This window comes from Neovison vison, chromosome 11 (genome assembly GCF_020171115.1).
Source record: "Neovison vison isolate M4711 chromosome 11, ASM_NN_V1, whole genome shotgun sequence".
Taxonomy (NCBI): Eukaryota; Metazoa; Chordata; class Mammalia; order Carnivora; family Mustelidae; genus Neogale; species Neogale vison.
Window position 1 is genome coordinate 17,595,774 of NC_058101.1, and position 72,089 is coordinate 17,667,862.

At 34.4% G+C, this 72,089-nt stretch overlaps 1 pseudogene; it reads left to right on the forward strand.

The window, feature by feature from the left end:
• The first annotated feature begins 12,233 nt into the window (after positions 1–12,233).
• Positions 12,234–38,464, forward strand: LOC122890183 (annotated as a pseudogene).
• The last annotated feature ends 33,625 nt before the right edge of the window (positions 38,465–72,089 follow it).

The following is a 72,089-nucleotide window of genomic DNA, read 5'->3' on the forward strand; positions in this document are numbered from 1 at the left end:
CCACTGAGCCACCCAGGCACCCCATGATGATAAAATTTAAATGTCTACCTATTACAAAGCTTCTTAAACAAAATTTAAAAACAATATACATTTTTTCCAATAAACATTTATACAAGTATTAATATCTTCAGTATGAACATTTCATTAAAAATCTCTATTAAAGAAGTGGAACAAAATGGTAGCTTGGCTCTTCTGAGCAAAGTATTTGCACACGTGAGCAAAACCAATTTGAAATTATCAATCAAGGACTAGAAAAATGAATCTTAGAGTGCTTGAAAGAGTTCATATCATACAGAAAATTAATAGTGGTAGCCAGATAATAGTCAGAAGACTAGACTAGAGGATCAAACAGCCCAGATCTGAATCCAGATCCAACACATTATGGCCAATAATGTCAATTTTATCTTTTTTTGAAGGGAATTTGGGTGGGTTTTAAACTACCAATTTTTATTTTTGTATATTTTATAAATTTTGCTCACTGACCATATTTATTCAGGAATTTGTTTTTTTAAATGATCCATATTCTATTATTTTTATGTCTTACCTTATGTTATCTTAGCTTTTAGGTAAGTCCATTTAAGAGCTGTACCTTCTTGACAAAATTCACATCAGGATAATGGCAAAAAATGTCGATGGTGGATAAAATAAAAGGAAGACTTATATCCATGGGGTAGAAATAGAGCAGCACTAGGGAGATATAGAACTTCATGAATGATATAAAAATTAAAAATTTGCTCAATATTTTTTTTCTGAAAATAATTTCTTACATGTTAGGGGGAAAGTTTAGGACATCATCTGTGAAGAGTGAAATTCCCTTAACTATTTAGCATAGAAACTACGAATTTTAAGTTATCCATACTTTGCTAGTGAATAATACATTTCAGTAAGATCAGAAGTTGGTCTTCATGTTATTTAGGATATGTGTATGGGATTTTTATGGAAAAGTATTGACAAAAATCTAGGTATGATGCTATGAAATTGATTCTGATGTTCAAAAAATTATAATTATATGCTAAGCTATACACATAATTTTTATTTTTCAAGCTTAATTAAGAACCCATACTAATTTTGTATTATTATTAGAGCAAAACTTTCCTTGCTTAAGGAAAGCTACAATTCTAATAGACTGGAAGTTTTTCCATGTTTTCTCTCAAACTCCTATCTCTACAATCCCAAATCCTCATCAGTTACTTGAAGAATTCGTATTGTCTAGCCAGACATTACTGTTTCTGACAATAAGTTCTCACTGTTGAGTTTAAGAAATGTGTGGACAGAATTTTTTTACTTCCCACATTTCACAGTTGCCTCTAGTCACCCTCAAGCAATAGCCGGCCAGAAAGAATGACATTAGATAATTAGGGCTCTCTAAAACTGCATTTTAAAGCTTAGCTACCAGACATGTGAAACTTTTTTCTGTTCAAACTTTTGCCCCATGTTCAAATACAGGGTAAAATGTAGAGGCTAGGAGAATTAGATTTGGATTTCTACTGACCTGGACTTAAATGCCAGGGCTGTCATTTAATAGATATAATTTGCCAAATTACACAAACATTTAAACCTCTATTTTCTTATCTGTAAAATTAGGACAGAAAATACTACCTCATAAGTAAACAGAAGGATTGCCTTAACTTGAATGATGTATATAAAGCTCAGAGTAAATATTTGACAGATAATAGTGAATACTGTTGTGATAGCAGTGATGATAGAAGTAGTAATTGTAGGATTTTATTGCTTTGATGATTTATTTCTATCATAGCTGAATTATGATCCATTGGACTAACAATAGCTCATTCTAGACTTTGCATTCTCATTCTTATAAGAGTGATGTGCATAAATTTGCTTAGAAGAGGCAGATAGTTATAGAGCTACCAAAGCACTGAAATAAGTTCACAAGAAACCCATTACTTAATAAAAAAAAAAAAAAAAAAAAGTAAAGCTAACCTCAGTGAACACTAATGTACTAAGCCTAACTACTTGAAATGGTGACAATAGACAAAATTCATGCCTAAGCCATTGAATAGAAACTTCTATTTTCATTACCCTATGGTCATGAGTTTCTAATTCAAAACCAGTGAGATTAAAGGAAGAAGGAATTGCTCAGCAAGAAAGAAATTGAGTTCAAAACTGTGTAAACTCATCTAATATAAACTTCAGGTGACATCCAAAACTGGAAAATAGAGCAGTCAAGTCATAAAGGTTAAGATCAAAATAGTTTTTAAAAATTTGCACTTGACTCTGAAATTTGCATACAACCCACAAGGTATGCTGGAGAATTGAAAAGTGATCACTGTTGCTAAATGGCCTGTAAATAGTAACTAGAGAAGTATCATTATCTTAATCAAAAGCAGTCATTAAACCCACATTTAAATTGGCTGGTGGTGCAGTGTTGGGCATTGTGAGCAAGGCAGCTTAAGATGTAGCGATTCTTACCCTGGGGAAGGGAAGAAGACCAAAAAAAAAAAAAAAAAACCCACAACTTTATATCTGGTGTGAAAGACAAACAGAATAGCATTAACAAAATACATTAATAAGAAAAATATATGCATTAAAACAAGAAAAAAGAGGATTCATCATATTTCTAAATGATTTTATATGTAAAATAGCCTTCATTAGTCCTTTAAATATATTCATCAGTGCACCTTCATCACAAGACTGATTTAATCCCAATTTTAAAGGTTTCAGTAATTACATATATTGTGGTACATTTAATGATACCATCTGAGCCCATTTGCAAAAGCCAGAGAAAGTAGCCAACATAGGGTACACTAAGCAACCGACAAATCTCAAAATTGTCACTTTCAGGACTTATCATGATAGTAAGATCATTTTCTCTGCTTTTCCATAATGAGTTCTCATGCCAGTGGTTGCCTATATTATGTCATATTTTAATTAACATGTAACATAATCAGGATACTATATCTTATGTGTGCATGCGTACATCTCCTATATTGCATAGAGAGGGATGATATACATCAATGTACCCAAGAAGCAGGAGGTATTGATTCAGGTAATTATTCAGAGCATTCAAAAGTCTGTGCCCTGATTTAAACATATCTCTAAGTCAAATGCCAAACCCTACATATCATAAAAAGGGCTATGTCTACAAGAATTAATCAAAAATTTTCATGAAGTCATGAATTCTTTGAGACTCTTCTAGTTAGGTTTGGAGAAGACATACCTTACTTCACTTACACATGTCAGTTCTCAGGCTGTGACTTGAAAACCTACAGAAACTGTGCAGATGTTTTATAAATGGACACGCTTTAAAAAAAAAATGTTCCTTTTATCCTCAGGTAAAAGAAAGATAGCATCAGCCAATCAAAAGAAGAAGCAAGAGCAATTCAAGGAGAGACTTTTTTTTATTGCTAATTTCCAGAGGGAATTAACCAATTTTCTGTATTACGATAGAATCAGCATATTGCGGATTGGACCTATAGATAATGTCAAAGCAGAAGAGGTGCTTTCAGCTTTGTGTGCCTGCTGAATCTTAAATATGAACAACTGCTGGGCTTCTGTTTGCTCCACGATTTCCGGTCAGGTTTCATCAGATTGGAGCCTGCTGTTTAAGCTGTATTTAGGACATGACCCTAGCAGCTGGCTCCAGTGAATGAGCCGCTTCAAGGTGGTTATTACTATGCATGTAATAACTAAAGAATTTGGAAGAGCTAAGGAAAACACTGATCCTGTGTATTCTATTGAATATTTTGGTAGAGTTGAAGCCCAACTAAGCAAGGAGCATATGAAAAATAAAAGTATGGTAATTTATACTAAAAATAACTTTAATATTACCATCTGGATGAGAGAAAATGCCATATGACTATGTCAGAATAAGAAGAGTCTGTATTTTTAACTGCCCACAACTTAAAAAGGGCTTGAGAGGTTTTATTAAATTTCACAAATTTACAAAAGCATTATTTTAATACTTGATGTTTGAATAATGTCTTGCAAAATTAAAAAGGTCAAAATAGTTTCACGGGAGTGGCCCAGTCACTTAAGTGTCTATTGTCCACTCAGGTCATGATCCTAAGGTCCTAGCCCCAGGATATCAGGCTCCCAGCTCAGTGGGGAGTCTACTTCTCCCTCTCGCTCTGCCCCTCTCCCAGCTGGTGCACGGGCTCTGTCTCTCTTTCAAATTTATAAATAAAATCTTTTAAAAAATAAAAATTAAAAGTTCAAAGTACATTTATCTTTATATCCAATGTTTATAAGAATGAAGACTATATCTTATTCAACATTTTATTCCCATAAGACACACCATATTGTGCCTACCAATAAATGTTTTTGGAATTAAAAATTGTCTACTAACATTTGAAAACAAAAATGAGAGATTTGGAGAAGGTCTAAAGAAATTTAAAAACCACCCAAAAGTATACGTTGTAACATGAAATAACCCTAAATGTCTGGACATATTCAATCTTGTATTTTCTGTGCAAAAGACTAAAAATGAAAATATAGACTAGTGACAAATTTCATACTTCTAATGTGAGAGATCAAAAAAGAAAAGTTATGAGTATATCCTTGCTAGGTTTTATAATATCTATCTTATTCCAGAAAATATAAGATGTAAGAAGTTCTATATCACTTTTTCACAATGTAAACAACTTGGATGTGGTCAGTATATTCATTTACTCAAATATATCATTCACTAAATACTTAAGTATTCACTAATACTTACCATTACCAAGGTTACCAAGCCATTTGGAAATGGGAAATGACATATATTTAAAGTGGTTGCTTAGTATTTGCATGTGGAGTGGTAAACACATTTGTTGTAGGTCAACAATCTAGGGTTGTGTAAATACTAAAATATAGACAACTCCAGGAGAAATTGTGGTACTAGAATCCAATGAAGCCCAGAATCTAACCAAAATGTTTAATGAAAAATTAAAATGTTGTGATTCAGGGGATAAAGGATTAAATGAAGACACTTCATCTATGCTGAAATGGAGATAAAGTATTTAATATATTTTAAACATTACAAAGTAGTATTGTTTTTACCATTTTAATTTTTTAAAAAACATATAGAATTCAAAAATATTTCTTTCTTATTTTTCCCCTAAGACATAAGTAAAATTTCCCCTAGTCACTTTCATTCCCTCTCTCCTAGGTGAATGACATACTCTAACTAGATCATATCTGATCAAGGGTTATACGGACTGATCTCCAATGACAAAGTCGATCTCTGGGTTCACAAGTATCTCCACGACTTTTTTCTCCTCTCCTTCCAGACTATTATACCAGCAGAGTCACACCGGACTGTAACCTGCCTCTAGGGGACTACTGTGACACAAACATTTATCTCCCAATGAAATCTGGAGATAATCTTTTAGGTTGTATAAAGTTTTGACCTTACCTAAAAAGTTTAGGAATAAACATGTTGTATAGTTACATAAATACATGTTTTCAGTTAGGGCTTCTCTCCATTGAACTGTCTCTATTCCGCAGAGACTTAATGGATTCATTTTGCTTTCACTCAGCTCTTTCCTATTCATTCCAAATGCTTAATGCAATTGCAGGCCATTATTTTGCAATTACTCAATAAGAAAATACTTTTAAATGGGAGCTTATGAAAACATTTCATAGTTTTTCAATTGAAGCAAAAAAAAAAAATCAGGTACAATTCTTATTTTAAAAAACAGCAACCAAATACACAGTAAATAGAAAAGCTAATATTAGATATTTCTTTCCCCATATTTAAGCAGAGTTAAAGAATATTACATTTTGTGCTCTCTTTATATTAGGTTAGGTGTGAATAATTTGGTTGGCAGATGACAATGAATTCAAACTCATTTATTCCACTGCAATTTTCAGCACGTCTGTATTAACATGTCCACATATATTAAACTATTTTGATTTCACTAGAAAAGCATTATAATGACTTTTAAAGTCACATTTTAAACAGATAAAATCATTCTAGAATGTAAATATACCATTCAGATTTTATAAGTTAGTATGTTTAAATATTCTATACTTAGAATCCTAAAAATATGTAATGGCTTTCTATTTTTACATTACATATCAGAATTACTATAACGTATACTTATGAATAACTTCATATGCAACTGCATAGCATTTCCAAACTCTTGCTAATAAATTAAAAATAATAATATTATAAATAAGAACAAAAGGCATTATAGACAAAGTACTTAGTATTAGAAAGAACCCAAAGTAATCAAATCCAATTTTTTAATTTTACATAGAAATTTTCTGTACTATCCCTGACTTCTCATATCTAAATAGAAGTTATTTCAAATTATTGCTGCTATTGAATATTTAATTTTCACATGATTTCCGTATTTGTAAAGAAAATTTTTGGGGGCACCTGGGTGTCTCAGTTGTTTGAGCATCTGCCTCAGCTCAGGTCATGATCCCAGAGTCCTGGGATCAGCCCCATATCAGGATCTCTGCTCAGCAGGGAATTTGCTTCTCCCTTTCCTGCTGCCTCTCTCCCTGGCTTGTGTACTCTCTCTCTCTCAATAAATAAATAAAATCTTAAAAAAAATTGTTCACCTATGACAGAGTCAATCCTGATACTGTCCACTTTGGACTCATTGTGCATCATTCTCCTTCCCTCATCCCGAAAGTTTTTAGAATGGTCCAATTTGTTCCTTTGGTTCCTTTTCTAACTAAAGAAAACTTCTACTAGGTTTTACTCCTCCTCCATTTATCATACCAGAACAAAAAGAAACACTTAAAATAAAACAAAACAGTAAATGAAAAAAAGTGCTATGACTGTGTAAAAATAATCAGACCTGCAAGAGACCAAGTGACACTCAGAAAAGTGGGAGAACTCAGATTTATTTTACTCCGATGGACCCAGATGAGCTCATGCTCCAGGTTCTGGGCCCCAGAACGTGGAGTTATAGGTTTTTTATGGGGGGTGCTGCGGGTCAGGTTCTAAGGGCTACTGGTTGCTGGTAGGTGGTTTTAAATTGGGGGACCTGGTGGGTATTGCTTTAGGCTGTTAGGGCAGTGCACTGGGCTTATAGAAGGAACCTGTTTACAAAAGCAGAAGCAGCTGGTTATCTTTTGCTCACTTGTGGGGCTTCTGGTTATCTCTTGCTCTTTCTATCTAGTGGGGTCTGCTGGCCCAGGCGTGCTCTGGGTAATTTTCCTCTTCATTATGGTATAAAAAAAGGGTAATGAGAAATCCAACCAGTCACTTTTTGAATGGAATATATGGAGCTCTATTCAGATAACTTGAATTAGTACTGAGTGTACTCTGAAACCACAGTAGAGTAACTTATCTTTAACAATTCGTTTTAAATTCCATCAGAAACATTTGGGGCAGTGCTAGTTGCTTCCTTAATAAGATCAACTCTGTAAGGCTTGGGTACGATTGCTTAGTTCTTACTTTTTTTATTCCATGTAATTTAGTTATATCAGTTTGCTAGTTACTCTATAATATAGATTTAAAATCTGCAATACAAATTAAAATAAGTTGAACAAAGTGAAAAATAACATATTTTAAATCTCAGCTTTATCTTTTAAAAAAATCAGGAAAAATAAAACAGAAACTGTAAAGAGCTCTATGCTAGTTATCTCTTTAAATCAAACAAATGTCTTCTTCCACTTATTTACTTTATTAGAGTTCAGTAAGGAAATAAAAATAAAATAATTTGAACAGAAAAACTTAACATAAAGCATTCTTTTTTTTTTTAAAGATTTTATTTATTTATTTGACAAAAATCACAAGTAGGCAAAGAGGCAGGCAGAGAGAGAGGAGAGAGCAGGCTCCCTGCTGAGCAGAGAGCCCGATGTGGGGCTTGATCCCAGGACCCTGGGATCATGACCTGAGCAGAAGGCAGAGGCTTTAACCCACTGAGCCACCCAGGCGCCCCAACATAAAGCGTTCTTAATTATAGCAAGAGATTGGAGTAACAAGGGATTGGCTAGTAGGCCCTAAAGAGAATTCTTTTTTTTTTTTTTCAATTTTTTAAAATTTCATTTACTTATTTTACAGAGAGAGAGAGAACAGCAGGATTAGCATCAGAGGGAGAGGGAGAAGCAGACTCCCTACTTCGCAGGGAGACCAATGTGGGCCTCAATCCCAGAAACCTGAAGGCAGAGACACGTTATTAACCCACTAAACCAACCAGGCATCCCAGGACCTAAAGAGAATTCTGAGTAACACAGGACTCACAAATATAATGAATAACATAATTGCAAAGATAATATATAATAACTACTGTAATGGACTAAATGTTTCCCCTCCCTCCAAAATTCCTATGTTGAAAACCCCACACACAATGTGATGGTATTAGGAGGTGGAGAGTTTGGGAGGAAGCTAACATTAGATGAGGTCATGAGGGTCAAACTTTATGAGTGGAATTTGTGCCCTACAAGAATCATGAAAAAGCTTGCTTTTCCTCTCTCCTCTCTGCCATGTGAGGGTAAAAGAAGTCATCAATTGGCCAAGAAGGCCCTTGCCATAACTTGGCCATGCTGGCTCTGATTTTAAACTTCCAGCTTCCAGCATTGTGAGAAACAAAGTTTCTCTTGACTAAGCCACCCAGTCTATGATAGTCCATCAAAGCAGCCTGGACTGATTAAGACAGTCACTACTTGAATGGTTTAGACAAAGCACCTGGGCTAATGTTCCCTCCTTACTTGCCCTCACCCAGAGTCCTGGGCCAGGATCCTGACCTTCTTGGAGAAGGCATGGCCATGACTCGGGAAATGACAGAGACATTCTGCTGGTGCTGGGTACTATTGATGAGGGAGCACGAGGCTGGCTGAGGACAAAGCAAAGGCTGGCACCTTGCACCCCCTCTCCACCCACTCCCCTCCCCCTTGGTAATGTGTGTGGCATTCCTCAGGCACCCCTGACCACCATAAGAAACAAATAGTTAACTTGCAGAGATCACATCCTGCCAGACAGGAGTCTCCCTTGCTTTACAATAACAAAGTTAATAAATAAAGAATAAACAAAGAAGTTACCTTATCAATAGCACAATTTCCAGAGGCAAATAACTCAGTTCCTCAGCCCTAAATAAAAGTTAAATTTCTTCTAAACCCAAATCTCACTAACAAAGACACTTGATAGCAAAAATGTGAATGGCTTGCTAAAAGACAATTTTGGTCTTCGGCACCATCTAGGCCTTCTTTAGCATATGAAAACTCTGTTGAAACCTCCCTTCCCTCCACCTTCCCCCAACCGCAGGGTACATAAACTGACATCCCTCACAACCCGGGGCAGCTGCTCTTCCTGTCCACGGGTCCTGTCCCTGTGCTTTAATAAACCACCATTTTGCACCAAAGATGTCTCAAGAATTCTTTCTTGGTCATCGGCTCTGGACCTCAGCCCACTGAACCTCACCTAGGTTCTAGACTTCATCACTATGAACTTGAAAATCCTCCCTCTGGAACTTGCTAGTCCTCTGGGTGCCTGACAAAGCGACTCACAGGGAGGTGCTACTCCTCAGAATCTGCTGTGAACCAAACCAAAAGGATGGCAGAGAAAACTCTTGCTGTTGAGTGCTGGGGGCTGCCTTGAACTGCAGAGCCAGGAACTACAAGCTGAGGAACACGTCAGAACCAGGAAGAAAAAGCCCCTACCTCCTCCAACATCTCTTCTGGCAAAGTGCTCTATGGCTAAAGCTTAACATTAGTTCAGCTGCCAAAGGAGAAATAGCACAGCTGAGAGGCAATAAATTGATCCCTGTCATAGTTATTTATCTTACCAATGAGTATGTCTCTTTTAGCTCTTCTCCTAACTAGATTGTTAACACCAATTCTATTGCTTTGTTTTCCTTTATTAACAGAATATAAAAACTATCAACTATAAACTCTTGCATCTTTTTAAAAAGATTTTATTATTTTATTTGAGAGAAGGTGAGAGCCAGAGAAAGAGCCTGAGTGGGGAGGGGAGGCACAGGCAGAAGGAGAGGGAGAAGCAGGTGCCCAGCTGAGCAGGGAGCCTGACAAGGGCTTGATCCTGGGGTCCTGGAATCACAACCTGAGCTAAAGGCAGGCACTTAAACCACCGAGTCATTCAGGCACTCTTTGCATCTTTTTTTTTTTTTTTTTATCTTGAGCGAAGTTTATTTTATTACTACTGACCACCACAAGACTGATGGAAGTGTCAAGACTTTCTAAATCCTTCATTTAAATACTAATAATGCATACTTTATAGTACTACTGTAAGGGCCTATTTAGCCAGAGTGGCCCGGGTTGAACTGCCATTTTGTTGTAAAAGTTAAAATGATTCTGCTCCTCCCTACCTTCCCGCCCTCCGCCAGGGGAACTTACTTAAAAACTAGTCCTGGAATCCAGTCCCAGGTCTTACAAAGTCCCAGTACAAGGGTGGGTCAGGCCAGGTGGAGGTATTCAATCAGTGAGGGCGCATACTGTCTCCTAGACACCAAGGTGATGGGCTAGTTTCCATGGCTACTGTGGGGTGAATTGTAAGTCAGTTAGCCCCCTGTGTGTGGCCAGGCCCAAGCACATGGCCTTTGCTCTATAAAAGTTAGTCTGGAAAGCAGGGAGGGGTCGTCCTCTCTGTAAGGGGCGGACCTGGCCAGTAGGTTTGATTCTTGAGGCTTGGTGTGAAATAAAGCTTTGCTTGAGTATCAGTCTTGCTCCTTTAATCACGGACCCATTATTGGGGTACCCAACACTATACGAATTTATTTTTTTCTTTTACCTAACTTATAAAGCAAACAGTAAGATAGAACAAGCTACAAACTCCATTATTCCGAAGACACATGGGACGCAGCCCATCCAGTCCATTTCTGCACACTTCTTAACATGAGTTCACTCCCTCCCCAAACCCTGTAATGTTAGGATACTGCTTAAAAAGTTATGTTGGTTTCTTTCTTCTTACAAAATGAAATCTAAGCTCCTTAATTTAGACTTTCACATACTGAATGCAACCTACTTTTTCAATCTTTATTTCTTTTTCATGTATCATATTTAATATTCCTTTTTAAGACACAATATGACTCTCCGTTTCCTCATTAAATCATGTGCCTTTATGGCAAATCCATTACTCAGTATAGTCTATTTCTTCTTCTGGCCCAAAAAAGCCAAGGTTAATAAGCAGGGTAATTATGTCCACTTGGTGGAACTAGGAGAGCCTTCTTACTTTATTACTTTTAAATAGAGTAAGATGATACATGAAATGTGTTGAGAACATGGACTACCACATGTAAATGCTCAATAAATAATACCTCTTTTTTGTATTATTATTAGTTTAACTTCAGTTTTCTCACCTCCAGCATTGATGAAGTGGCTCTATTAGAAACACAGCACATCCAAATTTTCCTACTTCTGGAATGAACAGAAAAATACTGGGCTTTATAATGACTAAATTGCAAGAAAATACCAAGTCAATTACATGATGAGTCCCAAGTCCAATTCCCCATGGCCAGAAGTGTTTGCTCCTCTGGCCATTGCTATAGCCTTTCCATTACCAAAATTATCACATACAAAAGTAAAAACAATGAGTCATTGTGGTTCAAGTAACATAATGTTAAAAGGGCCCAGTTTGAGCTATGGCAATATCCTAGTTCTATTGAAAGTAAATGAGGTTACTGTAGGGTAGAGGCAGAGGGGGCCCATCAGGGAGAAATCAACATATTATGAGGAGTACTGAAGAAAAAAAAAAAAGATGCCTTCTACACATACCATTAGCAAAAGGTCTCTCTTAAAGAATTCTAAAGTAACCAGATATAGATTAAAAAATCCAGGTGCCTTGATAATTACTTACAATTCCATTATTTTAGGAGCGAATATACTAATGGTCCAAAGAATGTGTATTTGGTTCAAGGTCAAACCCTGGAACATATCAAAGCCAGGAGTAGAACCCAGTTATTTTAATTAAGTTAGTGCTTTCACAAAGAGTTATTCTCTAGAAAGGTGCTTTAACATAACAAGCTAAGAAATGCAGCTAAATTAGAAGCATCAGCAAAGAAAACTAATAATTTGCCAACTGCTGCATACTAAATAGCAAAGAAGGAATATTCTGCTGAATATCATATCAACCCTTCAGATCTAACCAAAATTCACAAAAATCCCTAAGAAGGCATTTTTCTAACTTTCCTCGAAACCCATTATTATATTAGCTTATGGCTTCATGTTTCCCATTAGCTGAGTTATTACTTTAGTGTTGTGCAGATTTAGCATATCTGTTTGTGCTGTGCTTTTCAGTACTTCTAAGGAATGCTGATGTTCCTTGCTTCCTAATGGCAAGCTCTCCATTTCGACACTGATGACCATGTTACATAAGCGGTATGAACCAAGGTCAAAAACCAAGTACTATAGACTCGCGAGTTCTCAAAGATCTTCCCTATCAAGGTAGTGTTCCAGAACAGTTCTTTCACACAGAGGCTAGCATATTTGTCTCAAGATTCAGAAGATCTGAGTTCAAATCCCAGGTGGAATTTACAAGCTGTGTGATCTATGGCAAGATACTAAGACTTTGTTTCTCCAATTCCGCATCTTCAAAATGGATATAATAATAATAATATCCAACCTATAGTGCTATTTTTAAGAGTCAATGAAATTAAAATATATAATGCATTTAATACATTACCTTGACCAGAAGAATCACACAATTAATGCTGTGATTGTTGTCTTGGTTATCCATGGTCTGTGGGGTGAAGTCAAGGAGTTTCAAAGCCGGGAGGAGAGGTGAATAGTCTCACTACAGATGGAAAATGAACCAATAAAAAAACAGGGGCACCAGACCTTATTAGAGAGGATGAAAATGTAAACATTCAAAGGACCTTTAAGTGTCAAGGTCTAGAAGGATGGAAAGGACATTTATTTTAAGGAATGTCTCAAATATAGGTTACTTTCAGTAGCTAGCTTTGGACCTTCATCTCTCCTAAACCTCAATTCCTTCATACTTAAAGTGATGTTTGCAGCTTATAGTCACTGAAGGATTGTTTTTCCCAGGCATTGTTCAAATACTCAAAACAATCAACCTTATAAGCTCAATTATTCATTTCCCCTCAGAGAATGGGGACCAGAGAGGTGACATCAATTACCAAAGATCACCTAAAATTTACTGATGGAGCAGGACCATGTAGTTTGGCTCTTAGTTTCTTCAAATTCTCAGCAATTCTGCCTCCTCCAGACCAGCCAGGAAACTACTTTATTAAATCTGTCTAAGGATGAGTTCAAGGATGCATGGAAAATAATAACCATAGAGCCTATCACATGAACTACAATCAGTCTTAGCTGTTTCCATTAATATGATATTGTTGAAATAAAGAGTTCACTGGAATCTGACAGCTTTGTTATGCAGAAAGCACTTACATCTATTTTTTCCCTACATAAGAGAAAACCTAATTTGAAAGCTAAATTCGTAATTCAAAGAAAGTATTTATGCAAGTGAATGGCTAAAGAAGAAGTAACATTCTTCATGTTTTTGTATTTATTATATTTTATATGGTTATAAAATGTTCTACCATATATAGCTCCCACTCCATTTTTATGTCACAGCATTTTTCAGTTTACAAGTAATAAAATATATCAAATTATATTAAATTAAAATATAATATCACCCACGCTTTTGGAATATTTTCTTTCTTTGACCCAAATTAAAGTGAGTTTGCACAAACTTGTGGACTTATACCTCAGATTTAACCTTTTTGAGCTTGTTTTCTAAATTCCATTAAATAGAAATCAGAATCATTGGTAAATGTGAAAACAGATGTGAAAGAAAAAGTCTTGCAAATTATCATTTTTTTAATAAATGGAGGAATTTAGATCTGTTTTCATGTTCATGTTTAGAAAGATGACTCCAAAAGACCTATTTCAAAAACAGAATTCTAGCCCATGTCTCCAATGTAAGAGTTTTGTAGTTCAGTTGAATTCTTCCATGATGTCATTATATTAAATATATCCCAAGCCAAATTCATCATTTCTTGCCCACCAAATGAGTACTTTTTTTTTTTAACCTGTAGAAAAGTATAGTATTACAATAGATAAAAAACAAATAGACAATAACACTTCCAGTTGAGAGTAGATTCAAAGAAACGAGAGACAGGGTCTTCAGACTTCTAATTCAAGATACTTCTAGCTAATTCCATAAGACCAAATAATGTTAGAGAAGCAGTAGAACATGACGTTTAAGGTACTTCGAATCTGGAATACCTGGATATGATTCTTTGTTCTGCCACGTACTAGCCCTGTGACCTTAGAAAAGTTACGCAACTGTTCCATGTCTCTTTTCTCATCTCAGTCCTATATACTTCCAGTGGCCACTATTGGGACTAAATGTATTAATTCGTGCAAAGTACTTAAAGGAATCTGACATATACTGAATAACTATGAGATTGTATTTATTGTTTTTTTTTTATTTTATTGATTTATTTATTTTTTTAGAGTGAGAGAGTATCACGAGTGGGTCTGGGGATGGCAGGAAGAAGGAGAGACAGAATCTTAAGCACGCTCCTTGCCCAGCACGCAGCTGGATGTGGGGCTCAATCTCACAGCTCGGAGATCATGACCTGAGCTGAAATCAAGAGTTGGAAGCTTACCCAAGTATGAGATAGTATTAAATACTGTTTTTAGTCTAAACACGTTGATTAATCATTCTTTCTCCCTTTCAAGTTCTAATCAAATGATAGGTGACATAAGCATGCACATGGGAATTCATATGCAGTTGTCAATTCTCACTTGTAGAGCTAGATTAGAAGATACGGTAGAGTTTTCTATCCTACTTGGAACGGAAGCCACCAGACCCACACAGTCCTGACTTAACTCAGGTAGAGAGGCCAAAGAATGACATAACTCTCTTCCTTCATAACACACTCACCTTTCCACCCAACCTGGAGGTTTTGGCCAGAGGATAAGAAACAGCACAGAGACTATTTCAAAGGTGAAAGGACAATACAGTCAGAATGCACTAATCAGCATCACAACTTCAAAAATGGGAACCACTAGTTATGAAACTCAGAAATCAGATAAGTCACACAGCATCATAAATCAGAGGATGGAGTGTTAGAAGTATAAAGATGGTCCATAAGTGTTTACTATGACATTTTTTCCTTGATAAAAGAAGCTGAACTTTCTTCTCCTTTGTGAAAAACATAAATGAAAAACAAAAACATGTAAAGAAACAAGCATTCTTTGACCAGAGATTTCATATGGATTAAGACAGCTACTATGCAGAAAATGCTTTCTGTAAGTACTTGTTATTTTAACAAATATGGATTGAGATCCTCTTATATACCAGGCACTGTACAGGGACAAGATTTAAAAAAAAAAAAAAAAAAAAAAGCTAAGGGTGCCTGAATGGCTCAGTCGTTAAGCGGCTGCCTTCAGCTCAGGTCATGATCCCAGGGTCCTGGAATCAAGGCCCACATAGGGCTTCTTGCTCAGCAGGAAGCCTGCCTTTCCCTCTCCCACTTCCCCACTTCTCCTGCTTGTGTTCCCTCTCTCTCTGTCTCTTTTTCAAATAAATAAATAAATAATATCTTAAAAAAATAAAAAAGCTAAGATTAATAGTCAGATTCAGTGGTGTATCGATTTTAGGTCATATTAAGCAAATTAGTAGAGAATCCTGTTTAGAATCTCTGCAGAATGTCATATGCTCCACAAAATACAGGTAATAATATTTCCCCCAAAACATGTTATAGTGTCCAACATAATTTATTTGTAATCTACCAGAATATGTACATAAGCATTCTATAGGTATTTGATCCAGTGCTGAGGAAGCTGGACTAGATATATGATCCTCAAATCTTTTGCTTGAACAGATTTCTTTAAGAGCATAAACTCTTGTTTTAAACTTCCAAATGTAAACCAGAAAAAGAATGTCTTCCTGGTCTCTCCTTTAACACCTTTGGCTTGACCTGAGGTACTCTTGAAGAACTTACATCTCCAACGGACCTATTTGAAGACACTGCACCTAGGAGCAACGAGGATTTTTCCCAATTATTAAAGTGTGTGTTCGAAGAATATTCATCTTTAATACCTAAAGCCTGAAATCCTAAATGAAAAGACACTTCTAGCAGAATTACCTCCCTCAAAACATGCTTTTCTTTAAAACATAACCAAAAACAATCTACATGTTTCTAAGAATGTCTTAGTAGCCATGTGTTTATATGAATTACAAGAAAAAGTTATTAATTATAAGGATAATACCATATACATAAAACATTGGTTTTGCTTTAAACATAATTATTTTGCTTGTGTAGTGTTTTAGTAAAGTACTTTCACATAAGAAGCTGTTTAGCAGATTTTCCTTCTTTTAGAGTTTTCTGGTGCCAATTTCTCCGAATTAAAGCAATTGTAATAATTCCCTATGATATTTCTACGTATATCTAAGTATTCATAACAAAATTTAAACCTGAGTATGAAGATATATGTTTAGATACTATGTTTTGTGGAATACTTTCTTGCCCTCATACATCACATAATAATATATATCAATCCAGTGTTTTGCAATGACAGCTCTAGCTGTTTTCTTTTTTCTGTGCTTCTGTTCTTCCTGCTTCTTTAAAACACAAACCATTGAGAAGAAGTGAAGCTATCAGAATAGCCACTTTATATTAGCACTCCTAGGACACAGTAAAATTGAAAGAAGAAATTGGCAAAGAATAAGAGCTTGACAGGGTTTTTTCTGTTCTTTGCGATTTTTCCTTGGCACATGCAGATGGCTGTTTAAGAATGGGCACAGTGTTCAGCCTGAGGTTTGCAAACAATGTAGACTTAGAAGGTAGAATAAAGAGTCATCAATGTCCATAGTAATGGCAGGAAATGGTTCAAAAGAGAACCCTGTGTTGCATAAAGAAATATCCTAAAAACCCGAAAGTAATGCAAGTGATCACTAATTATAAAATTTGGGTTTTCAATTTGGTCAGAGTGTAGCTAGCCAAAAAAAAAAAAGCAGAATAATATAATTATCAAAAAGCTTGGTGGCTCAGAGGGTTAAGCCTCTGCCTTTGGCTCAGGTCATGATCTCAAGCCTTGTGTTGGCCTCTTAGCTTGGCAGGGAGCCTGATTCCCCCTCTCTCTCTGCCTGCCTGCTTGTGATCTCTTACTCTCAATCTGTCAAATAAATAAATAAAATCTTAAAAAAAACCCTTTATAACTAGGATATCATTAATCCATTTATTTTCACGTATAACATCAACAAATATTTACAGCTTGTTAGCGTGAGCCAGAACCTCTACTGGGCCAGAGAGTGTTGGTCCTGCTTTCACAGAACGTTCACCCAAGCAAATTGTGTATTTGGTTAAACACACAAATCTCATTAAGAATGATCTCTCCCATAAAGTATTTTCTCTAGGGAGCTGTGTGGTATACTGGAGAGACCATGAACCTTAGAGTTGCAGATAATTTCTTTCAGGATTCTCACTGACATTCTAGTTTTGTTATCTTAGAAAAGTTACTTAACCTGTATGAAACTGTTTCCCTAACTGAACGACAGATATGCTAGCTTCAACGTTTTGCCTCAAATATTAAATGAAACAGTGAACAAAAAGGACATCTCACGTGGAACCATGCAAGTATTTGATATTTTATACTTATTATTCTAAAATTTCAATAATGGAGGTAGAAATTAATGAAGTCCTGAATTTATTTAAATTATTCTCAGAGAAATCCTGTGGGCCAGGAGTGCCTGGATGACTCAGTTGGTTAAGCATCTGCCTTTAGCTCAGGTTATGATCCCAGGGTCCTGGGATGCAGCCTGCACCTGGCTCCCTGATCAATGGCAAGTCTGGTTCTTCCTCTCCCTCTACACCGCCCCCCTTCCCTGCACCGTTGCTCACATACATGCAAGCACACACAAGTGCACTCTCTCTTTCAAATAAATAAATAAAACCTTAAAAGAAAGAAAGAAAGAAAGAAAGAATGAATGAATCCTGTGGGCCATTCCAAAATGATTACTGCAGTTATTGTGAATAATTTGATTTTTTTGCCTGTGCAATGCTATTCTAAGGAAATTAATTTTATTATTTCCCTTTACTGTTTCTTGCTTCAATTTTCCCTATACACATGTATTTTTATTTATAACCTGAGGAGGAATACTAAAAAAAAAGAATAAACCAACCTTCATTATTCTCAAAGCCTGTTTACGTCAATTTGCCAAAATAGCTAAAGTTTATTTGTAACCCCTAAATCAATATTTGCAGTGCTTTAGGGCAATTCACTGACATACAGAGAGAGAAGGGCAGGGGTTGGGGTTTGAGTTGCCTAGTGCCAGGTTCCCACTTGAGGTCAGGTGAAGCAACACTGCCTTCTTGTTTCTTTCTCACACAGATATCACCGAACGATGGAGAGGGTAGGGGCTATCACCGAATGATGGAGAGGGTAGGGGTGGTGTAGTGTAGTACAAGAAGCTCCTGCTCTGGGGTTGGTTGTATAGGGTTCTACTCAAGAATCACGACTCTGACTCAAAGCTATTAGTTACTTGTAATACTAAGTGGGGGACCTTGGAAAAATCACTTACTTCTGAATCTTTGTTTTCTTTTTCATAAAATGAAATAAATCTACCAAGGTGAGTGGTTTTAAGATTATGGTAGATAATTTTAAGATTATGGTAGATAGATCGATGATAGATAGATAGATAGATAGATATGGAAAATTTTCCCTAGGAGCGATAATTCAGTGTTTGCTAATTCAGTGTTTTGGGGGGACATTACAGAACATAACTACGATGAATAATAGAATCTAGTGTAGTTTATTTATTATCTGTATTTCAAACTTTATTGTCAAGTTTGTGTGCTATTAATTACCAAACAACTGTTTGGAAAATAACCTAAACTTTGATTAATTTTCCTTTGGAAGAGGAAAAGTTGTTGATGTTAGACTCAGGTGGCCAGGAGCTTCATACAGGAGATAAGAAATTTACAACTTATTATAAAGTGATTAAATGTCTCCCTATTTGTGGGATAATAAAGCGATTCAAAATGCATTTATTATTTCTACAGATAGACTTTTAAAATAACATGGTGGTAAAATTTACAGTTACAATTTGTGCAAATAAGAGTTATCAGACTCTGTCACATTTCAACCAAAGTAATTGAATTAAGTAATTAAAATCATAAATTAAATTACAATGAACATGAAACATCTTCTGTACCTGTCATAATATATTTTGTGGAAATAGAGACCATTCACATCCCTATGCTTAGACAGATTACCAATAACTGTAACTATATAATTAGATATAACTAATGCAATCTTTTCTTATAAATCCCATTTTTTTGAAATAAAATATTACTTTTAAAGTGTTATAGGCTTTCTAAGAGTTAAAAGGATAAACTTACAAATATAGCTGAAAACAATACTCTTATTTTAGCCTTTATGATCCAAATACTTCAAGGAGAATATTTTAAATTTAAGCTCCAGGTTACTCAAGATTTTGATCTCAAACAAGATTCAGAAAAATAAGTCATAATAATTTAAAAACAGTCTTTCTGTGGTAGGCATAAAGCTCTATCAGAAAAGTTTTCAAAATGATCTGTCAGGCAATACAGACTTAAGTTGAATTTATCTCAAAACATCTCAAAGACATGCTAAGCAAAGTCAGTTGCCCAGAACTAATGCTCATATACATCATTATGTATTTTAAGTCAAGTTCATACTTAAAAAACTGTTAAAAGAAATTTCAAAAACCAATCCAAGTCAAGTACTTCTCCTTTAGACAAAAATAGCTGACATTTGGAGTGACTTGCCAGCATAAGATGTTTTTTATTCTCTTTTTTGTCTCACTCAGCTAATTTCCGAGGTCCAATAAAATATGTGCTGTACATATGAATGCTTATATTTAAATAAAAGAAAATATCAAATGGTGAGTATATGTATCCTATTGTTTCTTTGATGTTAACCTGAAATAAACTGGCATTTTTCTTCAGACTGATATGTGATTGTGTGACCTCAATTTTACCAACTCATACTATATTCAGCAGTGCAACAAGTCGGTGCATGTAGCCAAAACAATAATTTGAACGGGCTAAAAGTTGGAATTACAATACAATTCCTACTCTGCCACAATGTAATTTCTGTAAAAAGATGTAAAATTAAGTAGGCAGATAACTGAATAAATTCACATAATTTTCTCAGTGGTCATGTGAACCAAGCACAAATGTTGGTTTCCCTTGTTTTTTTTTTAATCTGGATACAAATTGTTCAAGGATCACTGAGACATTTCTTTTCTGAACCCAACCATACAAAAGGAACGCTAAGGATATCATTGCAGGACATAAAAGTTGGCAATGTTTAAAATAACTTGAACTAGGTTTCTGGCTTTGTGGATTTTTCACAGAATTAGACAAAATGGAAATGAGAGGAAAACATCTTGATATTAAATAAAAATATATTTTAAGGGGGAATTCAGCATCAATAATTTTAACCTTTTTAGTATTACAAGTAACTAATAGCTTTGAACTCTGGTGCCAGATCATTTCTACCATGCTACAGTGCTTCTTTGAAATGGCTTTGAAACACAAATATAAGCTTCATAAATATATTAGCATTCCATTATAGCTGAGTTCATTATTACATGTATGGAAATAAACTTTGGATCAAATAATTTTCCTTAAATCTTGACCTCCACTAAAAAAATATATATATATAAAAAAGTTATAAACTTTCAAGGTAAGCATTCAGTTTGTACCTTCCAATCAGCGTAGTTACAGACGTTACCATTCTTCAGAATCATAGGCCAGGAAAACATCAAAGAAGACACAAAATGTATTATACGTTCACAAAGCCAGTGCATGTAAACTATGCCATGATAGGCAGAATGATATCCCCCAAATATATCCACATCCTACCCCCTTGGAACCTAGGATTGTGTATGTTGCGTCATAAAGGGCATTTTGTGATGTAATTGAATTGAGGGTATTAAAATCGAAAGATTATTCTGAATTATAAATGTAGGTTCCGTGTAATCACCAGGTCCCTTACAGGACTGAGGAGAAGAGGAGACGGAATCAGAAATGGTAACGTGAAAAAGCTCAGTGTGCTAGTTTTAAAGGTAATGGAAAGGGGCCAAGAGCCAAGGAAATGCAACTGGTCTCTAAAAACTGTAAAGAAGGCAAGATAAAAGATTTTCTCTTAGTGCTTCCAAAAGGGAAACAACCCTGCCAGCATCCTGATTTTAGCTCTGTGAGACTGATCCATTTGGGACTTTGAACTTGTGGAGTGTGTGTGTGTGTGTTTGTATGTGTGTAAGCAGATTATTTTGGAGGTAACAGAACTGTTCTGTACCGTTGATTGTGTTTATAATTGTCAGTATGTGTTTTTTAAATTTCATAGAATTATACACTGAGTACAAAATTTTACTCTAAGTAAATAAAAGATTTTTGAAAAAGTAAGTTTTCATTAATTTTGAAGGAGTGTTTCACATTTCTTTATAGAAAATTCTCTGATTTTCCTTGTTTCCTATAAATGTTATTTTCTCCTACTATAATCCTCGAAAAGCAAATTAATGTATTATTTTTTCATTATAAACCTTGAAATATTTGTATCAATAGAACTGGAATCTTATGTGTGACCTTAACATTGTTTTGGAAGAATAAAAAGATTATAGTTCAATTATTCATTCCTTGTGTAAAAATGATTGTGTTCACTCTGTGCACTAAAGTTGGGTTGAGGGGTGCCTGGGTGGCTCAGTGTGTTAAGCCTCTGCCTTTGGTCAGGTCATGATCTCAAGGTCCTGGGATCGAGCCCCACATCGGGCTCTCTGCTCAGCAGGGACCCTGCTTCCCCCTCTCTCTCTGTCTGTCTCTCTGCCTACATGTAATCTCCATATGTCAAACAAATAAATAAAATCTTTAAAAAAAAAAAAAGTTGGGTTGAGACAGGAATGAATAGGAAAATCATGTTAAATTTTTTAAAACTTTCAATAGAGAACTCAGAAAACTCATAATTTAGAAATAGTCATGAATTACTGAATAATTCTACATTCATAAAATTCATACCATTTGGTTCCCAATCAAAAAATTATTAGACATGCAAAAAAACAGGAAAATAAGTCTAACAGAATAAAAATTAAAAATAGACTCAGTAGTAACAGAAATCGTGAAATTATCCAACAAATATATCAATCATCTATTGTAAGTATTAAAAAATGTAATGAAAATGTAAAACAAAATAATTCAGATGATGGACTTAGCATGATAGACAAGGCAGACAAAGATAAATATGAACAAAAGAGGCCAAAAATTTGAACAAAGCCAGAGTGATCTCTGGGACCATATCAAGCAATCTAGAGAATATGTAATTAAAGTCCTAGGAGATGGGGGATGAAGAAAAAATATTTGAAAAAATAATCGTCAAACATCTTCCAGATTTATCAAAAAACTTAAACCCACAGTACTAAGGAAGCTCAAAAAATTTGAAAAACTTTGTGTAAACCCAAAGAAAGTCATACCAAAACATCTCATGTTCAAAATTTTGAAAACTAAGGATAAAGAGAAAATATTTGAAGCAGAGATAAAGACACATTTCATCAGAGAAGGAAAAAATAAAAACAAGCACTTTCTACTTATATAAAACAAAGCTAGTCAAAGTCAACGGAACATATTTAAAGAGTTGAGAGGGGAAAAAAAAATCTGGAATTCTATACCTAGTGAAAATACTCTTCAAAAAATGAAAGCAAAGTCAAGTCATTTTCAGAAAATAAAAAGGTAAAATAATTTGTCACTAATGCTTATACTATAAGGAAATTTGAAGCATCTTAGTTTATAGAGACTCAAGACGGAGAGAGAATACAAATAGTGGAAGGGTGACCAAATAGACTTTGGTTGTAGTGAATAGTAATAGGAAAAATTAATATTAGAGTAAAAACTAAAAAAAAAAAAAAAAAAAAAAGATAGTTTTGATTAAGAATAAACAGAATTTTGTTTTATTCCATGGGTTTTGTGGTCATATTATTATTAATTTGTTTAAAATGAATAATCTGACACTATTTTATAAAATGTATCACAACTGAAAGAGAAGGATTACAAGAATAAAGACTGTGAAAGGGATGTTTACTAGTACCTGTAAACATCCTCCTCCCCCGCCTCCCCTCCTCCTTCTCCATTTTATTTTTCCAAGTGTATTGCTGCACCCAATGTGGGGCTCCAGCTCATAAGCCCAAGCTCAAGAGTAACAGGCTCTTTTGCCTGAGCTTGCCAGGCATACTTCCAGTCTGGTAATTAATGATTAATGCTTAGTCAACCTGAAGAACTGCAAATTTTGGAAAGGGAGGATTTTTCAAGAAAACATAATCTTTTCCCCAAGTCTCAGAAATTCAGGTATATACCTTCAACACTCCTCTTCCTGCCTCTGGGATTAAGTTCCAAATCTTTAGAATCACTCTCATAAATGTGTTATATACCTCATTCATGTTTAGGTGGGGAGATAAAACAGTATTGAAGACCAGTATTATACAGTGTGTGTTAATTAACTGCATAATGAGAAAGTGGTTTTTAAAAATACAAGAGAACTTTTATGAGGTCTGAATACAAATGGATAAATTGACTGTTCTGTCACATTACTGACTTGTGATAGCAGGTAACAGCATTCTAGACAAAAGAAGCTGCCTGTTTTTTAACCTAGGATAAGTTTTTATACCTGTAATGGTAACTGAAAAGAACATTACAAGCACAGTTTGTCTTTATTTTTAATGCATTATACTTCCATTATACAACTGGTAGACATTACTAGGTGCCTGGTTATATGAAATGAATGCATTCCAGGAGCCAGGCACTCAAAATCCAGGTGGAGCTGACTTATTCCATAAACCATATCTAAGTCATTTCCTCTCATTGTGGTTGTCCAAAGTCCTATACAAGATTTTCAGTAAATTCTTCAGAGGCTTCCATTTTCATATAAGGTCCTGCTTCTGTGCATGTAGGAAAAAGTACATTTTCTTTTTTTTGACCAGAGAAATTTTTTTCTAAATAGAATGCTAATTTTATTACATTTAATCAAAAATTTCACATTGTTTTACAAAACAGGGAAACATCGAGGAACTAAATAAACGTTAGCATTGTTCCCCTGCTTTCAATCTTTTCTGCAATGCTGGGAACACTATACACAATCTGCAACACAAGTTGGTCTCTCTGATCCTAAACAAACAGGGTTTTGGTGGGGAGGGGGTGGGAGGTTGGGTGAACCTGGTGGTGGGTGTTATGGAGGGCACGTATTACATGGAGCACTGGTGTGGTGCATAAACAATGAGTGCTGGGACACTGAAAAGAAAAATAAAATAAAATAAAATAACCATTGAGTATTAATGCTTATTTGAGTATTTTCATAGAAAACATGGGCATGTCTCTGAGGTGGCCAGCAAGGACTACTGGCAGCATTATCTGTGTCTCTATCTAGGAGAATGGAAGATGGGAAGAAGGAAGAGATTACACAGGTATTATAGTACCCACATTGACGAATGGGTGGCTTTATGGAAAACTTCTGGTTTAGTACATTGGCTAGGATAAAGACTTTTAATCCACTGGTAAAACAATTCCAGAAAGAACCTGTGGTCCCACTACTCCAGCAGAAAGTTTTCTGCTTAAAGAATAAGATCAGATATATTAACACTTAAAGCTCTATAAAAAAAAGAGCTGCTCAGTTGTTCAAATTAATGTGAAACAGGTACTATGGTATGAAATGCTGATGCCTTCCAGAAACTTAGCAATTGGAAAAGTTACTCTGGCTGTATTTGCTGAATGAAAGGAATTATTGCTAAATCATGTCATTGAATATGATATTATCATATTTCCTACCAGACTGAATTGTGCCTCCTGCCCGTAATTCATAGGTTGAAGCCCTACTTCCCAGTGTGACTGCATTTTCAGAAAGGGTCTTTAGGAAGTGGTTAAAGTTAAGTGAGGCCATTAGGGTGGGGCCAGTCCAATAAGGTTGATGACCTCATAAGAAGAGGAAGGGAAAGAGATCATTCTCTCTATATCTGTGCACTCATGTGAAGACACAGTGAAAAGGCAGCCATCTACAAGCCAGGAAGAGAGCACTCACCAGGAAAACAATCAGCAGGCATCTTGATCTGAGACTTCTAGCCTTCAGAATCATGAGAAAATAAGTTTCTGTTATTTAAGCTCCTTGGTGTATGGTATTTTGTTATGGAAGCCCAAGTTGACCAAGATAGTAGTTATTTCCTAAGTCTTAATCTGCTGCCTGATAGACATATATGTCTCACTAAGTTTCACACTAAAAAGCATTAACAGCAAGATCATATTTTTTAATAGGTCATGGAAAAGAGAATTATAATTTTTAACTGAAACTGACTTCATGGTATGTTAGTAGTTATTGTCATGGCTACATTCAGTTTTCTTGTTGCCTTGGATAAATTTTTTCCCTATTCTCTGTTGGGTAAGGTTATCTTGTTCTTTCTAATCAAACATCCGATTTCCAAAATATAACTTAGATCTGTTGCCTTAGAATTTGACTCACATATTAGCTGCTCATATCTAGAATGATATAATTATTCATATTATTCATATACAAGACATTTTAGAAAATAGGGATCAGTAAAATATATAAAATAAAATTTTATTTTAATAATAAATAAAGAAATAATAGTAAATAATAATAGTAATAATAGTAAATAATAATCATTTAGAAATACAGCATCACATTTGCAGTTGGTCAAAGACTCCAAATATTGGTCATTCAAAGTAAAAGGAAAGTATGTATTTATTAATAATAAAGGTACAGGGGCTCAATTCAAAGTAAGGATATACTCTAAATTCCCACCACCAGTTTCCCATAAATTCAATATTTGGAACAATGAAAAAAAATTAGTCACAGAGCATGTTCAGTTTCATATATTTTGTGTATTTTTACAATCACATCTAAAACTCAGGAGCCATGTGCTAACATAAACATTTCTCTCCATAATTTCACTAAGTTTTCGTTATGATTCTCTATATGAAATATCTAGGCCTGGTTCTCTGCTTGTAACACCTGATAAATTATCTCATTTCTTGTCATTTATTTTATTTTTATGAAGATTGTATACTTATGTTTCACTAATATAGTTGAAACTCATAAACTTTCATTTAATCAAGAAAATATGTTACAGGGCGCCTGGGTGGCTCAGTGGGTTAAGCCACTGCCTTCGGCTCAGGTCATGATCTCAGGGTCCTGGGATCGAGTCCCGCATCGGGCTCTCTGCTCGGCAGGGAGCCTGCTTCCTCCTCTCTCTCTCTGCCTACTTGTGATCTGTCTCTGTCAAATAAATAAATAAAATCTTTAAAAAAAAAAAAAAAGAAAATATGTTACATAGGACAGATTTTATATATATGAGAATGAAACAAAATATATTAAAATATATATAAAATCTTATGAAAATATATATTAATGTAATTCCTAAATAAAATTATCAACATAAAACTAAGACATTTGCAGTTTCTTTTGTAATTTTCATTCCCTTCAGAAGACCAAATCATAAGCATTTTGCTTAATGCGTCATACAAAATGACAGTAAGAAATTAAATTTGTAGAAAAAAAGACTTCTTTTAATCCTAACAACTATGTTTTCTACAGAAAACAAAACTGATATTTCCCCTTAAGAAAAAATAAAATTGAGCCAGACACTAGAACATTGAATCATTTTAAAAGCAAGATTATATATGTATGTGTGTGTGTGTGTATACACATACACCCCTATACATATATAGTATGTAGACTTACATGTATGTGTGTGTATATGTGTGCATGTATATATATTGTGTGTATATATATCTATATATATATAGATAGATAGATAGTAACCAACATCACATTTGCTGTTCATTTTTACATAGGTGAAACTTAAAAATAATAGCTTTCTTTTTCTATTTGTATAGTATATTTTAAATGAACTATCAAGTACATCCTTGGAGTTGGAACAGTAAGTTTCTTGCTATTTGAGGAGGTAAGGAGATTTTATTTTCCCTCTAAGCCAAATTATTTCTTCATACAAAGTATAAAAATCAAGTGGCATTCAAGTAGTATAAAACTGTCTATTTTTATATATGTATCTTTATATGATCATAAATCATGTGGATATCCCTTCCTCATTTTGTTCCCTTTCCCCAATAATTCCTTTGCCAATTAGTTTTTCTGTCATTCTATTATTCTTTTCTGAGCCTAAAAACTATTCCTAACCAACTTTTATTCTTAAACATATTAATTTCTCCAAAGTTTCAGAGGGTATGAGATCTTACCCTACTTGCAAGCTAATAATGAGCCTTCCACAACCTCATGAATAGTGACAGAAGACATGATACACCTGGAGAAAGTATTTTATTACTCACAGCACAACAGACACCACTGGCTTCATATTTACATCAGTTTCTCTTACCCTTCAGACCCATGAGATGACATGAAACAACCAAGGTAAATGGTGCACACTAAATGAATTTGTGTTACTACGGTGGCACCTCAGACTTTGGGAACCCTGATACATTATGCTGTAATGAACCGCAAGGAAACATGCCTGACCTTTTCCCCAGAGGGAGATATTATCTTTATTATTCTGCATAGTAAATGAACATATTCTCTGATCCAGAGGGAGATATTACTTTTATCTTTCAAGGTTTTTTGCTACTCAAACATCTTGAAAATAGGGTCTGGGCATAAAGCTGACAGCGCCTTGGCTCACAAAATATATAGGAATGTGAGTGACCTCCCAACAAAACCTTTTCCTTTAAAAAAGTATATAATAATAAAAACATTAGCAGTTACCTGGCTTAAACACATATACACATACAGCACACAAATATCTTATTCTTTTGTCATGTTTAACTTATATTTAGTGTCACTATAAAAATTATGTGGCACAGTACAAAAGAAAGTGCTTTGTGAAATTCAACTTGCACAAATGTAATTATCACTCTGTTGTTTATCGTTTAGATCTTCTGTTTCAATTTCACCTAATATTACCATGTAGCAAATGGCATGCCTTCCCTCAGAAGATTTCTCTATATTAGAGAAGGGGTCTATATGAGCAAAATGACTTCTGAAACTTAGAATAACTATAGAAGTATACAAAGTATATGACACTAAAAATATTCCATGATTCCTATTAAACATTTTCATTGTTCCAAATAGTTTATGAAAATTATTAGTAGTAAATAATCCTCTATTAATTCCTTTTATTTACAGATAAGGACTAAACTATATTTAGCCAGGACAGCACACCTGATACTGATAAGTAATTTTAAATTTCCCAGCCACTACATTTCAAAAGGCAAAATGAAATAATAATAATAATCATATTTTATACAAAATATCTAAAAATACTACCATTTAAACATATACTTAATAAAATTTACTAATGAGAAAATTCCCATTCTGTTTCTCATACTAAGTCTTCAAAATCCAGTGTGTATTTTCTAGTTTTAGCACATCTCAATTCAGATATTATTTTTTATTGAGTTTATTGAGTTCTTCATTTCATCTAATTTTTATTTTAGGGGCTCAATAACCATATGCAACTATTGGTCATCCTACTGGACAATGCAGAGTTAGAAGCTACTGAGGCAGAATTTGTGTTATTTCTCAAGACAACTTGGTAGATTCCTTCCCACCATGTTCTGTTTTTAAAGGTGTCTCAGATGCATGGATTGCTAGCTCAGGCCTGGAGAATCCATTTCTAAGAGACTGAATATAAAATATTTGCAAGACAGTGCTGCTAAGCACCAGCAAATGGAGGCCAACAGAAACAGGAGTAAACAGAACCATATCCAGACTCTGAGTGGAAAGAAAGGTATCAGCAGTGATAAAAGCAAAGGGACAGCTTAAAGAATGTGGCTGAGATATATCAAGAATGAGGGAAGAGGGCAAAAAAAAAAGTGATGGGAGAGGCTTTGAACAGGATACTAAGAGCTAAGAAGATTCTAACTGGTGTAAGTTGGTATCTCATTGTGGTTTTGATTTGTATTTCCCTGATGGCTAATGATGATGAACATTTTCTCATGTGTCTGTTAGCCATTTGTATGTCTTCCTTGGTGAAGTGTCTGTTCATGTCTTCTGCCTTATTGGTTTTTTTTGTTTGTTTGTTTTGTTTTGTTTTGTTTTGAGTGGATTATTTATTTTTGAATGTTGAGTATGAGAAGCTCTTTATAGATCTTGGATATCAGCCCTTTATCTGTAATGTCATTTGCAAATATCTCCTCTCATTTTGTGAGCTGCCTCCTAGTTTTTTTGACTATTTCCTTAGCTGTGCAGAAGCTTTTTTATATTAATTTATTTTATTTTTTTAAAGATTTTATTTATTTATCTGAAAGACAGAGATCACAAGTAGACAGAGAGGCAGGCAGAGAGAGAGGAAGAGGCAGGCTTCCTGCTGAGCAGAAGTAAAATTTTAAGTAAATTTTAAGTAAAATTTTAAAAAAGAGAGAGTGAGATAAGGAGGTACTAATGAGATGAGATAGGAGATTGAAATAAACCTAAGTCATTGCAAAAAAGAAATAATATAAGGATATAAGCATCAGGAAAATTATAAAGAAAGAAAGAAATATTTGAATTTGTGAACTCAGTACAACTCCCCAATCCGTACACACATAGTCACACACACATGCACACACACAGAAAGTGAATGGAAGATAATTGGATAAGAGCAAAAACTCTAAAAGGAATATAATTAAATCTTTAATATTTTATTTTCTTGAAAGTTGACTACAATAGCTAATATTAGGTTAACATTGTAATAATTATAATTCTGCAATAACACTATGTAAATATATTACAGCAAGTAGTGAGCTTAAATAGATTTTAATTGAAAACATGTCCCATTAATCTCTCATGATATGTTATGCTTTGTATATCTAGATAACAAATTCTGAATATATTTTATTTTTAACAAAACTAACATAAACCAAATGTTTAACGTATTAATATGTAGTCTAAGATGAACCACTCGACATAATTTATCTTTTAAAATTCCCTATTTATTGATCAACCATCTTCTTTATATACAAAATTTTTCAATTTCCTAGAAGTAGGATGTTAAAGATACATATTGCATGGAGACAATTTAATGTAGACTCACTACAAGTAGATTAACACCTGATTTAGCCAATTGTTTAGAAAAAAATGTTTCACGTCCTTTTAAAGATATTTAAGTGAAAGAAAGATACAGTTGAAATGCAAAACTGAGGTTACTCTTTATTTAAGTAAATACCACAAAGTGTAAACACTACAATATGAATATTTTAGCACATACAGCAAGCAGATTTATCAAAACCCTTGGGAAGCATGAACTCCAACCTAATGAGAGAACACTTGCGAAGGACAAAGCATGTGATTTGGAACACTTTGAAAAGAAAACAGATGCAGGGAAATTAGTGCTATACTTTATAGCTCCATGATGCAATGAATGCACCATTGATGATCTGTCAATATCTGTTAATATCATTATACATAAGAGTATATGGAAACCCATGGAAATTGATAATCCTACTAAATGTAATTTTATATATTTTTCTTTTGTTTCTCTGGGCATTTGTATCTTTGTTATATGCTCTCATTTTTCCATTACTTGATTTTACTTTCTTAAAAAATGTAGTATTTCATGCTATGAGAGCTACTATGGAATAACTTTAAAATATGATGTAAAAATATTTCATTGTTTACAAATGAACTTTCTTAATATTCCCAAATTCAGTTTTTATGTTTAAGAGACAATGTATCGACTAAGGATTATTCTCAAAACCACATACTTGTGACATTATCTTGTGATGGGAGTACAAAGGAATCCAGAATGTTTTTTTGTAGCTTTTTTACTATGTAACTATGTATCAGACATTTTTCCTGGAGACAGTTCATTAAAAAGGCCTTGGCGGCTGTTTTCTCTCCTTGTGATGGATGTTATGCTCATGTAAAGTGGGAAATAACTGCTATTTTTGTTATGTCCCCTGGAGGTTCTTCTGCTTCAGAAACTCTACTTATTCTGGATTTATCAGTCAGACCTCTCAGACGTGCCATATTTAATTGGGCTACATGGAGGCATCCCTAATAAAATCATACACATTGCTCTGAGCCTCAGGATTTTTTCCCTCTGATTGTCTTTGAATGTGCCATGCTAAAGGAAGACTGTGAAATACAGCAGAAATAACAATACTTTATCATAAAATAACCTTGTTAAATCACAGGACTACTAATAAACTCAATCATCTTCCATATTATTGAGCTTCTACTGTCTTCTATGTTGTACTAATGGGAGGCCCTTCTCATAGCTAACTTTTTATCTTCTTTTCTCTTTTCAATGCCTAATATACAAAGGACTCATTTTTGTCTATTATCTTAGAAATATATGCTTGAAGTCACTGGATACATTCGGGCAGGCAGCTAAGTAATTTATCTTACTCAGGAAAACAACAACAGTAACAACTAAAAAGTAAGTAATAAATCACAAAAAAGTAAGCTAAAACTTAAAACCCAAAGTCAATTGATTCATCTTTTATGCAAGAAATAAGTTTTTCTTTATTATACTTACCATTATGTTGTTTTTTGCCATCTTTGGGTAGAAAAACAAAGCTTGCTATGATAGCTGATCAAAGCTACTTATTCTCCAACACCTATCTAGTCTTTTCAAAACATATAATTTATTTATATTTTTTCAGACCAATGAGGGACAGAGAGGGAGAGGGAAAGAGAGAATCTTAAGCAGATTCCATATTCAGAATAGAGCTGGATGGAAGGCTCAGTTTCATGACCCCGAGATCATGACTTGAGCTGAAATCAAGTGCTGGACACTTAACTGACTGAGTGACCCAAAAACTCTTAGATTAGCCCATTCTTTAAAAAAAAATAGAGTTGGATGTTTAACTGACTGAGCCCCAAGGCGCCCTTCAAGACATAATATTATTTTATTTTCCCTTAAGCTATAATAACAATAATATATATTTTTATAATAGTATTTCACATACATATTTATTGTACTAATTATTACATGATAAGGATTAGGCTAAATTATACACATACATTGTCTCTAATCTTTACTCTAGACTGGTAAGGTTTCAGTTGTACTTCAGATAAAGAAAATGAACCTTAAAGAGGTTAAGTGGCTGGCTGGAAGCTTACAAAATGGCTGGTGGGACACTAAAGACACTTCAAATGTAGAGTACTTACTTAATTACTGAAGTGACTAAAACACAAACATTTAAAGGGTAATTTTTTCTAAAAGAGATATTGAACATAGCTACATAAAATATAAACTTTATGAGGAGTGCCTGCACCTCTCAGTTGGTTAAGGATCTGACTTCAGTTTAGGTCATGACCCGAAGGTCCTGGGATTGAGCCCTGCATTGGAAATCTCCAATCGGCAAGGATTCTGCTAATCTCTCTGCCTTTACCCCAACTCATACTCTTTCTCTCTCAAATAAATAAATTCTTTAAAAAATATATATTTAAACTTCATGAAATTTGCGCACACAATTTAATAAATTGATAGCATTTTCTAAAGTTTTCCACCCAATAAACAGGAAACTATTGAGAATTACAGATTGCTACAACATTTAAACTATGGTTATAAGTATGAAATACACTTTTTCTGTGTGCTACTTTGAAATCGGTTCCTCATTTCTGACTTATCTTACTAACTTCGTTTAAATAATAATTACCAGTGAATTCGTAGCACTCTAGTCAAATATAGTTTTAATATTTCTATGAGGAAAAAAAGAAACTAAAAATCACCCAGACACACCGCAGACTAGGCAGCCACCTGGGATATAATGGGGAAAATATTGTTACTGCACTTCGATTGGGACAAGTAATCATCCTGTTAAAACATTTAAATTATTCTTTTTCTTTTACTTCCAAATAGCTTATTTGTATATTGTAACTGTTATTGTAGTTATTGTAATTTATTGTAATATCTCACTAAAAGAATGCTTTGTTAATACTATTAAGAAGGATTTTGGACTTGTGTATCAAGAATAGAGGATATTATATCAAGAAACAAAAAGGTCAGAGCCATAAACTGCTAATAGTGAGGTGATGTTTTTATTCTCCTCTCTAAAATCTCCCTTACACCAGAAACTAATCCAATAATTCAGTAAGAAAAATGGCATTTCAATGACCTTACTCCGAAGGTTCTTCGATATTGATACCATCTCAGCCTGAAAAAGAGGACACATTCCTATAATATTGGAAGCTTTCAAGTATTTTATATCTCAATGCTTTAGAAAAAAAAGTTATAATATCTCCATAATCCAACTTGATTAGTATTGGGAGGTGTTTATTTAGAGCAGTCTTATATGAGGCTGCTGTGTGAAATAGCACATTCACAATTAGCACCAGGTTGGTTTTTCAAACAGGCAGTGATACAATTTTAAGAGTTCCCCAAAGCATTTTAAAGACTGAAAAAACATTTGTGTCATTACAAAGCCATAGTTTAAAGCTTATGAGCTTTCCACCCTACTAAGAAAAGCATTTAAAACAACCCACAGAGGATAGTGTAGGACAAAAATAGGTGGATCTGTAATTACTAGGAGCACTATGGTTTAGCATACAAAATAGGATCACTTCTTTATCTATGAATATTTAATAGCAAAACATACTTTCTTTAATAGTTAGCCACCTGTACTCAGTTTTTTCTAAGTTTGCCATTCTTTAGAAGTCTTGGCTTTATAATTTCTTTTGCTGTTTGTGAGACAAACTAAGTTAAATCATTGGGTTGCTCTGGATATCTTTTTATATCTCGAGCCATATCTGCTTCTAAGAACAGTGTTTCTGTCTGGGATAAATGTCTCCCCTTCACCAAATGACTGGACCCAAATTCAACTATTTGAATAGAATTTTTCTACTATTATTGCCACAGATCTCCTGATATCTTTTCATTTGGACTCTTGTAGTAGCTGTTGGGCCTCTGGTCTCTTCTTCCTTAAATTCACCCCAAGCACTCCAGAGTGTTCTTTATAAAATGCAATTCTGATAAGGTCAAAAGTCACTGTAGTATAAGTATTTAGATTGGGAGTTTAGATTTTGTTGTTTCCTCATATTACCAATGTGTTTTAAACCAACTAAGGCTTAATTTCTGCCCTCTATGAATTGAGAATAATAATAATGTAGCCTAACCTATAAGACAGAAAAAGGGATTAAGTGCTAGTTCATTACAGCCAGGCAACTTTTAGGTACTCAAAAAAAAAATGTTAGTTATTAGTGTTAGCCCCATATTTTCAAAATCTTTAATTCTTCTCTATGGGATGTAGCAGTAAATCAGAGCTTTCTGGATAAAATCTCCACAAATTGGTCTTAATGAAGTTTTCAAAACATCTCACCACAGATTATACATACTAGACATGCATACTATACACACTGTATTCTTACTCTAATACCGGTTTATATTTTATTTTTTATACAACTATATTGAAACAGAATTTACATACCACAAATTAACACTTTAGAGTGTACCAATGTAGCAATTTTTAGGATATTGACAAATTTGAGTAACCATTACAATGACCGAATTTTAGAAAATTCCATCATCCTATTAAAAAAGTCCCAAACTCATTGGCATTCATTCCATTCGCCACTCACTAACCCCCAACGGTCCTTAGCAGCTATTAATCTAATCTCTGTCTCTCTGGATTTGCCTTTTTATATGATATATACTACAATATTATATTATACTAATCATTATAATATAATTAATAATACTTAATATTAATATTATAATAAATATATTTGCATTTTTATATAAATAGGATAATGCAAGATCTGGTCTTCTGTTTCTGCTTCTTTCATTTAGTACAATGTTTTCAAGGTTTATCCATGTCTTAGCAAGTGTCAATACTAGATCCCCTTTTTATAGCCAAATAATTATCCATCCATTCACCTGTTGATAAACATCTTGATTCTTTCCAGTTTAAGCTATATAATGGTGCCATAAACTAATGTACAAGTGTTTATGTGCACATTTATTTTTCTATTGTGGAGGTCTATATACCTAGGGATAGAATTGCAGGGCATGGTAAATCCATGCTTAACATTTTGGGGAATCCTCAAACTGTTTTTGCAAGTGGCATGACCATTTTGCCATCCCACTGACAACATAGAAGAGTTACAACATCTCCACCTTCTCCTGACCACTTAGTATTGTTTATCCCTTTGTATCTTAGCCATCTCAGTGGGGGCAAAGTGATGTTATATTCTGAAATTTTTAACTCACTCTGTGTTCTTATACCTCTGGTCATTTATTCCTGCTGTCCCCTGTTTACAAATCTCCCTTTCTCCTACCTGATCTCTTACTGAGGAGTTGAATCCCTCTTTTTCCTTTAAGGCAGAGTTAAAAGTCCTATATCCGAAGAAGCATAATCTAATCTACTAGCAAAAAAAGAAATCCCCTCCACCTACTGCTATAGCATATTAATCTGTATTATAGCACTTAAAATATTCTGCTGTGTAACAAATGCAAGTGTTATATTTTTGTGTCCTTCCTCAACAGACTCTAAGGTGCTCAGAGGAAAGAATTTTGCTTAACATAGTGTTTTATACATGGAAGACACTTACTGTTCATCAAATTTACATTTGGCCAGTCATTCATTTTGATAACTAGAGAAGTGAACACTCTTTGACTAAGGCATATCAAATGTTTTCCAACGAAGTACTAAGACTTAAAAAAATAATGACTATTCTTCTTAGATTATCTAAAGACAAACTGAATTGATATTTCATAATACGTGTTAATAATGTGTTTAGCTCTCAGACTCCCTCACTTGATTCCAATTCTCTTCAGGATAGGGATTGTCCCAGTATCTAGAACAATTCCAGAGCCATTTTGTTTACTCAGTCTACTGAATTACAGTGAAATAACAGTTGTAGTTTATGTTTTCTCTCTCAGTAAAGGACAGTGATGCAAAGGCTAAAATATCATTTATTTCTTCAGCTTCAGTACTCTCCCAAATTCAAGTATAAGTCAAAACAATGTGTCTTTTATTTTTTTTTAAAGATTTTATTTATTTATTTGACAGAGAGAGAGAGATCACAAGGAGGCAGAGAGGTGGAGTGGGGGGTGGGGGGGAAGCAAGCTCCCTGCTGAGCAGAGATCCTGCCACGGGCCTCCATCCCAGGATCCTGAGATCATGATCTGAGCCAAAGGCAGAGGCCTAACTGACTGAGCCACCCAGGTGGCTCAACAACAACAACAACAACAACAAACCAACAATGTGTCTTTGAGAACTACATTAGGCTTCTCATGAAAACTTTGTAGCCACTAGCAAGACTGCCATCCACATATATTCCTATTAAGTACAATGATGTGGGCCTTGATTCAAATTTCTTTCATCGAGAGAGAAAATAATTGATGATGTATTTTTGACATTGGTTACTGCTTCTTCCTTGCACAGTACGGCATGGTCTTGCAGAAATATAACCACAAGAGCCTTGTTGTTCTATATCAAATATTCTCCAAGAAGAAATCTACTTTAGGAAGTTTTCTAATTAATACCTTTCCCTGCCACCCTCAACAATAATGGTTGCTATTATGTATTTATTCATTTCTTACTCCAGGTCAAACATTGTAGTTATTTCTTCATATAAGTTACCTCATTTAATATTCATAGAAAACAAAGAGATAAATAGTATAAATTAGACAATTACTGTTTACTTAAGTAAGTTACTTTATTCTGTATCCCCAACACACAGAGTAAAATAACTTACCCAGAATTTTATGTAGTTAGTGGTGGAGCTAGAATTTGAACACAAGAATACCATTTTTTGATGCAGTGAGGTTGCTGGAAGGACCTTCTCAGTGTCAGGGTTATGGGTAAGGCCCAGCAGAGGAGAATTCCTCAGAGAGAGAAGACTGTAATAATGGCGAACCCCCCAGGAAGATAATACCAGAGAAGAATTCACTTAGACAGACCTATAACAGCTGTGCCAGGCTCTGCTTAAACCAAGAAACAGTATGTCTAGCAAGCACTGCTATGAAGACTGAAAATTGTGTGGCCAAAACAAAACTTGCCAATGGCATTTCCAGTATGATTGTGCCCAAGCAATGAAAGCTCTCAGCAAGCTATGAGAAGGGAAAAGAACCGTGTGTCAAATATTTTGAGCAGTGGTCAGAGTCCGATCAAGTGGAATTTGTGGAACATCTTATATCCCAAATGTGTCATTACCAACATGGGCACATAAACTCGTATCTTAAATCTATGTTGCAGAGGAATTTCATAACTGCTCTGCCAGCTCGGGGTTTGGATCACATTGCTGAGAACATTCTGTCATACCTGGATGCCAAATCACTATGTGCTGCTGAACTTGTATGTTAAGGAATGGTACCGAGTGACATCCGATGGCATGTTACGGAAGAAGCTCATCGAGAGGATGGTCAGGACAGATTCTCTGTGGGGAGGCCTGGCAGAGCAAAGAGGGTGGGGACAGTATTTATTCAAAAACAATCCTCCTGATGGGACTGCTCTTCCCAATTCTTTTTACAGAGCACTTTATCCTAAAATTATACAAGACATTGAGACAACAGAATCTAATTGGAGATGTGGAAGACATTTACGGAGAATCCACTGCCAAAGTGAAACAAGCAAAGGGGTTTGCTGTTTACAGTATGATGATCAAAAGATAGTCAGCGGCCTTCGAGACAACACAATCAAGATCTGGGATAAAAGCACGTTGGAATGCAAGCGAATTCTCACAGGCCACACAGGTTCTGTCCTGTGTCTCCAGTATGATGAGAGGGTGATCATAACTGGATCATCAGATTCCACAGTCAGGGGATGGGATGTAAATACAGGTGGGATGCTAAACACGTTGATTCACCATTGTGAAGCAGTTCTGCACTCGCGTTTCAATAATGGCATGATGGTGACGTGCTCCAAAGACCGTTCCACTGCTGTATGGGATATGGCCTCCCCAACTGACATCACCCTCTGGAGGGTGCTAGTCGGACTCCGAGCTGCTGTCAATGTTGTAGATTTTGATGACAAGTACATTGTTTCTGCATCTGGAGATAGGACTATAAAGGTATGGAACACAAGCACTTGTGAATTTGTGAGGACCTTAAATGGACACCAACGCGGCCTTGCCTGTTTGCAGTACCGAGACAGACTGGTCGTGAGTGGCTTATCTGACAACACTATTAGATTATGGGACATAGAATGTGGTGCATGTTTACGAGTATTAGAAGGCCATGAGGAACTGGTGCGCTGTATTTGATTCGATAACAAGAGGATAGTCAGTGGGGCCTATGATGGAGAAATTAAAGTGTGGGATCTTGTAGCTGCTCTGGACCTCCATCTCCTGCAGGGACACTCTGTCTACGGACCCTTGTGGAGCATTCTGGGAGAGTTTCCCGACTCCAGTTTGATGAATTCCAGATTGTCAGTAGTTCACATGATGACACAATCCTCATCTGGGACTTCCTAAACAATCCAGCTGCCCAAGCTGAATCCCCCTGCTCCCCTTCTCGAACCTACACCTATATCTCCAGATAAATAATCATACAGTGACCTCATATTTGCCCAGGACTCATTAAAGTTGCAGTATTTAACATATCTGCCAATACCAGGATGAGCAACAACAGTAACTATCAAACTACTACCCACTTCCCCAGACTAGCCGAGGAGTGGGGCTCTGAGACTCCTGTTGGGACACAGTTGGTCTGCAGTCGGCCCAGGAGGGTCTGCTCAGCACAGCTGACTGCTTCCATGCTGCTCTCAGAAGATGTCTTTTATCTTTTGTGAATGATTGGAACTTTTAAACCTCCCCTCCCCTCCCCTCCCCTCCTCTCCTCTCTGCACCTGTTTTTCCTCATTTGGTTCCAGACAAAGATGACTTATAAATATATTTAGTGTTTTGCAAAAAAAAAATATATATATATATACCATTTTTCTTGAAAATGCTGCATCTCCCTTTGATTAGTTCCAAATTTCAAAATGTCCAGAATATGAAATAAAAGCAATGATTCTTAGTTAGAACAACACTACCTTGTCTTCTGTTACTCAGTTCTTCATTCCTCTTCTTATCCACCAATATTACATTTTGTTTTGAAATATACAATAATTAAATTAACTTTTAAAGCTTTACAGTATAAAATGGGTCAATAGATTATTGTTGGGTTATCTCAAAATTATGGCTAAGAATTACTTAAGATGTTAGAAAAATATTTATGTTATACAGCAAATGCAAAAACTTTGAGTAGTATGAAGGACACCTGTGTTCTGAGAAATAGAAGTACCTACTAGGTGGTATGCTTTAATTGGAATCATACATTATAATTTGCTCTTTCCAGTCTTGTAGGTGAGAAACTCCTTTGGCTTGATAAAATTCTATAAACTGCTTCACATAGAGCCATTCTAGGAAACATTATTACTGGAAAAGCTAATAAAGCTGGCAATTTTTTTAAAAGATAATATGGTATTCATACACCACATTTTTTTTCAAGGACTATTATATTAAAATACATCATGGACAGGAAGGTTGATTCTCACTTTATCTTTTACACTCAGTGTTTTTGGTTTGCATGTTTGGAAAAGTCAGTGTCACCACCAACAAGAACCAGAGTCAACTCAAATTCAAGGAAAGAGCAATATTTTTTTTCTGTCTCTCTCTCAACAGTACACAGTGTATCTATATTTTAACAATATCTTGAAAGAAATCTTTGGCATTCAACACGTATAAATTTTATTTAGACATACAGATTCCCTACTGTAAAAAATGATAACATAGTTTTTAGACAATTTAAGAAAAAAAAAATCACTCCATGAGTTGTGTCAAGGGCTTAGTGCATAGATAAATTTCAATGAACCACACTAATTTTGAGAAACAGAACAATATAAACATAGTAAGTGGGTTAGTCTAGCCATTTGTCTACATGCTTTCACAGTAGTTATTCCTTTACTGCAAACACATTTATCATTTCCCCTTTCTGACTCTAACATCCCTTCCTATTTCCTTACCAAAAGAATTTCTCCTGATACATTTAGGTTACTCTCTAACATTAGTTTCTTCCCTAAACATCAAACAAAAATGCCTGATGAAAACAGTAAGCAACAGCAAGCACTACCAATTCAGAAATTCTTGGAATACAGAATTGATTCATCAAAACTTGTATTCATTCACTCAATATTCATTGGGAATTAAACATGTATTAAATAATATAATATCTCTCTGAAAAGAACATACACTTAATCCTATGTAACTTAGTAAACTGAAAACTGTATGTTTCCCCCATTATCCTGACACTGGCTATTCCCTTTGAAATAAGAAATTCTGGTTTCTTAATGCAACTCTGTACTAAAACTCTTGTATCTTTATGGTCTAGAATAAGCAGGACAGGCTATCATTGATATCATATCATATGTCAAACAAAGCAGTAATAAGTTTAACTGAATTATCTTAACAACCAAATCGCTAAGATTTCTTTTAAAAAGGATTGTCAATAATTTTAGCACATTGCAATTATGTTATCAACTAATCACTTTAAAATAATACAAAAACATTTTGCACAAGTCTCAGGGTTTTTTCAGTGCTTGAAGTTCCTATCAGCTGTATCTGCGGCATCATGGCAGATGGTACGTTTCTTTAAAGAGTTCTCTTTTAATATGAGAATGTGTGCTAAATGTGGATAACCTGCTTCTTTTCTTTCCTTTTTTTTTTTTTTTTCCACTTGTTATTTGACACAGAGAGCACAAGAGCGCAAGTAGGCAGAGCAGTAGCCACAGGGAGAGAGAGAAGCAGGCTCCCCACTGAGCAGGAAGCCTGATCCGGGCTGGATCCCGAGATCATGACCTGTGCGGAAAGCCGACTCTTAACCAACTGTGCCACCCAGGCACCCTTGCTTATTTTCTTTGAAACAACCATTTTATGAGCTTTCTGTCCAAAGTTTAATTAGTTCTTCCGCACTTTGTCCCTTTTTCAAAATTGCAGTGATTTTCATTTTCATTTGGGTTAAGAAAAAGGTTGAGATGTACGTTTAAAACATTAGCTAGTCACCAAAGAATAGAACTGCCTCCTGAGTTCTGCCAAGGAGAGTAAATTGCTTGGAAAGATGTCAACACTAAAAAACTGTCAATAACTTTTTTGGCTGCTGTTGTTCAAAACATTTTATTAGTATTTGATCGGTGTTTTTAAAACAGACTGAAATACACTCAGGATTTATAGACTCTGGAAACAAATAATTATATGTGAAGCCAAAATCCATTCCCTTCTCATTATACTATTTCTATTCAAATGTATGAATCCATACTTGAAACTCTGGCATTATATATATTTTTTGAGATGAGGTATGTTCCATCTGGATCCCATCCAGAGAGCTTTAATAATTAAAGTACTAGTGAAATGTCTCATAATGTTGAGGAAAAAGCACACAACAAAGATTCAGGAGACAGGTTCCAACCATTGTAGTAGTCAGATTCCCTAGGTCTCAGTTCTGAAAAGTAAGGTGTAATTCCTGCCTTCTTTATTTTAAGGGATTGTTAACAGGAAATGAAATAAAAATCTAAATAATTTTTTTCAAATTAGAAGTACTCTAGAAAATATAAAGCTTTTGTTTTGTAGGCACTTGGTATCAACAAAAGTATATCAAAGAATCTTAAGATTTATTTACTAAGAGCAAAATCTATTAAGGGTGAAAAACAGGATAGAAATGGACACATGCAATGCATATGGAACTATGTAAAAAATGCTTAGAAATACCCAAAGATAAACATACTAAAATGTTAATTATAGGTCTTTCTAGGTAAGGCAACTAGGGTGAATGCTACTTTCTTTAATTTTATCCAGTTTTTTAAATAGTGGCTATATGTTAGTTTCATAAGAAAAACATCAAGATAAGACTTGAGAATTCTCTCTCACTTATTCATTAATAGTGAATATATTATATTAATAGTGAATTATATTGTATTTTAATTATATATTATATTATATTAATAGTGAATATAAAATGCAAACTTTCTATCACATTAATAACAATTGCTTTAGAAATTAAGATACAGTTAAAACTGAACTTTTCACAACCTTAACTTTGGACGTCTCAAATATATTATCTATATCTCTCAACAATTATAAAATAAAGAGAAAAATTTTCTATCCTATGTAGTTCTTAAAAGTTTTCTCAAGATTATTCTTTCCTCTTCTATTACATTAAAATTTCCACTCCCTTTTATTTAATTTTCCATGTGATCAGTTTTTTTTAATCTAGATTTTTTTTGCCCCAGAGTGTGCCATTCTTCTTCAGCTCTGTGTCTTGCCTGAATGTTACCCAGGGGTTGTAGCCAACATTTGCAAGCTCCTGGGAGGATCCAAAGACAAGATAGCCTCACAGTATCTTTAGTCCTGCAGCTCATGGATAGTGATAGAATGACTCTCATACTAAAGAACAACTAGAATAAGTCAATCGAGGTCTCAGTTTTGTATATGATGCCTTCCTGAAAAGTAGGTATATAATAAGTGTGAAATAGATCTTAAATAGTTCTATGATATTAAATAAGGTGAAAACTGAAATTAGCTGCTTCCCTATATTATTTCTACTTTATAATAATGTTAAACACTAAAATTGTTGAAACTAAGGTTTGGTTCTGTAGAATTTAGGTCCTTTTTCAAAAACTTATATGAAGATTTCAAGGTTTCACAAACTAAAATGAGAATGGGGAAGGGAATGCTCGATGGAAAGAGATAATTTTTTCCTTAATATCTATCAGGGAATATATTTTACCATTGTAAAAGGAAATTTAAATGTGGATCATGTGCTTCTTTTATTAATGCTCCTCTTCCCTCAACTTTAAGTTCCATGAAAGGCTGTAGGGTAACTCTCTCAATGGTACCTGGATTACTCCCATAAAAGTTAATTGAACTCAAAAGATAAGTCCTTCAATACTTCAATCTTATTCAAAGGGTATAAAGTACACTGACTAATCAATGAGTATGGTACTTTGAAAACCATCTAAAATATAACATATAATTATCTTCCATTAGGGAAACATATCAGAAAGTTTTATTTTCATTTTTGTAAACAGTTGAGTTCAGGCCAGTTTCTTATTTTGTTTCATTTTTCTCATCTTGCTCTGGCTTGTGTTCAGAACTCCCATTGACTTCCAGAAAGATCTTTGCATTTGGCTCAGCTTCAATAGTCGAAAACAAGATATTGAACAGACCCCATTGCATCTGAATAGCTCTAAAATAGCAATGCTCCCCCTTCCAACTGGCTACCTTACGGTGTATTTTTCATCATCAACATCAAAGAGTGCAAATAACACTATACAAAATATTTTACAAACTGAATTCAAAGACTATAAAATAGTTCCTGACTGTTTTGTAGGATTTTTTTGTTTTCTATTATCATGGATATGTAATTTCATGTTGTCCTTATAATATCTTGTGAAGTTTTTAGGGTAGATATGAGTTTTTCTATTGTGCAGAGGAGAAAACATGTGATAGAACTGTTAGCTGTTTGATAATAACTCATAGGTCAGCAGTCTGTGTACTTCAGACATCTTACAAGCTTCAGCATTATTTATGGGAGTTTTACAGGTCACTCAGGTGCACTAACTATTTACAGAATGGAAGTATTTTTCATGTACATATGTATTATACTTTTAAAGTATTTTTAGGTTCCACTGTCTCACTCAAAGACTCTATCTCACTCAAAGACAGATGAAATGACAAGAATCTTTCTCATTTTAATATCAATATCTTCAATAGCTATGATAGTAACATAAATAAGCCATCAGTATTAATGGGTGAAAAAATGAATGAGATTTGAAAGAATCCACAAGTTAGAATTCTCTGATTTATTAATAAAATGTGGATGAAGCAATTCTTATTTCCTCTCAAAATACAATAATATTCATAATTGTCTTAGAATTATGAGAAGAGAAAGGTGACATATTAAATGATGACAGAGGAGAGGACAGAATAAGGAGAAAAAAAATTAAAGGACTAAATAACAAATGCGATGTATAAAGAGTAAAACTGCTTTCCTTTTGGATACAATGATGTCTACTCTTTTCATCATAAACATCATCAAATTGTCAATTTTCTTCTTTTTCAATAATCATTAGGTAAAAATGTGAACAAAGGGCATGCAAGGAAATGTTTTGATGTTTATAATATCAAAGTGCACTGGCAAAAACAGTAAGAAACTCATTTGGACATTTCTCCTCTAACTCCTCCATAAAATAAAAGCCTTAATATGTGGAAGGGGGAGGTGATAAACACTGTTGGTGATGGTTTATGAGCGAAATACAATTGCATCTGTGGAAGAGGAGAGAAAAAACCTCCTTCCTCTGCTGGAGAGGAAGAGTTTTATTCTAGGTTCAGAACTCTGCCTGGAGAGAATAAAAATCACTAAGCCACACACCAAAGACTCTAACATACAGACTCTCTCACAAAGAGGCTTCATCAGAGCAATAGAGAATGCCTCACAAGTTCTCCCTCTTTTAGCAAGTGTTGAAAAAAAAAATTTGTGAGACACATATTTTCTTTGAGACATAGCACAATGAGAAAATTTAAAGTTGAAAGGAGAGCAATCTGTCATCGGAAAACAAAATCTCCTGGCAAACCATTTCTCACACTTAACACAAGGTCTCCTTAAAGGAATTTGAAGCCAGGGCTGCATTTGGGATAACTACAGAAACAAGAAACCTCAAATATAACCCAACTTCAAATTAGATTGTCTCACATCTTGCACTAGAGGCAAAACAGAAGAAAAACATTTCCAGGGAGAACATTGATGTACTTCACTTCTTATTGTCTCACAAATAATGTCCATCTAGTTTTCAACAAAAATGTATGAGAACTGTGAAAGGGCAAGGAAAAAAAAAAAAAAAAAAAAAAAAACCCTTGAGAGACAAATCTATTACCAGTACCAGATCCATATATGCCACAGATGTTGGAATTATTTCAGAGAAAACTTGAAGTAACCATGTTTATTCTGTTAAAGGCTTTAAAGGAAAAGATGAACAATATGCAACACTAGATAGATAATTTCAAGAGAGAAATGGAAACTATATGAAAGAATCAAATGGAAATGCTAAGAATACAAACAGTAAATGGAGATGAAGAATGAAGTCTTTCAAGAATTTTTGTTATAAAAACATGCTTTGAAGGACAGTCCAGCACAAAGCCTGTCAATACCACTCCTATAAGATGTGCAGAAATGAGAAATCCATGGAAGATTATCTCCCCACAGTTTAAATTTGAGTGATTATATAATGGTTCTACAGACAGTCAAACTATTACCGTAATATAATTATTTGTACTCTTTCAAGTGTTAACAATATTTCATAGCTTAAAATAATGTTGAAAATATCCAACAGTTTTAAAGCAATATTTAAATTCTCCTATATTTCTCTAAATGGGTCTATAGTGTCACATTGCCACATCCCTCAGAGCTCCACAGTCCAGTGCTAGAATTCCTTTGGTGAATTATACCCAACATTCATGTAAGTATCTGATCTTGAGTACTGATGCTTGAAAACAAACTGTATCAATTAGAGTTATCTGGGATGCAATAAAAGAAGCAGGTTTTTACATGTTGAACACAATTTTTGGAATAATATGGGTAATTCACACCTTTAGCAAGTGACAATGAAGTAGATCCTCAGGAACCAATGTAGCGCAAGTGCCAGAAAGAATAACCCATAATACAGAATGTTAAACACCCTTAACATTTTGCCTGCCTGTTTGACATTCAGACTTCAGAGTTCATCATGAGAACATTGTTTTGATCTAAGCTGCATCAAATGACAACCTCCAGTTACTGCCTCTGATAAATATCTGATAGAGAAGAGAAAAGTTCTCAAACAGAAATGGAAGTACTCATAAACTTAGCCTGCATGAACAAACAAAATAAGACAAAACAAAAAACAGAAAGCAAATTCAGGAGACTCACCCAAATAATGGTGAAATAGCAGTAGGAAAACAATATTATTAAACAATGTGGAGATGCCTCAAAAAATTAAAAAATAGAGCTACCCTGTGACCCTGCAATTGCAATACTGGGTATTTACCCCAAAGATACCGATGGAGTGAACAGAAGGCCCATCGGTACCCCAGTGTTCATAGCAGCAATGGCCACAGTCACCAAACTGTGCAAAGAGCCAAGATGCCCTTCAATGGACGAATGTATAAAGATATAGTCCATATATACAATGGAGTATTATGCCTCCATCAAAAAGGATGAATACCCAACTTTTGTGTCAACATGGACAGGACTGGAAGAGATTATGCTGAGTGAAATAAGTCAAGCAGAGAGAGTCAATTATCATATGGTTTCACTTACTTGTGGAGCAGAAGAAATAACATGGAGGACATTAGGAGAAGGAAAGGAAAAGTGAATTGGGGGAAATGGGCAGGGGAGATGAACCACGAGAGACTGTGGACTCTGAAAAACAAACTGAGGGTTTTGGAGGGGAGGAGGGTGGGGGGATGGGTGAGTCTGGTAGCAGATATTAAGGAGGACACACATTGCATGGTGTATAAACAATCTTGGAACACTGAAAAATTTAAATTAAATTAAATTAAATTAAAAAATTAAAAGTAGGAATGCCAAAAAAAAGAAAGAAAGAAAGAAACTTTTAACGACTCCATCCTATTGTTTAAATACAATTTATATATATCTCCATCAGCACTTTATAAACCTACTAATTCTTACGCTTCGTCCTGATTATATTTTGAAACTTGGTTATTAATATCACTATCTGTATAGTCTTCATATTAGAATTCTGGACTCCCTCATTTTCTTCTTCTTTCTTGATCTCACTTATCAGAAAAAAAAAGTTGTAGAGCTCAAAAATGGTATTAAATTGGGGCGCCTGGGTGGCTCAGTGGGTTAAGCCGCTGCCTTCGGCTCAGGTCATGATCTCAGCGTCCTGGGATCGAGTCCTGCATTGGGCTCTCTGCTCAGCAGGGAGCCTGCTTCCCTCTCTCTCTCTCTTCCTGCCTCTCTGTCTACTTGTGATTTCTCTCTGTCAAATAAATAAATAAAATCATTTAAAAAATGGTATTAAATTGATTCCTCCTTGTGTTTACAACTGTATTGCTTCATTTCAGGCTTTCTGCTGACCTTCTAACTATCAGGGTCTTCTCATTTCCCCCAACTTCCATGTTTTTGCTTTGGTTTCTCTCTCTAAAAACAAATTGGGTTACATAATTTGTACTTAAAAATGGAAAAACATATAATAAAAACTCTACTAAAGTCCCATTCTGATATCCCCATAGCATAAGACATAGATCTACCCAATTCTAAACAATTTGGAAAATAAATTATTACAAGTAAAAGAATACAAGTAAATCTATTTTAATTTACCTAAAACAAGTCATTAAAATTAATGACTAAAAATTTACTTTTGAGCATAAGTAACAATTAAAATAATATTTCCATTTTATCCTTGTTTTTTTCTATGACATTATTTTGTTTTTAGAATGGCAGCATAGTTTATTTAGAGTCAATGGTTTCCTTTATAAACACTACAAAATTAAATAGGATGTATCCTTTAATCAACAGAGACTACTCTGAAGAAATAACTACAGAATGATCAAAAGATCTTTATCAATAATTCTTCTTTCAAACTGTTATTTCAAAATGTTTTCTTGAAAAACATTAGTATGAGTATTTATGTAAAATGATAGCTATATGAAATAATATCATTGTGGACAAGGAAAATGTCCAAAAGTTCTTATCTATTTTTATTTCATTGTTAAATATGTTATTATATTAAATTTAAGACTATAATTTTAAGAGGCAAAAAATATCATTGAAAGGTAAGGTTTTTTATAATTGATTTATACTCCAAAGTCACAAGGGCTTTTATCATATTAATTACAGCAAAAACATCTTATAACTATATCCTTCTTTATTAAAAAATTATTTAGCATATGAAGTGAATTTAATAATACTCAGCTCTAACTTACTTATGCAATGTATCTTTTTATCATAGTTTCTTTTTAAAAAAGTGATAGAAAATTTCAGTCTCAAAGTCTAACCAAAAATATTTCAAGATTAAATTAGATTGCCTATAATCTGCATTTAAGGTATTTAAAAAATACAGCTGTGAAGATGTTTTTCCCATTTGAGTATGAAGGAAGATTGTGCAAAGGCTAACAGTTATACATATGCAAAAGTTATAAGAAAGACTATTTGAAAACTGCTCATAAACCTGAGGCTATAATTTTACATTTTGAAGGATTGGCTGTAATCTAGTTATTATCATTTAATGTTGACCTCTCAATCTTTCGCCTTTCATCACATAAAGTGGCCATTTTTATATTTTTCTATGTTTTAAAAAGAGTATGATATATGGGGGTGCCTGGGTGGCTCAGTGGGTTAAAGCCTCTGCCTTCAGCTCGGGTCATGATCCCAGGGTCCTGGGATCGAGCCCCGCATCGGGCTTTCTGCTCAGCGGGGAGCCTGCTTCCCCCCTCTCTGTCTCTGCCTGCCTCTCTGCCCACTTGTGATCTGTCAAATAAATAAATAAAATCTTTAAAACAAAAAGAGTATGATATATGAAACCCATTTAGATATGAAGAACCAGAACTTAATCCAAAATTATGTTTCAATTACCAGATTCTACTTTGTATCAACTAAATTTACATAAAAATAAACCAGAATGACTTTTAATTTTAGTCAATCCACCCATATGCAATTAAATTAGCTGGGAAGATGTTCTATCTTTTCTATATAAAAAAGGGAAAGGCTGCTCTTGTCTGTTAACAGGGTACCAAAAATCTGTTGGGGAGGATAATGTATTCAGTTACAAGTTCTTTAAAGAGCTACAATTTGTTTATGCTGAGGTTAATATGGAACGCATATTTATTGGAAGATGGGGAATCGGTAAAAATACATAGTGCAGAAATGTATTAAAACAAGAAATAGCAACAAATACAATGATAGTATTCTTTCTGCAAGGAAAAGAAAAATAAATATGAAGTAGATAATTAGTATGAATTTAATGAGAGTTAATTTTTTCATCCAATTATATATATTTAAGCATTGGATATTCCTTTTTTTTTCTAGATGAGTAGTTGGATAAGAGCACAGAAACAGTACCAAAAGGTTTTACTTCTGCCTATTATTTTTTAATTGTGTAATTAAAGTAAAGCCATTATATAATGGTTGCAAAGAAAACCAAGTAATCATAGTTCAGAAGACAGTAACAGTTGAAAATAAAAGTTTATACAGACATTTCAGTTACACTGGAAAGAAAATATCAAGATATACAGAATTATTTGTAATAATTTTATCTTATGAAGCATTATTCACATTATTAATATTTCCATTGTCTATTAGTAAATTTACTTACTATAACTGTATTACTACATTTAAAATGATAGAAAAGCAAACCAAAAGATTTCTTTAATGTTTTGATGGTTTTAAATATCAATGCATACTTTAATTGTCATTTCTGAAGTACATTTTAGAAAAAAATAATCTGAAAGAAAAATTCAAACCAATATTTCACAGTATGGAAACTTATGAATAAAATAAAATCTCCATCTAAATATACTGAATAGAACACTGAAACATAGTTGCTGTGCATAGGAAATAAAGCCAGTATTCACACTGACTTTGAATTTCAGCCACACCTACTTGCTGTGGGACCTGCAGCAGTCATCTAAATTCTTTCCCTCAATATATTCACATTCAAAAATAGATTAGATATAGTACTTCCATGGTAAGGTCATCTAAAGATTAAATGGTTTAATTATAGAAAAGTTCTTAATGCAGTCCTCACTGCATGATAAGCACTAAATAAATGTTGGTATTATTATTATTAACTGATCTGCAGATTATAGTTGCTGCCTTGAATCCCTGACTTAAATGTGTTTTGTTAACATGGAATAAAGAGGTTCACTGAAGTTTCTGGCTGAACTTTTCTGATCTGGCATCATCCTCTCTCCTTAAGCTGCAGCAGCCTTGAGCCTCTAGTTAAGCTCATGCTTGACTATTTCCAAGTTGAAGAAATGTGTCCTGGTGAAATCGTGCAAATAAATTTGTTCATGTTCAGCATCTCTTATGTCTCTAGATATAATTGAAAATCTATGTAATGACTATAGAAGCTTTTGAACCCTGCGGACCTTAATGTAGGACCTGAGATAAATCTATGGTCGAGCTCATCTACTGAAACACCTATTAAAAATTTAAAGATTTAATTTTCATTTCCCTTTTTTTGTCTTTACTTCTTTAAAACTATTCAACAATACATTTTTATTGTTTAAAGTACTGGTTATAGACATATAGTAAAGATTAAAAATATTTTTCCTGAAACAACTTCAGTCCATTCCCAAAAATCACTGTCAATCTCACATGTGTGTGTATCTAATAAAAATCTAATTCTTTCAAGTTATACTACATATTTTTTCTATAAGTTATATAAATATAGAATTTAAAGTTATAAATGCATGTAATACTTAAAAATGATATGCAAGACATAAAAGGTATATTTAAAGGTATATCCACCTGATAAAAAGAGAGATATCCAGTAACATACATACATAATGGACTAATGTTTATGTACTAACATGCATATATATACATACATAATTTAATGTGGATGTTAGCATAATCTGTATATAAATTAAATACAGAGAAATTCAATATTTTTAATTGATCTGTGACATTCCTACAAGTGTTGTCTTATTTATAAATATACACATATATATACACACACATGTAAATTCTCAATTGACAGACATCATATAACATACACATTTTCTTATTTTTGCTTCCATAAACAATTTGCAAAAAATATTTTTGTATATATGTGTGTTAGAATATGAATTTATAAACATAGATATATATCATGCATCCTTAAAATTAATGAGTATTTTTAGAAATTGCATCCACCAGGAAAAATTTCTGGGTAAAAATGGATATATATTTAGAATTTTAAAAAATATTTATAGGAGGGGCCCCTGGGTGGCTCAGTCATTAAGTGTCTGCTTTCAGCTCAGGTCATGATCTCAGGGTCCTGCAGTCAAGCCCTGCATTGGGCTCCCTGCTCAGCGGGAAGGCCGCTTCTCCATCTCCCACTCTCCCTGCTTGTGTTCCCTCTCACACTGTGTTCCTTCTCTTAAATACATAAATAAAATCTTTAAAACAATATTTATAGCATAGACTGTTGAAATTGGGTAAAGCTGCTAAAAATTACAGAGTCTATGGCACAAATAAATAACTATGTAAAGACTTTAATCTGCCTACCTTTACCACTAGGGTTATGGGAGGAATAACAAAATCTTGTCATCAGATCTAGAATCTTAATCCTGGAAAATTGTTTTCCAGAAAGGTTATAGCAATTTATTCTCCCAGTGGAGGTGTATGGAAGTACTTGATAGAGTAGGCAGTTAGCTAAATATGAGCAGGCAATGAGACTGCCCAACAACAAGACAGAAGAAAGAGAAATTAAGGAGTCAATCCCATTTAAAATTACACCAAAAACTATAGGATACCTAAGAATAAACCTAACCAACAAGGCAAAGAATCTGTACTCAGAAAACAATAAAATACTCATGAAAGAAATTGAGGAAGACAAAAAGAAATGGAAGAACGTTCCATGCTCCTGGGTTGAAAGAACAAATATTGTGAAAATGTCTATGTTACCTAGGACAATCTACACACTTAATACAATCCCTATCAAAATACCATAACCTTTTTTCAAAGAAATGGAACAAATAATCTTAAAATTTGTAAGGAACCAGAAAGACCCCAAATAGCCAGAGAAAAATTGAAAAAGAAAAGTGAAGTTGGTGTCATCACAGTTCCAGACTTCAACCTCTATTACAGAGCTGTAATCATCAAGACAGTATGGTACTGACACAAAAATAGACACATAGATCAATGGAACAGAATAGAGAGAACAGAAATGGACCCTCAACTTTATGGTCAACTAATCTTTGAAAAGCAGGAAAGAATGACCAATGGAAAAAAGTCTCTTCAACAAATGGTGTTGGGTAAATTGGACAGCCACATGCAAAAGAAGGAAACTGGACCATTTCCTTACACCACACACAAAAATAGACTCAAAGTGGCTGAAAGACCTCAATGTGAGAAAGGAATCCATCAAAATCCTTGAGGAGAAAAAAGGGAGCAACCTCTTTAACCTCAGCCACAGCAATTTCTTCCTAGAAATTTTCCGGGAAGCAAGGGCAAAAAAGAACTATTGTGACTTCATCAAGATCAAAAAAGCTTTTGCACAGCAAAGGAATCAGTCAACAAAACCAAAAGACAACTGACAGAATGGGAGAAGATATTTGCAAAAGACATATCAGATAAAGGGCTAGTATCCAAAATCTATAAAGAACTTATCAAACTCAACACCCAAAGGACAAATAATCCAGGCAAGAAATGAGCAGAAGACATGAACAGACATTTCTGCAAAGAAGACATCCAAATGGCCAACAGACACATAAAATGTGCTCAACATCACTCAGGAACTGGGAAATACAAATCAAAACCACAATGAGATACCACCTCACACCAGTCAGAATTAACAAGTCAGGAAATGACTGATGTTGGTGAGGATGTGGAAAAAGTGGAAATCTCCTACACTGTTGGTGGGAATGTAAGTTGGTGCAGCCACTCTCAAAAACAGTATGGAGGTTCCTCAAAAAGTTGAAAACTGAGCTACCCTATGACCTAGCAATCTCACTACTGAGTATTTACTAGTATATGTTTATAGCAGCAATGTCCACAATAGCCAAACTATGGAAAGAGTCTAGATTTCCATCAACAGATGAGTGTATAAAGAAGATGTGGTATATTTATGCAATGGAATATTATGCAGTCATCAAAAACCCAGAAATCGTGCCATTGGCAATGACATGGATAGAACTAGAGGGTATTATGCTGAACAAAATAAGTCAATCAAAGACAATTATCATGTCATCTCTCTGATACGAGGAATTTGATAGGCAGGGGGTCATTGGGGAAGGGAGAGAAAAATGAAACAAGATGGGACTGGGGTGGGGAGAGACAAACCATAAGAGACTCTAAATCTCATAAAAAAACTCAAGGTTGCTGGGGGTGGAGGGAAGGATAGGGTGGCTGGTTTATGGACATTGGGGAGGGTATGTGCTATGGTGAGTGCTGTAAGTTGTGTAAAACGGATGATTCACAGACCTGTACCCCTGAAGCAAATAATACATTATATGTTCATAAAATTTTTAAAAAGAAGAAGAAAAAAGAAATAGCCTCCAATTCTAACAATTCTATGTATTTCAATCCACTCTCTTAAAGAAAATATTAATCTCAATTGAAAGTAGAAGTCATGGGACGCCTGGGTGGCTCAGTTGGTTGGACGACTGCCTTCGGCTCAGGGCGTGATCCTGGAGTCCCGGGATCGAGTCCCACATCAGGCTCCCAGCTCCATGGGGAGTCTGCTTCTCCCTCTGACCTTCTCCTCGCTCATGTTCTCTCTCACTGTCTCTCTCTCTCAAATAAATAAATAAAATCTTTAAAAAAAAAAAAAAAAAGAAAGTAGAAGTCATTACAAAGGGTGTAGGAACATAATAGTCCATATTGAATTTACTGTATTACTGAATAAATGGATAGAAAATAAGTGAATAAAACATGAATTCTAATACCAGTCCTATCACTGCTGCCTACCCTACAAAGTATCCCAGACTTTTCGTACCTTAATTTATTCTTCAAAATTAGAAATATTATCTTTCTCTTTCTTCAAGGTTTTTGCAAGGACCAAATGAGATAATGCAATGAAAGTTTTCTATCAATCTCAGGTCATTTTTCCCTCCTAAGTCAGAAGCTAAGTGGGTTTAATTTAAGGGGAAAAAAGTCTCCACAGAAAAGAACTACCTTTGAGCTGTTCTTGACTGACATCTGGTTTTAGAAAAAAAAAAAAAGTGACTTTTCTAAATACCATATGTCTGCTCCTCATCTTTCCCTTGAACTTTAATATTCTAGTTATGTTACTATTAACATGTGCTGGTAATAGGAATAACAGAAAAATTAAAAAGTTATTCTTCTTTAGTATTTTATTAATTTAAATGTGAACATTAAACATGAAACACCTTTGCATCTTGATTGGAAATCTCTCTGAGTCTTCCAACACTGAACCAAAGTGAAAGCATGAAAATACTGTTACCCTTATGCAAACATTTTTCTTAGTGTTTCTTCCTTACATTAGGATATCATTTCTAAAAGATATTTGGGGAAATCATTTTTAAAATCATATTCTTTGAGAGAAATTTGGTAAGTGATAGTATCACAGACCACAGACCCACCATTCACAAAGTAGCTAAATGTATAGAATGATCTCTACACCTAAAAATTAAATATTAAATTTCCAATGAGTCTTCATGCAAATCAGCAGGAATAATATGAATGTAAAAGTTATCTCTTGTACCCATTATCAAGATACATACAAACAAATTGTAAAGAAGAAAACATCTGTCAAACACAAAAAAACAAAAACAAAAACCTAACTCTAAAAAGATCTACATGAAGAGATGTCAGCTATTCATAGTCCCTTTGGTAACATGGCAACTACTGAGAGACGGAAGAGGAAGACAAGCCTTGGAAAGTTTTTATTAATGTATCCTCTAGCACTTTTTATAATTATTGTCATCAGACTCCACTAGAATTTGATGTAAGATTGCTATATCACAGACATGAATTCAACTTAACACTTTTGCTACTCTGTCACAAATTCTAGTTAATTCAGTTACCAGTAATACCCTGCTGCATTTAAGGTCAAGGAGATCTTTTTAGTTTAAGACAGCTCTATCATTCAAGTAATCTTTTTCTATGCTAGTCACCTTAATCCATTGTTGCTTATCTCTGACTCACTCCAAGTTCTTTGGGGTCCAGATTTGTTCTTTCTTTATTTTACCTGAGCAACCTCATTCGGATACTCTCTCCAGGCCTGCATAATATATTCAGCCCCATCAGGCTATGTCAGGGCAGCTGATTTTTATAAGGTACATCAGTTTCCCAGGAATACCATAATTAAAGACTGCAAATTGGGCGGGGGTGCTTAACACAACAGAAATTTATTATCTTACATTTCTGGAGACTTGAAGTACTAAATCAAACTGTTGTTAAGATTAAGTTCCCTCTGAAGGGAAGAATCCTTACTTGCCTCTTCCTAGTTTCTGGTGATTTGTAACAATCCTTCATATTCCTTGGCTTTCCCCTAGAGCATTTCAATCTCTGCCTTTATGTCACATGGCATTCTCTCCTTCTTTTCTGTCTCCACATGGAATTTCCACTTCTTGTAAGGACACCAGTTACATGGGATTAGGGTCTACACTAATGACTTCATCTTAACTTGATTGTATTTACAAAGACCCAATTTCCCAATAAGATCACGTTCTCAGGTACTAGGGATTAGGATTTCAACATATCTTTTTGGGGAACACAATTTGGCCCATAAGAAAGGGTTAGGAATACTTTTCTTTAGCCCTTTGTTTCATGTCCTTTCAGAGCTTGCAAGCCTCAATTCTTATGATACAGTCAAATAACTATACTCCTCAATTCTCCTCATTAATTTTGGTGTTGAAGGGGGAATTCTGGATTTTCAACTTCCTATATTAAGAGTATATCTCCACAGCCTTTGCCATGTAATTTTGTAGTAACATCTCATAGTAGATTATACAGACATTCTTGCATCAGTGAGGTAAGACCTTCACACATAACTTGCTTGGCCAATGAAGTTTTGTGACTGTGTTACAAGTGGAAGACGAAACGATACTTGCTTAATTTGGCTTGGTTCTTGGACTCCTGCCATAACTCATGAGAAGAACATGCCTCAGGTAACCACTGGTCAAAGGGTCAAATAAGAAACATGTGGATCTGTTTGACTTTAACCAGTAAACAAACCCAGTAGATACCCAGATTACAGCTGACCTAACCTGATGAACCACAAAGCTCATGTTTTTATAAGCCACTGAATATTGGGGTAGTTTGTTTCACAGTATTTTTATAGTAACAGCTGACCTATATTGCTGTGTTCTGATGATTCAATATATATGTCCACTTTATCACTTTCTTCTCTCTAAAATTTTTCTGAATGATTTTGTATGTTCTTCTTATTGAAAATTGTGCTAGGCTTAATTTATTGGGAAAACTACTCAAAATTAAAAGAAATCTTTTTCGGTGTCATATATTTCAGAAATTATGCTTCTGATATTATTTGTGGTTATGACAGTTGGTCTATCATAAATTCTACTGAATTTAACTTCCTATATGAGGGGAAAAGCAGGTTCTAAAGACTTAGGCCTGTGGGAACTAATTCCAAGGGTCTCTTATAGCTAAGGTAAACTCATAGTTAATCATTCACTCTGGGACACCTTTGAGAATGAAAAGGAATGCTCTTAATAGTTATCCCATAAGAAGGCATAAACCAGATTTCCTGTGCATTCTGGCAATGATGATCACTGTTCTAATAATAAAACAACACTAAGGTACATAGAGAGTTCAATTTCTGTCACTATTATGACACTTTACGCCTTTCATACAGATCCTGGCTAAGGTATTTGCATTTAGATTTTCTAGATAGTTAGCTATCAGAAAGAGTAACTTCAGGGAACTCCCAAGTTCTCTGAGAGAGTGCCTAAGGGGAGAAGAAGCTCTTTGTTTTTATGGGTACAGGTTCACTGAGTCTATATTTAGCATCAGAGTAATTCTTACTGAGGAAGATTCATGAAAAAATTATTTCAGAAAGAGTTCAGGCTGGAGGAAGCAGGTTCATTTCCTGTTGACATTTCTACTTCTAGGATTTTTTAGAAATGGTTTTGGAGGGGTGGAGGTGGGAGAAGAGGTGAGCCTGGTGGTGGGTATAATGAAGGGCACATAGTCCTTTATTGGGTTAAGATAGCAAATCCAAACCACATGCCTTTTAACCTTATATGCCCCAGTTATTCTCAAAGCCTTCAACACTGGGTTTCAGAATAAAAAGATGATTCACCATCTATTTTTCTATTTTCCTCTTCTAGTCCAGTGGTTCCCAGAGTGTGGTTCAGGACTCCTAGGAATTTCTGAGATTTTTTTTCAGGGAGTGGGTAAGACCAAAAATAATAATAACAATACATAATAATACTAAGACATGACTTTTCATTTCAATGTGTTGACATTACAATGATGTGGAAAAGCAAAAGTGGGTAAATCTGGTGGGATCTTAGCACAAATCAAAACAACGACTCAAAACTGTATGAGTAGTTATGCCTTCAATACCATGCAGAAGTGGTGAAAGAAAATGCAAATTTTAACTAAGAATATCCTTGATGAACAAGTAAATATATTTATTTTATGAAATCTCAACCCTTGAGTATACATCTTTTTAACTCTGTGCAAAATATGAGAAATACACACTTGCCATTATATAATAAAGTGCAATGGTTGTCTCACAGGAAACCTGTATGAAGATATGTGCGCTTATGTGTTTGAGCCCAAAGTTAGCACAGTTTTCCATGAAACACAGTTTTTTGAAAGGATAACTGACACATAAACTATGGCTATTCAGACTTGGGTTTTGGCAGAAATTTTCTTGAAAATAGATAAAGTGAAACTGCCATGTCAAGGAAAAGAAGTAACAGGTAGTTTGCCAAGACTTTAAGCAAAAGGTTGAATCTGGGAAAGGTTGAATCCGAGTCTACCAACTCCCATGAGCCTAAATGTTCCCAATAGGTAAAGAATTTCCTGAAAAGTAGGGAGGTAATATTAATGCAGGTGACATTTTGATATTTGATTCATACAATGAAATGTGCCAACATTTGGAATATTTTCATAATTTGATGAACAAATATTTGTCAAGTAACAAAATATGATGGATGTTAAAAATAATCCACTTGGAAATGAGGCAATCAAAATGCAAAATAGACAGTGGTCTTTAAGGTAACAATGTACAAAAAGTTCATTGATACTGTTTCATGTACTATATAGCAACTGACCTTAAAGAAATTACCACATGTTGACTTTTGGTGTAGAATCAAAGAAGAATATTCCAAAATGTCTAAAAAGGCTATTTAAATATGTTTCCCCTTTCCAACTACATATCTGTATAAAGCCAGATTTTCTTCATGTCCTGCAACCAAACAAAATAACATATTGCAGCAGGTTGAATTCAGAGACCAAAAAAAACTTTCTTGTATCTTCTCTATGCTAGACATCAAAGAGATTTGCAGGTATATGTTTAAATGATCTTATCAGTAATTATGTTTTTATTTTGAAAATTGCAGTTATTTTATTTAAAGTATAATATTATGCTATCATAACGAACATACTATTATTCATAGTTTAAAATTTGGTTTTAATTTCCAACACAATATGTTGGTGGATATAACTCATGTAAACAAAAGCTTTTGGGGGTACACAGAGTTTTTTAAGATTGTGAAAGAGTCCTTAAAGCAAAAGTTTTGAGAATCATTGCTCAAGTCAAAACCTTTCTGTCTCTTAGGGATGCTTTCTTTCTTTCTTTCTTTCTTTCTTTTTTTAACTGATGAAGATACAGAGATAAAAATCAACATTTATTTCCTAAAAACCTTGTTGTTCACAATCCCAATTCTAGACAGCTCTTGTTTAATTCTTATTTTAAAAAGAACATTAATAAAACCTAAACCATAAAATTATCTGTTATAAGCCTTGCTCTGATGGTAGAAAAATCAATTTGTTGAGGTTTATGTAAAGTACAGGCCAAAGTAAAGGGACAGTGATATGATTATGATTCTTCTGGTGTGTCTTTCTATGAAGTATTATGTGAAATTAGAAGAGTTACACTGTAGATTTCTTTTCTGGATGAGATTAACCCCCCATTTCCATCTCCTTATCTATTGTGAGCTGCTTTCAAATTGTTAAAGTAATGGGTTGCATAGCTAATGTATTTGTTCTGAAAGAAAAGAAATTGTTTTTGACATATATTAAGAAAAATGGTTCTGATATTTTCTAAGGATTAAGTTTATTTTTTGTCCACTTAGTTTGGTCATAGTGACTTTTTAATCTGTTTGGTTTTCTGTTTTATTTTGTTTTTGGAATTTTGCAACACAGTGTTTTTTGCTTTCTTCTTTCTTTTCTTTTTAAAAAAAAACTTGTTTCTCTTTGTTCTGATTCAAAGTTTAAGGATTTCATGAGGAATTTGTTTTTCCCCAATAGCTTACTGCAGAGCCAGTTTCAAGGAAGAAATGAAATAACTTAAGTTCCCCAATTTCAGGCATATTCTATTCAATATACCTCTCACATTATGACTCTCTGGGTTAAAATGTAAAAAAAAAAAAAGAAGGAGAAGGAGAAGAAGAAGAAGAAGAGGAGGAGGAGGAGGAAAAGGAGGAGGAGGGGGAGAGAGGGAGGGAAGCAGCAGCTTTATGAGACATTAGAAAAACTAACTTAGGAAAAATGGGTAAGGTAAATTTAAAAATATGATATTCCAAGATATAAAATCCAAGAACAAACTCTCTTACAGATCAACAAGCATATCCTTTGATAAGCTGAAAGGCTTAAAGTTCATGGGAGGTATTCTGTACTTTGTAGTCTTCAATGCTCTGGGGAAAGATCCTTCAGGAACAAAGGGATTGGATGTGTCTAGTCAGAATAATAGTAAAGGATTTTTTTCTCATCCTATGACTCAAACTCCTAATTATATTAGAAATTCTTATTTGTAAGGATGCTCAAAATATGTTCTCATCTATTTTTTATTCAGTACCTACTAGAGTTTCTGGCACCTAGTAGCCCTGAAATGTATGTTTGTTGAATCATAATCCAGACTTAATTCTATGTTAGTTTTTCTCAATAAATTTCAATATGAAAAACAACAACAAAAATTCAATGTACCCAATATTCAAATTCTTTGCTTTTCTTTCAAGAAATCACAGCCAGTCCAACACGAACTCAGAAAAGATCCCCAGTATCCTCTTTTTTCTGCTCCAGTTTTAGCGATTTGATGTAAAAATTAAATATGTGTGTGATCTGAAAATATAACAGCAATAAACTTTGGCTGCTATACTCAGACATGTGAGTATTTAACTAATAAAAGGTTAATATTATACCAGAGAGAGCCAGGAACTCTTTTCTTCTTACTTAGTATAGAAGAGTCAAATGACAGCATGTGGAAGAGTACAGCTCAGAAGAAAATGTGTGCCAGGCATTTACAGAAAAAATACCAAAGCCCAAGTGTACAATAAAAACTGCCTAGAAAAAGGAAAGGGGGACACACTTCCTCTTAAATCTTTTGAAATTCTGCCTTTTAAATCTTTAGTGGGGCTTTTGGCTGTCAAACCGGGAAAGTAGACATAACATTGGAGGAAAATGATGGAAGAACCGTATTTTATTCCTACAACTCAGGTGCCATAGTAGAAGCTTTGGGTAAAGACTGACTTCACAGTAGTGTAGGGTAAACACTGCTTGCTATGAGGTTCTCATATTTCCAAGTTTGGCTGGAGGTGACCACTGATATCATAGTGCAGTGCTATAGACCTGACGTCCAAGATGAGAGCAAGTCATTCAACAGCAAACATGAAGGTACAGTTCTAAGCCTTGCAACTTTACTTTATAAAATTTTATATATAGATATAGATATACACATATAATTATATATAATATAATTTTTATAAAATTATGTATAATTTTATATATTTATAATATATAAATATATTTATATTATATATATATATATAGAGAGAGAGAGAGTGAGTTGCTCCTGCCAGTGAGGTTAGGAATTTAGATCAATTTGCTCAGCTCACAGTGAAAAAAAAATAATAATAAAATAAAGATGTATTCTGGATGACCAGCAAATGCAATCTGAGATTACGTGTGCCTAGTACTGGTAGACATGAAAGGATTTCCTTGAGCACAGGAATAAAGAAATATCAGGAAGTGCTAAAATGAAAAGCTTGGAATATTTAGAAGATAATAGTAACTTTAGTGTAAAATTCTAGGACTCAGTTATTTAGGCAAAAATAAATAAATAAATAAATAAATAAGAAAATAAAATTAAAAAGTCATTTGAATTCATTCCCTAATGACTATAAAGAATTTTTCATGCTAACAAATATAGTCCACTTCAAAATTTCCTCACAATTCTAACTTTGAAATTCTCCTTTCTTGCAGAAAGTTTCTAAGGTTTTAAGACTGTTTTTGTTTATATCTATGCACTTTTAGTGACATATTTTATTTGCTTCATCTAGCTTTATTTTGCTCAGATTATGTAATGAGACAACATCTATCTCACATGTTATGAGTTCTAAAAGTTTACTTCATGTTGTAACTGATAACATCACTTAAATAATTATAGTTGGAAATGTATTTTACAAATGAATACTAGAAAGAAAAATCAACCCAGTTATAAATTTCCTAATGGTGCATTTGCCTGAGGAACTTCGTGTTAATAAACTTAACTTTACTTAAGGAAGAATTTATTTATCTTAAACTATGTATGGTATTTAATATAATCTAAAATATCCCAATGCATACCAGTCAACACCTTATTTTTAAAAAAATATTTTTCTGTATATGTGAGTTTATAAATCCAATCTTCAAACTTCGGTATGTGTTAGTCAATGTTAATGACAATTACAGATACTACTAACTATTATAAAAAAGAAAGAAAGACTGGTATTGGTGGACTACCTTTACTGGACTTGCTTTTGCACAGAGAACAAGTGTGGTGTCTGGACAAAGGAAAAAAGGCACTCCAGAATGATCAAAATCAGCAGAACCTGGAGAGAATTTGACTCTTGAAAGAAAAAAAAACTGCATTGGATTAAATCCATGTTTATACAGATCTTCCCCTGAGGGCAGTCCCACATCTGAAGGTCAAGGAGTAGCTAAAAGTTTGGGGAAAAAGCCACAGACTTATTAGGTTGAGGTGTCACAAGACAAAGTTTGGGGCTGCCAGACTGCTGGAATTTAACAAAAAAAAAATGAAAAAAGAGCACACAGTAGGAAACAGCGGGGAAACCCCAAAACCTATATATAAAACATCCAGAAACTGTGCATTCATGAGGACACTTTCAGGAGCCCAGCAGAAAGCAATTGGTTGCTAACAGCATAAGAGACACAGAAATCAGGAGATTTTAGATGCTCGATAAACACGTCAGGTTTTCTATTGAAATCCAAGACTGCCCATGCCTGGTATTTGCTTTAAATAGAAGGACCCAGCTGGTTAAAAGTAAAGGATAGAAAGATATTATACCATGCAAACATTAATCAAAAGAAAGTTCGAGTGCTTATATTAATATGAAATAAACTAGAATTTAAGTGAGGAATATTATTAGGGATAAAGAAGGACATTAATGTCAATAAAGAGTCAGTTTCCCAAAGGAACAAAACTATCTTAAATAAACCTCATCTAATAGCAGAACCTTGACATATATGAAGCAAAAATGTAAAAAATCTATGGTGATACAAATTAAATAAAAATGATGTTTGCACATGTAGGTGGGTGAGTGTTTCTGGAGTAATGGAATAGTCTATATTTAATTTGGGTGATGGCTGTCGTTTATGTGGTTTTATGAAAACATATTGAATTGTATATTTAAGATTTATCTATTTCACTGCATGTAAATTCTACCTTGGTGGAAAAAAAAAATGAAAGAAACTAATGCATGTCAGACACAGTTACACAAGAGACAAGATTTCATTTATTATCTATATGCATATTATGAGGTAGATATCATTATATTTTAATATGATGGGACGTATTTTAAGAGAGATTAAATGATTCATTCAAGGTCACAGAGATAGTGAGCGGCAGAATCAATATCCGAACGCCATTTGGTATTCACTCCAATGTACCATACTCTAATTAAAAGATCTTATATAACATAAGCATTACAATCTTTCATAAAATTATATGTGTCTAATCTTGAGTTATGCTTTTCTATTTTTGTGTTCTTCATTAATGATCATTTTACTGTAAGTCATCCAGCTTCTCTATGCTCAAAGGTTTGAATCTTCTGCAAGGTCATTGTCAAGAAGATCTTTCTTTGTCAAGCAGTGGAAAATTTAAGATAGCTAAGATAAACTCGATGGTCTGGTGTGGGGAACACATTGAGAACTACAAACAAGTCCTACCAAACGTTATGCTAATTTAACAGAAATTAAACATAGGAGCAAGATAACCCAATACATTCCAACCTCCTTTTACAAAAGTATGTTGATAAAATTGTCTTCTTGTGAAGGCTCAGAGAATTTTTTCTTACTTTTTTTGTACTTCTTTTATTTTTTAATTGACAAAAATTCTTTTTTTCAAAGGATAACATTTTTCTAAATGTGATTTATAATTATAATGCAAACTGAATGAATTGAATCCTTGCCTTATTTGAGCTTCACCTTTTCCTGAGAGACAACTAAAAATTAATTGGAATGATCAAGCCTTATTTCTGAATACTAATACTCCCAGAGGGAAGTTTCTGCATCCTTGAATAGCAGAGAATTGATAGTCCTAGATTTAGCAAATTTAAAAAATTTAATAAAATACACAACAGTTAAATTGTACAGAACTATCCTTATTGACTCAGAAAGCTCTTGAGAATCTTGCAATATGTCAGGGTCAATCAGCATTGCGAACATTGTGATTATCGTTCCCCATCATAGATTAATAAACTAGTCTTTTGAACTTTAAATTGGTTTGAAATCTACTTAAAGAAAGTTATTCTATTATGTTTATAGAAGCTTTACATTTGAATTCAGTTGATAATTTTCTTGCTTTGTATTTATCATCACATTATATATAGCTCACCTTATAGTGTTTAAATTTGTATATTCTGAAATTACTGCATTATTTTTGACACCTATCTCTAACTTAGCATTTAATCAATCACTTATTCATTACTTCATATACCCTTGAATGATGCCAATATTTTTATTTCACACACACACACACACACACACACACACACTCCACACCCAAATTAGAGATCTTCTTCTTCATGCCAAACACCAAATTGGTCAATGAACAAATAAGTGCCCATATATATACTCTATCTGTCCTCCAGATGCAATCAGCAAACACCCCCAGGTATGTCTGGGATCCTAACAGCAAACTCAAGGACATTGCTCTTATAATTTTGAGATTTCTATCTTATCATTGCTTTTGCCTTCCTATCTAGATCATAGCTTGAAGATAAATCATGTTTTACCTTTCTCATTTTAAAACCAAACAGACAACTCTCCTTTGATCTCATGTCCTCCTGCAGACACTGTCCTTTCTTACATCTCACTGTTACGGACTGAATGTCTGTGTCCCCTGTACCCCAAATTAAATCTGTTGAAATCTGATCTCAAATGATATCTTCAAAAGAGTTTACAAGACCCATTGTTTCTACTTCCTGTTCTTCAGTTCTCTCTTGAACTCTCTCCAGTTGTTCCCACAACGTTGATACTGTCAAGGTCACCGATAACCTCCTTTATATGAAGCCCCACAGGCTTTGGTGCCCATTTCCGCAAGCCTCTCAACACCACTTGAATTTTTATCACTCTTTCTTTTTAAAATATCTCCTCACTTATCTGGAATACCAGTCTTTCTCAGTTCTTCCCCCTGTTTCTTCCCTTCTGTGTGGATCCCAGCTGTGGGATATATACAATATATATAATATCTACAACTGTGACTGCAATGACATAAGCACTCAGTCAATACTTTTTGAATGAATGAATGAATAGATGAATACTGCTGTTTTAAAGCCACTTTTTCTCTTCAACTAAAGGTAATCATAGAGTAGATCCAAATATAAGCATTAAAAAAATGAATGCCAGTTATTTGGCTCTTCTAACAGTATAATATGAAGAGAAATGTTCCTATAAAAATCATAAATGCAATTTTTTTGGTATGATAAACCACAAGATTTCTAACAGCTTAATTTTAGTATTGTCTTTCTAGTCAGAGCTCATTTACATTGCTGAGCATTTGTAAATGGTGTTAATTTTAATGTATTCATCTGTATTTGTCCATCAGTGTCAAATATATATTTACCTCCACACATAAGATTTTCTAAGTAAATTACTTGCTTATCAGTAGACTTCTCAAATTACACTTGATCTTAGCCAAAAGGCCGAGAAGCGATAGACTTCTCAAATTAAATGATGAAGATAAATCCCTACCTAGAAACTTTCTATCTTAAGATCACTTTAAAAATTAATTTTCTATTAAAAAAATAACAACAAATAAAAATAAAACTGCACTTAGCATTCAAGAATCATTAGTTTAGGGGCCCCTGGGTGGTTCTGTTGATTAAATGTCCCACTCTTGATTTCTGCTCAGGTCATGATCTCAGGCATTAAACCCCATGTTGGCACTCAGTACAGAGTCTGCTTAAGATTCTCTCCCTCTGCCTCTACCTCTCTCCTCACCCACTGTACTCCCCCTCTAAAAAAAAAAAAAAAAAAAAAAAATTAGTTTATTTAACATGACCCTAAAGGTCCCTATAAGAACAAATAAAGCAGGAAAAATACGACATTACTATACAATTTGGCACGTATATTTATATTTTTCGTGGTTAAAAATAGTTTACTATAACTCAGGAGAGTATCCTAACAAGTGGAGGCTTTACCATCTAGACTCATGACATTAAAAGGAGATATCATTATTTTCTTTTTTTAGAACAGACATACTTGAAGTATGCTCTGGTATAATTATATTATTCAAGACTGGCTCACTGTTTTACCTAGCAAACTGAGTCTCCTTTAGGTGAAAGGAAAAAAAAAATCACATAATTATTATCAGACAGATGTGGTTTAATAAATATTTGAGAATAAAAGCACTGCACAATTTTAATGGATTTCTAATTGTAATTCCCAAGTATCTTTCCTTCCTCAACTAATTGGGTAATGACATTGCTAGAATTAATCCAAGGTCATCAGCTTGCACACAGTACAGATGGTTTCTCCACTTTACGGGTATATAGGGGATTCGAGATTACTGTTGCCTGCTGCTTTTCAAACTAATTTTTATTCTTAAAAATTCACATTTTCACTGCAGCTGAACAGCTAAGCCATATGTTGCTTTGTGGATACTTTAAAATATCTGATGCATGTAATTATTACACTAAAACTAGTATGCATTAGTACTTTTCAATTTTGTTGTAAGGAAAGGACACTTACAGTACTATACTTTGTGCATTTTTCATTTTTGTTTTGTTTTGTTTTGTTTTCCCCTAAGTACCAAGCTTTAGTTTAAATTATGGTCCTAGGGGAATTTTTTTTTTAAAGATTTTTGTTTATTTATTTGACAGAGAGAGGGAATATACGCAGGGGGAGTGGGAGAGGGAGAAGGAGGCTTCCCACCAAGCAGGGAGCCTGATACAGGGCTCAATCCCAGGACCCTGGGATCATGACCCAAACCAAAGGCAGGTGTCCAAAGCTGAGCCACCCAAGTGCCCCTCCGAGGGAGAGTTTTAACCTAGAATACATTGGTTTGTTGATCTGTCTTATCGCATTCAATATACCCCTGCATAGTTTTGAACTTACTTAATGTTATTTGAGATATTATGTTAGTCCATCCAGCTTCTAGAAAGTTTGACTTTGAATTATTTCTGTGCTTTTGTCAAAATTCTGACATGCCATTAATATATTGGACAACGGGGGGATTTGAGAAGCCTCTTTATGTAGTGCCATGAGTGAAATGTTCTTAAAAATAGTATTAGCAATAATACTTGTTACTCGTTAATATTTAACAGTCATTAGGGGCACCAGGGCGGCTCAGTCTGTTAAGCTCTGCCTTTGGCTCAGCTCATGATCCTGGGGTTCTGGGGTTGAGTACCACATTGGGCTCCTTGCTCAGTGGGGAGCTTGCTTCTCCCTCTGTCTGCCACTCCCCCCACCCCCACTTTTGTGCTTGTTCTCTATCTTTCTCTCTCTGACAAATAAATAAATGAAATCTTAAAAAAATATATTTAGCTGAATGAAATATCTTCTTTACCCAAACCATTCGGGGGAATCAGAAGGCAGATTAATCATCAGTTTGCGTGAAAAATCTCAAACAGTGATCTTAAATGATTTTTTAAGGTCACACAGCTAGTAAGTGACAAAACAAGATTGGGACTTGCTACTTCATTGGTCAGTGTTTCTAGAGACTATTCTGCCCCAGTGAATAGGTCCAGTGTCCGGTTTTTGTTTTTTTTTTTATTTTTTTTATTTTCCTTTTTCCCCATTTGTAAGTTACTAACTAGCTATTCAAAGGTAATAGGCAAGATAAATCTGTATTAGACAGGGTTCTCCAGAGAAACAGAACCACTATATGTGTGTGTGTTTGTATACATGTACATATATATATGAATGTGTGTGTGTGTGCATGAAGAAATTTATTATGGGGAATTATTAGCTCATGTAATTATGGATGCAGGCAAGTCCAAGATATATAGGGTGGGTCAGCAAGCTGGATACCCAGGAGAGCCAATAATTGGGTTTCAGTATGCTTCCAAAGCCCTGAGAACCAAGAACTCTGTATAATTCCTGATCAAAGGCCACCAGACTTGAGACCCAGAAAGAGCTTATGTTTCAGTTTGAGTCTGAAGGTAGAAAAAAGCCAATGCTCCAGTTTGAAATCAAGCATAAGAAATTCTCTTTCTTGAAGAAAGGTAGTCCTTCTTGTACTATCAGGATTTCATCCGTTTGGACGAGGCCCACTCACATTAGGGAGGGCAAAGTGCTCTATTCAGTCTGTTGATTTAAATGTTAATGTTATCAACAAACACCTGCCTATAAACACCCAGAATAATGTTTGACCAAATATCTGGGTACTCCATGGCCCAGTCAATTTGACACATAAAATTCACCATCACAGAATGAACTAGATTTTTACTATAATTACATCTTCTCCTATACCTCATTCCTATTTCATATAAGCATTGTTAAAATTAATCTGCATGAATCATTTTGTGAGTAAATAGAATAAATCCTTACATAAGTAGAGACTACACGCAAAGACATATATATATCTCTAACAGTCATCAACAAGCAAAATACATAAACCTAAAAGTTTACTTCAGAAGTATCTGAAAAATATCACAGAAAGAGCTGATCCTCTGTATTCCATGTTGAATACATCAGGAGTTGAATATGGAAACAGAGTAGGACCTGAGTCAGACCCCAAAAGATGGGTTTAATCAGTTAAATTAAATGGACAAAGAAAGCTATTCCAAGTCTGGGAAATGGTCTGAGTAAAGTAAAAAGAAGCCAATTTGATAAGTAACCTTTGAAACATTTGTTGGGGACATTCAATGTTCAAATAAGAGAGATTAGTTAGCAGGATTACAAATATTATCAAACTCCTCAAACAGGCAGGATTTAATCCAGAAAAATATGGGATCTACTAATAATTTTGAGCCAAAAGGTAGTATGATGAAAGTAGTTGGGTTTCTGAAAAATTTCCTTGAAATGATGAATGAAATTGGTTCAAAATAAAGGCATAGAGATAAAAAGGAAAACAAATGAAAACTCATAAGTCTTGGAAGAAATTGAAGAGTGTATATAATAGGGTAGTTATGGAAGGTTAAGAAAGTAAGGAAACATTAGTAAGGAAAACTAAAAATAAATGTTTGAATACATAGTAAAGGAAAATTGATAAAGATTTTAAGACAATATAGATTGGGGAATGATGGTATTGCTAATAGATATTGAGAACCAGGGACTGAGACTTGGGTAAGATTATCATTTAAGAATATATGAGAACAAATAGCAAACAAGGAAGAGAAAAAAAATCATAATGAAGGAAGGATCAAGTTGTAAATTTTATTTGGAGAGCTAAAGAGAAGAACGTACCCAAAAGAGAAAATATTCAAGGAAAAAAAATGCATATAGTTACATACATGTAGAAAACAATGTTGTCTGGGCCTCCAAAAGGGAAATGACTGTTGAAACTCTTTAGAACTCTTCCACCAGATGAACATTCTGTACACTAATCAATTGCAGAGGAAAACACTGTCACTGAGTTCTAATTGCTAGCTTTCACTACTTAATCTCTCTGTGGAGATAAGAATTAGTTATGGAGTGTTTATGTAGATGGCAGTCATCTTGTTTGCCACAAACTCATTTGCATGGAGAAGCGCACATCAGTTAGACCTCTGTCAAAATAATTAGCTAAGCTCAAGATAAGGCCTTTTCGATTTTAGAACATTCGAAGCATTAAATCTTCTTTTTTTATTAATGAAGTCAAATCAACATATTTTACAAAAATAGTAAGCATTGTACATAATTCAACATTTTTTCATCGTATTGCTTTTTCTTTGGTTTTTCTTATCTGTTTAATAAAGCATCTAATTTAGTAAAATAAAACATTAGCCGCTGGTAATCATAGAGATAATAAGAAATGGAATTCTTCTCACTGGTATCTCTCTCGTTCTGTGTTAGGCATTATGAAATTGAAATAAAATCCATTCCAATTAAAAGAGCTCTGTTTTCTTACTGTAGAGCTTGACAAACAGCATTACTGAATTCAGGTCAATCACAATTTAATCACTACGCATCCATCATTGAACACAAGTTCAGAAGACTATATCCCTCTCTCTTCCTAAACAAAGTGAAAGAAAGCCCAAGGCTAAAATATACTTGAAGGCAGTTATTCCTAAGAATTCTCTCCTTTGCTTCTCGTACTGAACCAGGAAAAGGGAAACAAAGGTCAGGGCTTATATTTCTGGAAGATGGGACGTGATTTGTTGATTTCTTCAATAAGTTCATTTTAAAAATATTTAGTCTGATCTTTTTGTGAATTTACTGTCCTCTATCAAAAGTTTGAAAAACATAAGGTTGATATCCCTTTCATCAGTTCCCATTTGATGAACACATTAGCAGAACCATAATCATTTTGGTAAATTAACTTCCCCAATTTCCATGGCTTCAGGCTACTTTAAAAGTTGAACAAACCTTTTTAGTATTTACTACCCTAAGTTCTGTGGATATGCAGATGACTGAGAAGCAATTCCTGTCCTTAAATGTGCTCTACAGAGGCTAAAGCATTTACAGTTATTGCTCTATTAATTAAAAAAAAGAAAAAAAAAATTGAAGGTCACTCCATACACAAGTGCTTGCCTTTCTTACTTACTTTGCATAGGCAAAAACAGTCCTAAACACACAAACATTACATTCTTCTAACTCGAGGTGTCCCAACTCTGTCACTATTGACATTTTAGGCCAGATAATCCATTGTTGTAGGGGCTGCTCTGTGCAATGTTTAGATGTTTAGTGGCGCCCTCAGTCTCTACACACTAGATGCTGGTAGTGCACCCCAAGTCACGACAATGATCAATGTGTCCAGACCTTGTCAAATTGTCCCCAGTCAAGAACCAGTGTGCTAACTGTGGAGGAGGTCACAGGCACTTACAGGGTAATTAGAGAAAAGAGAGTCCACACGGGAGACTCAAACAGGCAAGAAATAGGAGGGGAAAAACAAGAAAGTCTGAGAAACCAAGAGAGGGAAGGATTTTTAGAAAGAACCAGGTAAATGGTGTCACACACTGTGTCCAACAATAAAAATGAGGTCTAGGAATGGAGTTTCAACAGAGCATTTCACGAGTGAGTTTTACGTATTGATATTTAGCATATAGGATCCTTCTCCAGTCCAGTAGTTCTTAAGTGGTCCTGTGCATCTGCATTGCCAAACATCTCTACTTTCAGAGATTCAAATTCAATTATTCTGGAATGTCCTGGGATATGTATGTTTATATGAAAATAAATATATATTTTTATATATTGAATATATGTGTGTGTGTATATATACATATATATGCCCATATATGGGCATATATATGTGTGTGTGTGTATAAATGTGTGTGTGTGTACATATATATGTGTGTGTATATATATACATATATATGTGTGTGTGTATACATATATGTGTGTGTGTATACACACATATATATATACATATACATATATATATGAAAAGAAATTTATCTGAGAGATATCCTGGAATACATCCTCAATTAAGAGCTATTTCTCTCATCTCATTTTCTATTTCCTTTATTCCTTTTGTAATTTTGTCCTTGTCTTTAGCAGTGTAGGGTAGTATAAAGAATATTGTACTCAACTGTTCTGGTCAGACCCTTAAACTCTCAATCTCAATTTAATCACCTATAAAATCAAATTAGACAATCTCTCCAACACTAATCTACATATAATCTGATAAAATGGTCACTGTAAATAGATCCCTGGTGGCAAGAACAGCTGAACCATTCTAATCAGATATAAATCTTATGAAAATAGAGAGGTAAACTAAAGATTAAAGACCAGATTATGCTCTAAAATGTGAGGCAACAAGCACACAACTACTGTGGAATATTCAAATTACAACATATTTTGGACACATCTGAAAAAACCATCTACAATATGCTCTATGACCAAAGAGAAATAAATAATTCTCTAAATAGCATTCTGAGTGATATTTCTATATTCTGAAAAATGAATTCTCACATATTTGCTTCTAGTATGGAGTTTCTTTCCCACCCATGAAATCACTCCACACAGCTGGTTTGGAATTTTGCTTTCCATATAAATTTACTGCAGTTATTTCATTCCTATAGAAGTTGTTACTTCTAACACAACTGCTGAAGATAGTCAGGAAGCAGGAAGTTGCTGTGTCCCCCACTGCCACCAACACTGCTTCTCAAACAGTGAGGAGGAGGAGATCCGCAACCAAAGCTGTCTTTTGTGAGATCACGTATCTGAATGAGCACCCATCACAAGGGACACAGGGGATTGGATGCAGGAATCCTGGTGTCACATACTTGCACACTTTCAAACTTTGTTTTAAACAGCCAAGAACCTCAGGAAGAAGGGTTCTGCTTTATTTTTCCCTTATAGGACTCAAACAAACACATCTTATATTAGTGGAACCTAATTCACACCCTCAGGAAAGGCACCAATTAACTTTTAAACATTCCCCAGAAGGAGACTTGCTCCACATGGTATTTCTGTGAATTTTCCTCCATAATGGGGTAAAAAGAGCAACAGTAATTTTTTTGAGTTAGTAATCTTCATTCTTGGCTATGATGGCATATCAGCAAAGAATTTGGGCTATCTAAATGTTTAGTGGGTATCAGTGCGGTTGATATGAATATTAAGGAATGAATCATAAAAATAGTTGATGTAAACTGAAGAAGGATAAATTAGTTAAATGTTTAAATTCTGGATTAGGATTACTGGGTTAAAACTCTATCCATACCATTTAGCTAGCTGTGGAACCATGCACAAGTTACATAAAGTTCCCTGTGCTTAGAGATTTCCCCATACATAAAGTGAGAGTAATAACATTGCCCACTATCAGGATTAAATGGGAAAAATCCATGGAAGGTATCTAACTCAGGTT